Source organism: Gossypium arboreum, chromosome 1 (genome assembly GCF_025698485.1).
Source record: "Gossypium arboreum isolate Shixiya-1 chromosome 1, ASM2569848v2, whole genome shotgun sequence".
NCBI classification, from domain to species: Eukaryota; Viridiplantae; Streptophyta; class Magnoliopsida; order Malvales; family Malvaceae; genus Gossypium; species Gossypium arboreum.
Window position 1 is genome coordinate 72,521,104 of NC_069070.1, and position 72,089 is coordinate 72,593,192.

A 72,089-nucleotide genomic window follows, 5' to 3' on the forward strand; every position below is an offset into this window, starting at 1 on the left:
GCCATGCCCGTGTACAAGTGCTCAGGTCGTGTGCAATTCTGACTTGGATTAATGTCGACACAGCCACGATACACGGGCGTGTGGTCTACTCGTGTCTCACACACGGGTGTGTGGATCACCCGTGTGGAAGTGCCCAGGTCATGTGAAATACTGATTTAGGCCCAATTTGTCCGTTTTTGGTCCGTTTCTTGCTCTTTTCGCCATCCTAAGCTTTCCTGAGTATAAAACATGAAATTAAAGGATTAGGAGCATCAAATTCAATGAAACTAAGGAAAAATCATCTATAAATATGCCAATCATGAGGTAAAAATATGTATATATTATAGTTTATCACCTTATTTCTATGTATTGTAGGCTTCGCCTTATTTCTCTTCGGTTTCTGCGAGCTGTGCTTTTGATCTCATTGTCGAAAACTAGAGGTCTTGAAGGATTTCTTCTATTCATAAACTATAAACACCTGCCAGAAGTAAGTAAAATAAAATTTAGTAATTTAAGCAAAATTAAAAATAGAATTAAATTGCAATAAAAATAAAAATGGCCAAAGTAAAACAAATTAAGCGTTCCTAATATTTTAGTCCCCAGCAACGGCGCCAAAAACTTGATCATCGTGAAACTAACTTAAAATTCAACTTAAGGCAAGTGCACCTATCGAACAGTAGTATAGTTATGGTGAGACCGAAAATATCGTATTAATGAGGACTTAAAGTACTAGCAATTAATATCTTCTTATTATTTGGCCTAAGAATTAACGGATATTTTTTTAAAATAAAATTAATTATCTAATTAACTAAGATTACGACAGAGATTAAAGCTAGAGAATACTTTTTAGAAAACCAATGGAGAAGAAAATACCCAAAGAAGAATCCACCTAGACTTCACTTATTACCTTTGAATTAGATGATTTATGTGACAGCCCTAAAGTGACCCTAGTCGGGAAGCGGATTCGGGACCGCTAAACCGAGTCACCAAATTATTTGAACATGATATTTATTGTCTAAAATATGTGATTATGAATGTGTGAAAGTTTTAGGCTTCGATTTAGTAAATTGCATGCGAATTTAGTCAAAAGGACTTATGTGAGAAAATTTAGAAATGTGCTAGGCAAATGTAAAGTGGCCTAATAATGCATGTTGTAGAAATGGTGGGTTTGCATGTCAAATTGCCCAATATTTGAGCTAATGGCCGGCCATGCTATGAGTGGAAACATGTCACAAACATGTTATGTAGTGATGTATGTTAGGAACAATAAAATAATGAGTATGGGTAATAAAGAAATGGAAAAAGGAAAAAAAAAATGTGTGTGGTTGCCCCCCCTCCATTGCCGTGAATAGAAGAAAGAAAAGAAAAAAATGTGTCCATCCTTTTTTCATTCTTCTTGACCGAAAATTCAAAGGAAAGAAGGGAGGAAATGTTGAAGAGATTCGGCCATGCTTGTAGCTAGGTGAAGGTAAGTTTGATGTTGTGCCATGAGATTCATGCATGTTTTTTTTTTTGTTAGCTTGAGTTCTAACTAGCCCATGGTTCAAATCTTTACTATGTCATGGAGATGATATTCGGCTAAGATGGATTGTGTTGATGTTAATTGCATGCTAAAAGTGAAGCTTGTAATGATGCATGTGATGGTGGATTGATGACTCTTGAATCTCCTTTTTAGCATCCTTGAGTGAGACATTAAGTTCTTTGTTTAACCATGACCAAAATCGAAATGATATGGTGTTGTGATGCATTTGGCCATGGTAGGAAATAGAAGAGAAATAAGGTTGTTGTTAGATGAAGTAGAGTCTAACAAATGAGCTCGTATGTGCATTAGTTGCTAGATGGAGAAGAATCGGCTAGCAAGTTGTGTGCTAAGGCCGAATATAATTTTGTATATTATGGGTAATGCATGTGTTGAATTAATGTAAAGGGAGTGTATTAGCCAAGTTTTGAACTTGAAACAAATGGTGTTTAGTCAATACAAGTGACCATACTTGTAGAATGTATTAAGTGTTGCAATCGGCCTTAGCATAGATGTGTATGTTCGCCACATGAATGAGTACATGAGTTGATGGGTATGTTCGCCATAGGTAGCCTATTGATGGCTTTAGCTTGACTTAGAAAATTGGCTAAGGGGAAATATTAGCTAGTATGTTGAATTCGATTCGTGATTTCGTACATATGTGACTCTAATGTCTAATGTATATATGGGCTAAGTACCTTGAGCTTCTCTTTTGATGTTCGAATGAATTGTATTAAATTGTTGATGTGATTAAAAATGCGTATGATCATTGTGTATTTGAGCTAAAAGGTGGCCATATGACCTATCAAACTCCTTGTCATATTCGGCCATAAGCTAGCAAAATGAGACTTTAATAAGTTAAATTTGTTTGAATTAGCTCAAGAGCTTAGAGGACCACAGTTGGATAAGGGAAAGGAAAAAGTGATCGAATAGCCGTTGAAGCCGTTCGACAACATCCGAGGTAAGTTTTCGAGTAATGGAACTTAGATTATGATTTGATTAGATCATGTTTTAAGCAAATCAAAATCATGCTCTTTGTGTGTGGCTATTGAGCCGAAATTGCAAGTGTGATAAGTGGCTTGTGTTTGAGTTTTGCTAATGAAAATGAAATACGAATGTGTCATGATTTATTGATAAATGTGCATGGTTATTCGAATGATGTCCAGGCTAAGTCCAGAAGGCTTTGTGCTAAGTGACTATATCCGGACTAAGATCCGAAGGCATTTGTGCGAGTTACTAAATCCGGACTAAGATCCAAAGGCATTCGTGCGAGTTACTAAATCCGGACTAAGATCCAAAGGCATTCGTGCGAGTTACTAAATCCGGACTAAGATCCAAAGGCATTTGTGCGAGTTACTAAATCCGGGTTAAGTCCCGAAGGCATTTGTGCTAGTTACTATAACCGGGCTATGTCCCGAAGGCATTTGAACGAGTAGCTATATCCGGTTAAACTCCGAAGGTACGTGATTTGGAAATGAATGATCTTGCTGTAAAAATTTCAGTTAATACGCTTGTGAAATCCCAACAATGAGGTATGTTTCATATGTGCTTTGAATTAGTTGAGCCCTTACAAATAAGTATTCGCTCAGTTGATAAATGAGCCACCGGCCTTTGGCTAAGTTGATCTTTGTGTATGAATATAAGGGTTGGTAATGTGAAGTAAGTATGATATTGAGAATTTGTGCATATGAAATTATCTGTTTAGCTACATGAATGCTATACTTTGGTTGTGTCTAAATTCATAACTCAACTTACTAAGCATTAAATGCTTACTCCGTTTCTTTGATTCTCTGTTTTATAGATTTTGGTTCTTCAGCTATCGGACTCGGGATTTTGAAGTCGAAGTCGCCCACACTATCAAAGCTCCTTTCAGTATATTTTTGGTTGGACTTTGAAATGGCATGTATAGGACTACCCTTTTGTTGTAGGTCATGTACCTTTCGATTTTGTGTAAATTTGGATAGCCATGCGAAAATGGCTTAAGTATACTTTGGGCATGGTTTTATAATCATTGTATGTTGTTCATTAAGAGGTATGGAAATTTTTGGAAACGATTAGCCATTGGGATGGTTAATCATGATCATATTTTGTGCTATTTATGTTAAAGGGCTAGTTGAATCATGGAAACTATGAAATAGGTAAAGCCTACCTTAAAGACAGATGCTGACAGCTGCAGTGATGTGGATGTGAAAAATCACTAAAAATAGTAGAAATGGAATTAAATAGTGAATAAATTATGTAAATGAACCTTGATGAGTCTATTTTCATAGGAAAGTAACAAAATGATCATATGAATAGTATGTTAAGAGATATTTAAGTTTTCGTGGGACAGGGCCAGAACGTCTTCTGGAGTCCCTGTTCCAACTTTGGAAATTCATTATAAATTTACCAGAGATAATTAGAAGTCATACCATATATGTACAGATTCCTTTTTGAGTCTAATTTCTGTAGAAACAAACGGCATCAGTATTGAAGCCCTGTACAGGGAGATATCCAAGTTGTAATGCACAAAGGTCAGTGTAGTCAATCCCTGTAACATGGGGGACTTTAACTAATAAACTGTACTAATTGGCCCGACCAAAAATTCTAAAAAAAAAATTTTAGATGCATATATGAGTCTAGTTTCAGGGAAAAATCATGAAACTGATTTTTGAGTTGTGGAACTCAAGATATGATTTTTAAGGTGACAGTGACACAGTTAGCCGGCTGTCTGGAAATTTTTAAAATGAACTGTGCAAGTAAGTAGATTAAGCCCGTTAACCCCTCGTGTCCGACTCCGGCGACGGTCTCGGGTACGGGGTGTTACAATTTATTCACTTGACTTAATCTGTAGAAATCCCTAATTTATGTTACTATGTAGAAATCCCTGATTTATGTTACTATCTCTTTCGAGACTAAAAACAACTGACTCTAGGTTGATTAATCGAAACCTCTTTCTAATTAAACCCCTATTGCCACATTAACTCGATATATAGAGTCCCTTATTAGATTTGACTCTAATCTTGCATATTCATGTCGTCCTATCTCTAGGATTGCATGCAACTCTGTTTAATTATGGATGATATACTCACGCAACTCTGCTTAATTATGGATGAACTACTCTTAAACAGGGACTTTTGCTCCATTGAATAAGCACATCAAAAACCTGAATTAATATCCTGGAATACTAAAGCAAGGGTTAAATTCACAATTAAGAATAAGAACAAGTATTTATCATATAACTCAATGAGTAATAAGATTCGTCCTAGGTTTCATCCCTCTTAGGTATTTAGGAAGTTTAGTTCATAATAATAATGGAAAACATCTCAAATTTTGAAAAACAACAAAACATAAAGAAACCCAAAGATTTTTAGGAAATTGGATGGAAATCTTCAGTCTTGATGTAGATCCTGCCTCTGAGGTGATCTAATAGCTGTCCTTGAGTATTTTCTGTCTTCAACTCTATGTGTCCCTTCTAATCCTCTTCTAGGGTGTCTATATAGACTTTTGAATGCCCAAAATAGCCCAAAATTAGCCTTTTCCGAGTAGAACTAGACTTGGGCTTGACAGGGACACGGCCGTGTGCCACACCCGTGTGCAAGTTCTCAGGCCGTGTGTAATTCTGACTTGGATTAATGTCGACATGGCCATGACACACGGGTGTATGGATCACCCGTGTGGAAGTGCCCAGGCCGTATGAAACACTGATTTAGGCCCAATTTGTCCATTTTTGGCCTGTTTCTTGCTCTTTTCGCCATCCCATGCTCTCCTAAGTATAAAACATGAAATTAAATGATTAGGAGCATCAAATTCAATGAAACCAAGGAAAAATCATCCATAAATATTCCAATCATGGGGTAAAAATATGTATATATTATGGTTTATCAAATATCCCCACACTTAAGCATTTGCTTGTCCTCAAGCAAAATCCTCAACTCACAATTAAAATAAATCCTTCTCAACTTATAATTCTCATCAATAATGTTCGAAATAATTCACAAGTAATCATACATTAAGAGCTTAACTAAAAGAACATTAAAGTTTCAAACAATCCAAATTGAGCATTTCAACCATAAAATCATAGGTATCCCCCTTTATCTAAGTAATCACCATTTAATTCCAAATTGACAATGTTGACATCCTCACTAATGATTTACTCAAATCACTCAAAGTGTTTAAGGTTCAATAATTAAGCATTCAATAGTCAAGCATGAAAAGTTATTACCATAGGCTTGCATGAAAATCAAATCTCCACCACTATAATGAAATGATACACAAATCAAAAGGTCTTTAACAGGGTTGTATTAGGGCTTGGGTTAAAGGTGTGGATAAAGGTTGCAAGAGAGGGTTAGATTCGAATATATGTATTATGTTATCTGTTTGTATGCATGCTATTTGTGGGGATGTACACACTGAGTTTGCGAAAACTCACCCCTTTATTTATTTTATGTCAGGTAATCCTCAGCAGTAGATGGATCGGTGTGGCGGAAGGCTCGATGGTGACCACTATTAGACTCATGGATTTTTGAGTAATGTTTATTTCATCTGTTCAATTTTTTTTCCTATATTTGTTTTGGGATTTAATTTTTGGACTTGAGCTATTTAATTTGGGTTTATTTTGGGGTTTTTAAATTATTAAGTTGTTGATTTACGAATTATTGATGTTTTAGCTTCTGCGTAAAAGAACGGTTTTCAAATAATAAATGGAATAAGGATTTCTCAATTTAAGTAACGATATGAATGATTTTAACTTACTAAGCTTTTATAAAATCACTCTCATGTAACGCCGCCAGATTCAGCCAAAACATCTAGACCGGGTTTGGGGTGTTACAATATCAGAAAAGAGAGAGAAAAGTGAAACTGCCTTGAATTTTTGGATGAAATCCTTGGAAGAGCGAAAGCAAGAATTGTAGTGAAAGCCGAATGAAAGGCATGATTCTGAGGTACTAATAAGAAAATAAACACCACTGTGGAAGAGAATTAAGGGATCACTTAATAATAATAATTATAAAGATAAACATAGTTCAAAATAATAATAAAAAACATAAGTCTTCAAAAATAAATAAGAGACAAAATAGAATTGTAATAAAAATAAAAAAATAATAATAATAAAATAAAGGGACTTAAAGGTCATCATCATCGGATGCCTCGTGGGTCGACGGTGCCGAAGGAGAGATGTGGAGTGGTGATAAATTTGTCGAAGAATGGCATCGATACTGTCGAATTGCTCAAAACACTGCTGCTCAAAGCGAGTGAATGGCTCAGATAAATCTGTCAAAGTGGCAGCAGGAGGTCGATGACTCAATGGTGGTGGTGGGGGTGGCTCCTCGTGAGGGGGAGTGACATCATCAGTAATGTCCTCTAGCTCATCCTGGTCATCGGACTGAACGAGTCTGTACTGAGGTGGGTCGAATCCACAGTGTCACTCTATCATCCTCATGTGGATCATGCTAGATATTCCTTGAGGAGACATCTGGCCTACTAGTGTGAGTGTCGGTGACATCTCTAGAGCGTCGAAGAGGTCGAAGTGTTAAGCGAGGTGAGTCACGTAGGGTCCAAGGCAAATGGGACCCCTCCTATGGCGGTCCGTCTGGTGGCGAAAAGCAAAGGCAATAAAGTATGCCAAATCAAATACATGGCCAGTCGCCATGCTCCATAAGAAGTAAGCATCGGTGGTGCTAACGACGCCGATGCTCTCTCTCCTCTCAGTCAAGGTATGAGTCAAGATAGCATGGATGTAACGTAGTACTGGTGGAAGAGAAGTCGCCTTTGATCGACTTGCATCATAGGGAACAATACTCGTCGTAAGGTCGGTCCAACAGTAAGAGTACGAGTAGTGTATGTGCCGGTGAAGTTGTAAAAAATTCTCGGAAGCCATGAACTCCTCCGTGTAATGGCCCAAAGTAGCTCCACACTCTAGTACACTCATGTGCCTTACGAGTCCACCAAGTCTAAAAATGATAGTACCAGGCTCGTCATGTGTATTCATCACATGGTGTAGATGGAAAGTAGTGCAAAACTCCAATGCCAGCTCTGAATAGGTAGGCTCGATAATTGTAAAGAACTGATCCCACAGGGCAGTATCGAGATGGAAGCGAACAAGGTGAGCTAGTTAGACCTTCTCCAAAGAGGCCCAGCCAATACATCGGCCCACTCCCAATGGTCATATTCGAAGAAGCTGAAACAGGTCGTCCTGTGGGCTGGAGAGAAATCGAAGCAGAGGGTGACGAGCTTCAGTCGAGGCGCTCGAGGAGGTTACGCCAGGACCCTTCCGCTTTTTTGAACCGGGGACGATAGTCTTCTTGCCTCGCGTATTTGTCATTTATATATTTGAAAATAACAAAAGTCAAAAATAGTACCAGAGATTTAATCACGAGTCAAAGGAAAATAATGTAGAATCTAAGTAGTAAAAATAAAAATATAGTCCTAAAAAGAATATTCCTAACACTAATCATAACAACGACTAGAATAATAAGATAATAGAGAAAATAGAAACATAATAAAAACAAAAATTGAAGACTATAGAAACGAAATAACAAAACCGATGGATGCCAATACTAACAATAAAATAAAGCAAAATTGAAAACAAAAACTAAAACTAAGTAACAATAATGAAAATAATCCTAACAAATATCAATAATAATAATGAAGACTTATTAAAACTAAGTAAATAAAGAAAACTATACTAAAATTTAAAATAATAATCAAAGAAATAAAGAAATAAAGAATAAAATCTGAAATAAAAGAAAGGTGAAGGTAGAAGAGGGAACCATGGGTAGTGGTCGGAGGTACCGGTGGTTAGAGGCAACCACGGGGGAAAGGGTACGGGCATGGGCTGTTTGGTGATTGGTGTGGTGCGAAGGTGGAAGGGGATGAAAAGGAAAAAAGAAAGGAAGGGGAAGGGAAGAAAGGATGGGGTGAAAGAAAGAAAAAAGGAGAAGTAGGGGAGAAGAGGGGTCGACCGGCTGTAATGGTGGCTAGATAGGGCGAGAGGCTGCAGCGGCTAGGTTTTTTGGGGGAAGAGAGATTGAAGAAGAAGAAGAAGAAGAAAATAAAGTTAGGGTTGGGGTTTTAAAGGGGTACGGCCGTATGAGACCCGTGTTAGGCCACACGGCCATGCCACACACCTGTGTAGCTCGAGTTTAGCCCGTGTTTATTGCAAAAATCAAATGCCTAATCGTCACACGACCTGGGGGCACGCCCGTGTAATCAGGTCGTATGGTTCACACGGTCGTGTCGCTCGACCGTGCTCTTCATTGTTCGCTTCTCCCACGCCCGTGTGGTATCCCACGCGCCCGTGTGCCTTACCCGTGTAACTCTCTAATTTGTTTGAAAATTGAAAATTTTGGGTCCAGTTTTCACACGGCCTAGGACACGTCCGTGTGTCCAGGCCGTGTGCTTCATACAGTCGTGTCACACGGTAATGTGGATCAAATTTATGACCGTGTAGCTCAATACTTGGGGATTTTTAGCCCTGTTTTCACACAGCCAAGGACACGCACGTGTGTCCAGGCCGTGTGGGTCACTGTTCCTACATAAAAATACAAAAATAGCTAAAATAAACTAGTTAACGGTGTAGTGCTCAGGTTGCCTCCTGAGAAGTGCTTATTTATAGTCTAAGCTCGACTCACCTCATATTTTCACGGTCACGATGGGGTGAGAAGTTGAAACTCTTCACCTCTACTATCGATTTTATCAAAATAAGGTCTGAGTCGAGTATTATTCACCTTGAAAGTTTCAAATTCAATGTGTGTTACCTCAACTGTACTATGTAGGAAGATATTCAATATCGTGATGGGAATTGCTGCGTTTGCATTATACCCTGAAGTAGCAATTCGAGGATCCTTTTCATTTAACAATACTTTATCCCCGAACTTAAATTGCTTTGTTTCATCCCTACGCTCATCATGGCGTTGCTTTGATTCATCGTGTACTTTTGGTTTCTCCTCGATATGTGTTCGCCATGCGTCTAGTTCATCGATCTGAAGCCTTCGTTCTTCGTGAGTCGCTCTGTTTTTGTGGCATGGATTAGAATGAAGCTCCATCACATTCTTCCTAGAGGACTCCTGCAAAGAAGTTTGAGTTGTAATATTACTCAAATTATCAGAACTTAAACAATCATCTCGATTACTAGATATTTTAGTAAAATCACGAGCTTGAAGTTTAATCGTGTCATCTCCTACATGAAGTATCAATTCACCTGTGCCAACGTCAATGATAGTTCTAGTAGTTGCTAAAAAGGGCATTCTTAAAATTAAAGGTACGTTACTATCCTCATCCATGTCTAAAACAACAAAGTCAACTGGGAATATAAATTTGTCAATTTTGACAAACACGTCTTCAATAATACCCCTAGGAAATCTAATTGTTTTATCTACCAATTGAATGGTCATCCTAGTTTGTTTGGGTTTCCCAAGACCTAGTTTTTTACACATTTTATAGGGCATGACATTAATACTTGCCCCTAGATCAGCCAATGCATTCTTAATATTTAAACTACCAATTAAACAAGGAATAGTAAAACTCTTTGGATCTTTCAGTTTGTTGGGTAGTCTATTTTGTAAGATGGCTGAGCAAACTGTGTTTAGGTCCACGTGTGACGCATCATCTAACTTTCTTTTATTAGCCAATAGCTCCTTTAAAAATTTCATTGCGTTTGGCATCTGCGAAAGAGCTTCAATAAACAGTAAGTTAATATGTAATTTTTTTAATAATTTAAGGAATTTACCGAATTGTTCGTCTGTGTGGTCTTTCCTTGTCGTATTAGGGTATGGCACACGAGGTTTATACTCCTTGCTTACTGGTTTCTGTGTACCATTGCTTACATCAACCTTACCTTTATCTTCAACATTATCTTGCCTCAGTTTCGGTTCAGTTTCAACTAACCTTTCATCATTGTGCACAGTAATGGCATGAAGTTGCTCCTTTGGGTTAATTTTAGTGTTACTTGGTAGGCTACCTTGTGGTCATTTAGAAATCAACTTAGCAAGCTGCCTTATTTGAGTTTCGAGCCTTTGGATCAACACTTGTTGATTCTTAAGTGCTGTTTCAATATTCTAAAAATGAGTTTCTGATACCGAGATGAATTTTGTGAGCATCTCTTCAAGGTTCGGTTTCTTATCTTGTTGTTAAGGTGGTTGTTGAAAACCTGGAGGATGTTGTGGTCTTTGATTTCCTTGACCACCCCACGAGAAATTGAGATGGTTCCTCCAACCTGCATTATAAGTATTGCTATAAAGATTATTTTGAGGTCTAGAATTATTACCCATATAGTTGACTTGTTCCTTCTCGGTGCTAGGGTTGAAGGATGGATAATCTGCATTCTGTGCTCCTCCTCCATTTGAATCACACCTCATCACTGGATGTACCTGAGTAGAATCATATAGACCATCAATCTTTTTATTTAAAAGTTCTACCTGGTTAGATAGCATAGTAACCTTGTCGAGGTTAAAAACACCGGCTACTTTTGTCAGCTTTTTTCTCATAACTTGCCATTAGTAGTTATTCAGTGACATCTCTTCAATAAATTCGTAAGCCTCTTCAGGTGTTTTATTGTTTAAAGTTCCATCGGCGGCTACATCGATCAGTTGCCTTGTTGAAGGGTTTACACCGTTGTAAAAAGTCTGAACCTGCAACCTTAGAGGTAACCCATGGTGAGGGCACCTTCTCAATAGATCCTTGTATCTCTCCCATGCATCGAAGAGTGTTTCTAAATCCATCAGCACAAAAGAAGAAATATCATTCCTTAGTTTAGCCGTTTTAGCCGGCGAAAAATATTTTAGTAAAAATTTTTCTGTCATTTGTTCCCAGGTAGTGATTGATCCCCGTGGTAACGAGTTTAACCACTATTTAGATTTGTTCCTCAATGAGAATCGAAACAATCGAAGGCGAGTGGCATCGTCAAAAATGCCATTGATCTTAAAAGTGTCACAGAATTCCAGAAAATTTGCTAAATGTGTGTTTGGATCTTCGTCCTACAAACCATCAAACTGAATAAACTGTTGTATCATTTGAATCGTGTTAGGTTTCAGTTCAAAATTATTTGCAGGTACAGCAAGCCTAACTATACTCGATTTAGTTCCTGTTAAAGTAGGTTTAGCATAATCATACATAGTACGAGGAGCAGGATTCTAATTTACTGGATTTGCAGTAACCACAGGAGGTAGCGGATTATTCTAATTTTCAGCCATCTCCTTGGTTGTGGTGTGAATATCATCCTCTTGCCCTTCCTCTATGTATTTTAGGTTTCGCCTTATTTCTCTTCGGTTTCTGCAACCTGTGCTTTCGATCTCACTGTCAAAAAGTAGAGGTCCTGACGGATTTCTTTTAGTCATAAACTATAAAAACCTGCGAGAAGTAAATAAAAGAAAACTTAGTAATTTAAGCAAAATTAAAAATAGAATTAAATTACAATAAAAATAAAAATGGCTAAAGTAATAAAAATTAAGCGTTCCTAATATTTTAGTCCCCGGCAACGGCGCCAAAAACTTAATGGTTGTGAAACTAACTGAAAATTGACTTAAGGCAAGTGCACTTATCGAACAGTAGTATAGTTATGGTGAGACCGAAAATATCGTATCCATGAGGACTAAAAGTACTAGTAATTACTATCTTCTTATTATCTAGCCTAAGAATTAACGAAATTTTTTTAAACTAAACTAATTATCTAATTAACTAATATTACGACAAAGATTAGAGCTGGAGAATACTTTTTAGAAAACCAATGGAGAAGACAATACCCAAGGAAGAATCCACCTAGACTTCACTTATTACCTTTGAATTAGACGATTTATTCACTTGACTTAAATCGTAGAAATCCCTGATTTATGTTAATATCTCTTTCGAGACTAAAAACAACTGACTCTAGGTTGATTAATTGAAATCTCTTTCTAATTAAAACCCCTATTTTCGCATTAACTCGATCTATGGATTCCCTTATTAGATTTGACTCTAATCTGGTAGATTCTTATCGTCCTATCTCTAAGATTGCATGCAACCCCACTTAATTATGGATGATCGCATGCAACCCCACTTAATTATGGATGATCTACTCTTAAACAAGAACTTTTGTTCCACTGAATAAGCACATCAAAAACCTGAATTAATATCCTAGAATATTAAAGCAAGGGTTAAATTCACAATTAAGAATAAGAACAAGTATTTATCATATAACTTAATAAGTAATAAGATTCGTCCTAGGTTTCATCTCCCTTAGGTATTCAGGAAGTTTAGTTCTGTAACAGCCAAATTTTCAATGGTGTCGGAAACAGTGATTCGAGATCACTAAATTCGACAAGTAAGTTTAGAAATTTTAATAAATAATAATTATGGGCCAAGCGCGAACTTAAAGAATTTTTTTTAATTAGTGAATTTTGCGATTTTAAAAGAATTAATCAGGTATATTGGGTTGAAAATGAGGTATCGAGACCTCAAATTCATAAACCGAGCCATAAATATTTTTATAAATATTTATGGAGTGTTATTAAGTTAGTATTAAAGTTTCGTTAGAAAATTTTAACGTTTGGTTAGTCAATTAATTAAAAAGGACTAAATTAAAAAAATAGTGCGAAATTTGTTAAATTGTGATTAAATAGGTTAAGTGATAAAAAAGGAGGAATTTAAAAGGCAATTGGACCCAAATTGTATGGGCTGGACGGTTGGGCAAGAAAATCAGCAAAAAGACAAGGAGAAACAAAGGCAAAATGGGAACTTTTGCAAATTAAACATATAAAACAAGACAAAATTGAAAAATCTAGAGATATCATCATTTTTCTTCAGAAAAAATGCCATGGGAGATCTGAAAGTTACTGGTTTTTCATACTTTAAAATATGTGAGTTCAATTCTTGCCCTTTTCTTTGAGATTTTTATGTTTTTGTGACTTTTACAATTAGGTCCAAGTGTTTAATTCATTAGTTTTTGATTTTATGGACAAATTTGAAAGCTACCATTGATAAGTGTTGGCTGTTTATGATGAAATAAAATGAATTTGAAGCTTTGATTTTGTTGTTTGATGATTTTATCAAGTAATTTCAATAGAAATTGATTTTAGGACCTAATTATGAAAAAGTTGTGAATTAAGGTTTAGTGTTACAATTTTGATTTTTAAAGGTTGTATAATAGTTTAGAATGATGGAATAAAATGTTAATTGAGAAAAATTAGCTTCATAGATGGGCTAATTGAGCAAGGACTGAATTGTATGACCTGTGAAATTTAGAGGAAAAATGGTAATAAACATCTTGAAGTAAAACAGTTTTGGACAGCAGCAGTAGGTTACCTTTGAAAAATCACCATAAATTTTAAAAATCGAATTATAGGATGAAAAAATATTGAATTAAATCTTATTGAGTCTAGCTTCTCATAGAAGAAACGGTGTAAGCAATTGAATTGTAAATTATCATATATAATGAATTTTGTGAGACAAGGTCAGAATAAATTTGGGTTCCCCTATTTTGACTTTGGAAAATAACCAAAAATTGGATAAAATTTATTTGAGGCTTAAATTTATATGCTTAGAATCTTTAATGAGTCTATTTTCAATAGAAATCAACAGGAACATTATCCGAGTTCTGTACTGTGATATAATTAATTTTTAGTGAAAAGAGGTCAGAACTATCAGATAGTGAAACAGGGGAAACTTAAATGAATAAACTGTACTAATTGGCTAAACCAAAAATTCTGAAAATTTTATGGTGGAATTATAGGTGAGTCTAGTTTCAAGTAAAATTTACGGATCTTAATTTGGATCTCTGTAGCTCGAATTATAAATAATTGAGTGACTATGACTCGTGTGAATAGCTTGATGTGAGCATTAATAAGTAAATTGTGAAATAGTACTTACAAGAATGTTATATACATTAAGGATGTGGAATGGAGAGGAGGAGGAGGAAAATAAATGATATATGTTTATAAGAAAACAGTATGATAATGATACATATCATGACATGTATATATATAACTAGTTTCAATATGATGCTTGTTGGGTATGAAGTTGGATTGACATGTCTCAGGCAAGTATTTTATTCCGCGCATCTGAAATGTAGTATTTTATGAAAATATGATCTAGCTTTAAATATGAATGCTTGATGATTAAGTTGAAAATATTTGGTAAGATGATAATCATGGTATAAAAGTATAAGTTGTACCATAATAGACAAGGTAAAATGAGTATGAGAGATACATGTATGATGACATACAAATACTATGTTTGTAGTTTAATTGAGAATGTTTAATCATTAAATGAATACCTTGTTATATGCTTTTGATTTTGTATGAGTGTGTAAGAGATTAAGGTTGACCAAGGCTTGGAAAATAGCTTAGGTATTGACCATACAGGTAGAGACACGGCCGTGTGTCTCATCCGTGTATGGAACACGACTTTAGGACACAGGCGTCTGATGTAGCCGTGTGCCCCTAAATTGATAATGATATCATAAATAGAAAGCTCCACGGATAAGGGACACGGGCGTGTCCCAAGCCACATGGGCGTGTGGAATCCACAAGGCCTAATCACATGGGCATATGGGTACTGTTCACAAGTAAAATTTTTAAAAAAATTAAGTGAAAAATTTTATGAGAAATCAGTTAAGTTCTGACTTGATTTTAATGTTCATGTTGGGCTTCGAGGGCCCAAATAAAGGTCGTTATATATATATGAGCTCAGAAAGTGAATAGTAATGTTTCGATTAATCTGTAAATGTTCTGTATGTACTGGTAACATTTTGTAACCCTGTTTCAACGATGGATACGGGTTAGTGGTGTTACAAGTTCATCATAATAATGAAAAACATCTCAAAGTTTGAAAAACAACAAAACATAAAGAAACCCAAAGACTTCTAGGAAATTGGATGGAAATCTTCAGTCTTGATGTAGATCCTGCCTCTGAGGTGATTCTAATGGCTGTCCTTGAGTATTTTCTGCCTTCAACTCTGCGTGTCCCCTCTAATCCTCTTCTAGGGTGTTTATATAGACTTTCAAATTCCCAAAATAGCCCAAAATTAGCCTTTTCCGAGTAGAACTAGACTTGGGCTTGACAGGGACACGACCGTGTGCCACGCCCGTGTGCAAGTGCTTAGGCCGTGTGCAATTCTGACTTGGATTAATGTCGACACGCCCATGACACACGAGCATGTGGTCTACCCATGTGCCACACATGAGTGTGTGGATCACCCGTGTGGAAGTGCCCAGACCGTGTGAAACACTGATTTAGGCCCAATTTGTCCATTTTTGGCCCATTTCTTGCTCTTTTCGCCATCCTAAGCTCTCTTGAGTATAAAACATGAAATTAAAGGAGTAGGAGCATCAAATTCAATGAAACCAAGGAAAAATCATCTATAAATATGCCAATCATGGGGTAAAAATATGTATATATTATGGTTTATCACCTTTCTCGTTTTGATATTGCAGATTCGAGGACGAATCCTTTTATGAAAGGGGGAAATGATACAAGCAACTCAGTCCAATTTAAAGACCATAATAAAGATGGGCTTAGTTTCCCTCAAGGCCCAACTATGAGATCCAAATCAAAACAGCTAAAGAGAAAACTCAACTTATTTGTTCAAGACTTTATAACGAACAAAATTCAAGAAGAAAAGTTGAAGCTTCAAGAAGATGGATTTTGGAGCAAGAATGAATTAGAAGGGACTAGTTTTGAACGTGGGTCTAAACTTTCAATCTATGATGACAAGCCCACATGGAAAATGTTAACAAGCTTAGGCACTTCACTTCAAGGACCCTAATTGATCCCACAAGCCTAAACATTTCATAATGGGTTCCGGCGTTAAGCTTAATTTTTTTTATATATGAGCCCAATATTGTATTTATCAGCTCTTATTATTTTATTAATATTTTATTCTGAATATTTGATAATTAATAAGTATTTTAAGTTATTTAGGAGTTTTATGTTAACAAGAAAGTTTAGTTTAAAACTACTTCTTGTTCGAACAAATTAGAGTTTAGTATACTTAAGAGTTATATTTAGATTTATTTAGTTAGCCTATGTACATAGGCCATTGCATTGTACACAAATCAAAAAATTCATCATTATTCAACTTCTCTTTTGAGGTAATAAATTCTATTTGAGTTTTCCTTTTTTCAAGAATTTCTCTTGAGTTCCTTTTAGAAGACTTTAAACAATCTTTTCCTTGACAAGTTTGCTTTCTTGGAGGGGAAATTAGAACCGCTTGAAGGGGTTGTGATAATATTAGTTTGAAAACTATATTAAAAAAAATTTTCATTTATTAAAAAAATTTCCTGCAATTATTAAAACTATATTATCACAAAAAGTAAATCAAGACTATTTTACTATTATTTTTATATTCAAATAAGTAGCCTTATTGGTATTACTGAAAAAGAAAGATTTTATCAGCCATATCAAACTTGGATTATTCAAAGAATAATTGGAAGCCCCAAGTTATTAGCTATCAAAAAAGATAAAGAAAATATTTTTAATATAAAATAGTTCTAAGGCTTCTTCGGACTTTTACATACCACGTTCTATCTTTCCATCTATCTTTTTTTATTTTTTTCTTATTGTTCTAATCATCGATTTATTATTCTATTTTAATTATCTTAGCTATTTATTTTAATTGTTTTATCTGCATTTCAGGTTGTGTCAAAATCCAAGTTTCTTTCTGAATGTCTAAAGCCCTAAGTCAAATCCGCGACTTGAACAAACTTTACAATCCACTTCCACGTTCATCTGCCTCATTCTTTATTAGTGTAACTAGTTGTGACCGTGTGAAAAAAAATCCTTCACCAAAAATTTATAAGTCACACAACCGAGTGTGGCACAAGGCCGTGTGACAACCCATGTCCCAAGCCGTGTGCACCTTTAAAAGCTTCCAAAACAAGGCAATTTCATCTAAAACTTATGTACCAAGCTAAATCAAAATCAACCATTTTCATACTTTAAAAACACATTTAAACAAGCCTAAAACATGACAAAACATTCAACCTAAGTGCCTAACCAATGTGTCCTCATTGACACCACAATTCAATTATCAACCTCAATTCACATATCACACCAAACTAATTTGCATTCAAGTTCAAAAGTTTATATATAGAACTCATGCCAAACTTACCATTTCTTCTTATTCATTCACATTCATTCATACCATGATTCAAACACTTACATAAGGTTTATATCAAATGACCAAAAGAACTGTATATGAACATATTCACACCAAGATTAAAGGCACATACACAAGCAAGCTAATACCAAGCTTAAGCATCTTTGCATCAATCTCATATGTAAAACATGTAGTAAATATTCAAAGCATATAAAAAACATGCCTATTACATGCCATATACCCAAAGATAAACATATAAAAAAACTAACAAAAGATATCTGGATAGTGTGATTCTTTGAGTTGATTCGATCACCCGATTCCACAAAACGTAATCTACAAAGAAATAAAAGAAAAGACACGAGTAAGCTTTAATAAAGCTTAGTAAGTTCAATGATTAAAACGATAAATTTACCATAAAAACATAAAAATCACAAAATAATAGTTAACAAACTATAATCTTGTCAATCACAACCATTCAACAGGTGAGTCTTTATATCAATACTCATAATAGATAATCAATTTAATTATACTAGATCATTCAATATCAAATCATATTAACCAATCAAAAAATTATATAAACCATTTACAATATGAATTACAAATCATATTACCAGTGAAATCTACCCGATGAATGATATAACGGATTCGAATACGCGATTAACCATCTAGAACGCTCAAACGAGCTTAACCAACCAAGAACACACTTGACCATCAAACACCTAGCTCGTATGATAACATCCCTCCGAAACACACCTGGGCACTAGGTGCCATGCTCGAAAGCCTTACATCCGCCCCCGCTAACACACTAGAATCACTGTAAAGGTAACACGAAAGTACGCAACGAATGTCGAACTTTGGTATATTCGATGAATAGTAACGAATCAATAATCACCTTCTCATCACAAGTCAAACCCATATAGCGCGCATTAAAAACTTAATGGCATGCCAATTCTATCCTATCCTACGTTTATTGGCTCAATATGTTTTCGAGTGACAATGCTCAAATCAATTACTTTCTCGACTCACATCCATTTACTTCCAAAATTTAGTTCTAAAAACTAAAACTTCCAAAATTTAACACAATTTCAACTTAACTCATGTCATCCGAATACTCTAGGGTCTATATACAGTCCCTAACTTTTGAAATTTTCACAAAATTTCATGCCTAAATTTCTATTTTATCAACTTGGTCCTTTAACTTAATATTACTAAAAATCACTTTACAATTTAATCATATCTAACAACCAAGCTTCCAATAAAACCAATTAACATAAAAAAAATCAAAATCATCAATGGTAAAATTCTAAACGTTTGACAATTTTACAAATTAATCCTTGATTTGGCTAGATTGAGCTAAAACTATTACAAAAACATAAAAATCATTAAAAACAAGAGTTAAATACACTTACATACAAGGAACATAGAAAAAATCAAAGCTTCCTCCTCCCTACAATGGCGTTCGGCTAAGAAAAATAAAAGAAAGAAGATGATGGATGCCTGGTTGTTTTTATTTTATTACTTTAACTTATGTTTAATTAATAAATATATATATTAAAATACAAGGTTTTCAATTCATACATCTAGTTACTGGCCATAACTTACTATTATAGTCTAATTGAAACATAAAACCCCCAAATTTAACTCTCAAGTTATTTAGTTAAGAGAAATCAATAATATGCAACTTTATAAATTTTATGATTTAGACCTTGTTAATTAATTAACTACCTAAACATTAAAATTTTTTAACCAAAATTTAATATGACACTAATAAACTCATAAATATTAACTATTTAATATTTACGGACTGACACATCATAATTGTAGTCTTGAAACCACTACTTTCCACACTACTGGAAAACAGGTTGTTACAATATGTCTGACACGAACCTCCCAAGATCGAATAAGCATGTGATATATCAGTCAGAGTTCCGTCAGCTTGCTATCTGCAGCACCACCAGCAAGAATAATCTCAACCAACAAAGCGTTTTCACACTCCAATTCCAGCTTCAAAAATCCTTTGTTCCATGCTAAATGAAGCCATTCAAGCATCACTCTTACTTCAACCTGAAATATTGTACCTTCTCCAATCGACATTGAAAAACCACATTGCCACAACCCATTAGCATCTCTAGTAACACCTCCAATAGAGGCACAAGCTTTTGAATAGAACACAGCACCATCAATATTAAGTTTAACATAACCTTCTTTAGGAGGCGACCAATGTGAACCTATTACCTGAGCGAAAGAATGAGAAGATTTGAAATACGTTGATAAAACACTTCGCGTCCAACTTGTGCCTATATCCACTATTTATTGAACACAATTGTGGGAATCTGAAAAAACAAACATATTTTAATTCTTCAAAAGTAGCTAACAAATAACGGGAAATAAAGAATGCCAAATGGTCCAACCATTGGGATAAAAATTAACATATTTTATGTTCCACTGTAACCAATCATCTAAAGGTAAAGAGAAAAAATGTACCTGGCTCTAAACTAGTACTAACGTCAACCAAATAGCCCTTGGAAAGGAGCAATCCTTTACCGCATGAATACTATATTCAACCCCATATTCACATCTCGGGAAGTAGCTATCTATGGTCATATGCCTTTTCAAACGTTCCACGTTAGTCAGTAGCCTATTCTGTCATAGAAGCCATAAAAAGACCTTTACTCGTTGGGGTGTCTTGGCCTTTCAGCTTAGCTCCCACTGAGTAGTCAAGCCATTAGACTCAATCTAGTATAGATTTTTGTAAGTTTCCTTTGATGAAAACTTATCGTTCACCAACCATTTCCAAATTAGTTGATCCAACACACTTGTCGATGATGAAGGAATCACAGCTGCAGTATAAGCTAGAATCAATCTAGGAAGCCATCTCCTCAAGCTAACCTAATCCCATCCTCCTGAAGCATCCACTACATTGTAAACATGTAGTGTGTCAAGTTGACCTATACCAATATAGAAATATCCAAGTGGTCTATGTAATCTGAGCCAAATATCATTCCAGAAATTAGTCGTCCTACCATTACCAATAGACTAGAAGACATTATTAAGAGACTCATACCATGCCTTTGACAAAAACCTCCAAACATAGGAGCAATTATTCCTTGAGATAGAAACCGATAATATCCCATAAATCCTATACTTATTTCGCAGCACTTGAACCCAAAATGCCTCTGTACTTGTCAACAATTGGTAACTTAGTTTGAGAAGAAATACTTTATTCTGATCAACTAATTTTGTAGCCCAAGACCCTCTGCATCCATAAGACGACGGTAATTTTTCCAAGCCAAGAGTGTCGATTTATGATCCAACGAAGTCGGCTTCTAAATAAAAAATAAAAATAGGCATGTGAACTGTACCCACAAAATAATTTGGTATAACTAACATAACAACCTTCGCTAACATAATTTTACCTACCAGAGAAAGTTTCTTCACATCCCATCCATTAAGCTTCCTTTAAATTTTGTCCACAACAAAACCAAAAGTTTTCCTTCCAACTCTTCCATGGAACAAAGGAATGCCCAAATACATCCCCAAATTGTCCACATGTTCAAAACTTACTATGTTACAAATACCATTCATTATATCAACTAGAGCATTGGGAGAAAAAAAGGTCTGGGACTTACTCCTATTAACTTTTTTCCCCGAGAAATGGAAAAAAATATTCAGTAGGTCATTAATTAAGAAATTTTTCCCCCTTTCAGCCTCCCTGAATTAAAACAGATCAATTGCAAAGAATAGGTATGTCAAAGCTAGTCCTATCCTAGACAATCAAAGCGGTTTCCACCTTCCTTGCTCCATGGATTCCTCATTAGTTGACCCAATTTCTCCATACAAAGAATAAAAAAAAATGGCGACAATAGGTCACCTTGCCAAATTCCCTGTGAAGGCCTAAAGTCCTCTGTAAGATTACCATTCCAAATTACTTAAAGTGAAGAAGAAGATACGCAGTGAATAATGACCCTGACTAACAAACATGCAAACCCCGTCTCCACCAAAGTATCCTCTAGGAAATCCCATCGGATTCGGTTATAAGCCTTCTCCAAGTCTATCTTCATTACCATCCCAAACCTCTTCCCCTTGAAATTCTTTAAAGAGTGAACTATTGTAACAACCCACTTTTAGTGGTGTTGAAAATAGTGGTTTCTAGACCACAGTTCTGACAAGTGAGTAAATATTTTAATATTTATTTAATGTATATATGGTTATTTTAAGTTCAGTATCAAATTTTTGTTAAGAAATTTTAAATTTTAAATGGTTAATTAGGTAAAAAAGACCAAACCGTAAAATATGCAAAAGATGGTTTCTATTAATTAAATGTATTAAATGACCTTAGAAATATAAATTAATGGATATTGATAGTAATTGTGCCTAATATGGTGGACAATGATGGACATGATTTAATTATTTTATAAGTTTATTAACTTAGGGTAAAGTAGTAATTTAATAAATAAGTGCTTAAACAAGAAAGAATTAGCTATCATCTTTCTCATTTTCATTTTGCTTTTGTCGAAACATCCATTGTTAAGCTAAGAAAAATTTGGCCAAGTTCCTTTGATGCATGGTATGATTTTGATCCTTGTTTTTAGTGATTTTTATATTTTTGAACTCGTTGTAGCTTAGTTTAGTTAACCCGAGGGTTAATTTGAAAAACTGTTAAAGGTTGAAGAAATTTCCATGAAAGAATTTGTTGTGCTTATGAAGTTAATTGATAGACACTTAAATTTGGTTGTTAAATGAACATGTTTTGTTAAGTGATTTTTAGTGAATTTAGGGTTTAAGGATTAATTTGTTTAAATGGTAAATTCCATGTATATTTGGTGAAATAAGGAAAAATGTAGGTTGATATAGGTATAAGTAAAAATTGGATAACATGAGTTTCAATTAAAAATGGTTGAATTTCAAGTTTTGGGATTATGGACTAAATTGGACAAAGGGTAAAATATTAGGGGTAATTTCATAATTTTACATTAAAATGAGTTATGAACTAGAATTAATTTTTTTTTTACTATTTGAATTACTTAATTGAGTTAAATTACTATTTAGATCAAGAAAAGAATCAAACAGACTTGAATCAAGGGAAAGCAAAAGTCTCGGATTAGTTTTTGACTTAGCTGTAACAACTGTGGTGATTGAGGTAAGTTCGTATAGTGGTTAAACATGTCAATTTATATTTTAAATGAATAATTGAGTAATGTTGTGTTTTGTATAACTTAGATTGATTATAAGTTGTTAACTAGTAGTTTAGACTAAATTGTAATGATAGTATCATTGATGGTTACATGTGGAAAATGTGAACTTTATGGATTTATATATTTGAAATGGTGTACTGGTAAGAAGTTAAGGAATTCGACATGGAATATGTCTTGTTTGAACCTTACAAATACTTAGGATACAAATGACATGTCATTAGGGATTGTATAGTTTCAGGTGTTGGTCTTGGATGTCCTATCGATGGCTGAGGTCCTACATTTGTTGCAGATTCTCCACAATTCGTGTGAGAGTATCGTCTAGCTAACCTCCTGACCCACAGCTTGTGTGAGCAGGCCCATTTCACAGCTTGTGTAAGCATTACTGAAAAGGATACAGTTATATGAAAAGGCACACTATGTGTGAGTATTCCCGAGTATCTGACATAATTTTATATGGTTCAACGGGTGAATAAAGGCTAATGGAAATGTATGCATACAAATTGATGGTTGTTAATGGAATTATGAAATGGAAAATGTTATATTTACAAATGAATGGAAAGGGTTAATAATCAAACATGTGAGAAAAGATGGATTATTGCAATTTAATTCATGATATATGTCATTTTGGTAGTTTTTAGTTACCTTGGATATGGCTATAAATGGCATGTATAGGGTTTATATATAATAGATATTATGAATATGTTATTTGGCCAACTTGGTGTGGTTATGCCTTTTGAGTATATGTTAGTTTGAACTTGTCATACTTAGTAAGAATGTGTCTTTTGGTCACTTTGAGTGAAATGTAAATATATGACTTGACATATGTTTATATAAGGTTGAAATGGTTGAAAGGTTTGTGGTTGTAGTGATGTATGTTTAGGTTATAATGTGATTTTGAATTGATATGAACTAAGGTGCCTTTGAATGGCATATTGGTTAGAACTTATAGGTTGATTGGTTTGGTATGTTTTTGGTGTGTTTAGAGAGTGTTTTGGTTAATTGAATGCATGTATAAATGGTGTATCTTGTTGGGCAAGGATAGGTATTGTAATGCATGTATAAACAGTTTGATGTTAATCTTAGTCTTAATGGACAAATGCTTATAAATGTATGGAAGAAGTATGTGCAGACTATGCTCATCATATTAGACATTCTCGTTTAGTGCCCAAATATTGTGGTTGACGATATGATCGAGCCTGATGGGAATGAATCCCAGAAGGGAGCAGATTATAATGCCACAATCCACATTTGGGGAAATTTGGTGGCTTTCCTTGAGAGAATAGATAATGAGTTCTTCAAGAGCTTGCAGTGTATTGATCTGCATACTTATAAGTATGTTGAAAGACTGAGAGACGAGCCTATGTTTCTGGTACACGCTCAAAATGTCCAGTAGTATTTAGAGCATAAAAATGATTTGAAATCCACTATTAAGGTTGCTCTAAGGTGAGTTGAACTCATCTATTATAAGCCTCAAGAGGTTTATGATGCTATGCGGAAACTGGCTGAGCTATCGAAAGCTGGTGGTGTAGAAAAAGATAAAGATGTAATGGCCTAAATTCAAGGTTATCGGAACATGGGTTTTGTAACCACAAATCTGATTTAAGAAGAGATTTATTTTAATATTTTTCATGAATATTGATATGATAGGAAAATCATATGAAAATATCAATAGAAAATTTTTACCGATTTAATGGTTAGTTAGAAAAAGAAATTATTGAAGAAATTGGGTACAAACAAGGTATCGAGACCTCAATCTCATAAAACTGATTCGAAAATATTTTTATAAATATTTATGAAATGTTAGTAATGTGGTATTAAAATTTCATTAGGAAATTTTAATGTTTGTGTAGTCAATTAAATGAAAAGGACTAAATTAGAAAAGGTGTAAAAGTGGCTAGGATGATTAAATAGCTTAAGTGTCTAATGAGAAAGGATTTAAAAGGAAATTAGACCCATAATTTATTTGGGCTGGACGGCAAGGGCATGAAATCAACAAGAAAATGTAACGCCCCTTACCCGTATCCAAGGCCGGAACAGAGTACGAGGCATTACCAGACTTAACCATACACATAGACGAAAACCGGGCCATAAAATTTCATTTAATTCAAAACTTTTCGAACACATGCATAGACTCATATTTAAAGACATATAATGTGGCATAAATGAGCACTTACACATCCATAATCACGCAATAACATGTCTTTCACTTTAAACATATTTGCTTACCATCCTGTATATAATATACATTCTTACATTAACTAGAACTAGACATGCTAAATCTTATTCTCATTTTATACCATCATAACGTAGTTACCAATTTGTCCATTAAACATCCATATTCAAGGCAACATTACTCATTTTCATTTAATTCATGATCCAGTGGCCTGCATTTAACTTACCTGATGTATTACCAATCATGCATAACAAACAAAGCTAACTATATCATCACATCAAAACATAAGACATGGCATAATTAATTAAACTTATAAACCATAATGGATAAGGACCACATCTCATGATCATATACAATAACTCAATGCAGACTGATACGTATGGTCAAAATCATAATAATAATACATATCACAAACCAACTTCCTATACATGCCACTCACTTAATATTTCTAATATTTGAATTAATTCTCCCAAAAATGATAGTTTGATAGTGTGATTTTGCCTCCGACGATCTCCAACCCCGAGCCAACCTGCCAATACTAAAGAAATGGAGAGGATGGGTAAGCTTTACTCTTAGTAAGTCCATATAAAATTAATAAGCAATTACTAACATGCTTTTCAAGATAAAACACTATAATTGTACAATTACACATGTTCAGGTTAAGTTGTTTTATCAATTTACAGTTACTAAATCATTCATATCTGAAGCTAAAAAACTCAAATTTATTTTCGTTAATTTTCCTTGAAACTAGATTCATATACCTTTCTCCCATAAAATTTTCAAAATTTTTGATTTAGCCAATTAGTACAGTTTATTCATTAAAGTTTCCCCTATTTTGCTGTCCAACAATTCTGACCTTTCTTCACTAAAAATTATTTATCTCATATTTCAAGACTCAGATGATGTTCCCGTCCATTCCTCCTAAAAGTATACTCATTGAAGATTCTATTCATATAAATTATACTCAGAATTATTTTTGTACAATTTTTAACAATTTTTCCAAGTCAGAATAGGGGATCTCAAATTCATTCTAACACTGTCTCACAAAAATTAGAATATCACATAATATAGAACTCTTTTTCTCCCCTTGTTTCTTTTATATGAAAAGAGATTCATTAATATTTAATTCCATAATTTTTTTGAAATTTAATTCAACTTACACAATTTTTGGTGAATTTTCAAAGTTACACAACTGCTACTGTCCAACACTGTTTTACTACTAAAATTCACTCTTACATAATTTCACTTAATCCATTTTGTCTTATCGAAGTTCACTCAAATATCGAGCACATTGCTCATAATTTTCATAAAAATATACCTGCACTTATTTATCATATAATCATATTCACATGTATTTTTACTTAATCAATTTTGCCGTTGAACTCTTCGGAATAATAACTGATACTCAGTTGCCTACACATATTTTCACACCTGTAGACAAGGCTACCTAGTACGCATAGTAGCCTGCACTTAGTACTACACATGCGACCAATTATCCGGTACTTGTAGTAGCCTGCACTTAGTACTACACACGTGACCTAACCATCTGATACACGTAGTAGCCTGCACTTAGTATTACACACATGATCAAAGTTATCGGGTACGCATAGTAGCCTGCAATTAGTACTACACATGCGACCAATTATCCGGTACACGTAGTAGCCTGCACTTAGTACTACACACGTGACCTCACAATAGATCATTCGTATCGTTTCTATTCCGAAGGCTCAACTGGGAAATTCCTCACTTTCCAACATGTTACAAATTTATTCATAGTCCTTTTTCAATTTGCAATTTACAACAAATAGTCATTCTATAGGCAGCCACATTTCATATGATAACAAAATATAATAAAATAAAAAGAATCGATAAATTATTTATGTATAAACTTGTCAAAATCTCATCAGGTACAACTGTGTAGCAATTCATTCAACCCAGGTAATAGTAATTTAACACTCAATTCATGTAACAATAATTTGCCATTCAATTTCACATGACACAACAAGCATTACATTTTTCCATATTATACATACCATCCATCAACTTCTCTTAAACATATTAACTCATACAATTTATGCCATATCAATATAGAATTACAATTCATGCATGGTATTGCATTATTATTAACACACGAACTTACCTCGATCCATAAACGACAATTTACCATTTTAGTCCATAACCTTGTATTTTTCCGATTTAAGCCCGAATCTCGATTTCCTTCATCTATAATGTCACATTTAGCCTAATAATTAGTCACATTATTCATACGGGTCCAAAAATCATATTTTTAAAAATTTACATTTTGACCCCTAAACTTTTGCATATTTGCACTTTTGCCCCAAGGTTCGGAAATTAAACTTCATCCTATTTTCTTATGTTTTATGACATGCTTATAATTTTTCCCTTCTATGGCAACATCAAATTCTCACTATAACATGTACTTATGAACATTAGGTATTTTTACCAATTATGCTGTTTTACTCGTTTTCACGTAAAATCACTTAGCAAAAGTTGTTTAACACAATTTAAAGCTTCATATTCTACCATTAAACATCAAAATAAATTCATATCATTCATGGGTAAATTTTTAAACACAAACTCTAGCTCAAAATAATGGTAGAAATAGCTAGAACATGTTAACGGGACTTCAAAAATGTAAAGAACATTAAAAATGGGGCTCGGGATCACTTACAAATGAGCTTGGAAAGCTTGAAAACCCTATCCATGGTGTTTATCATGAAAAATTCGTCCATGAGGAAGAAGATGAGCAAATTTGGCTTATTTTGGCATTTTTAATTCATTTAATTACCAATTTACTAAAATGCCCTTAATGAAAAACTTTTAAAAACCTATCATACGATGTCCATTTTTGTCCACAAACTTCAAAATGGTCTAATTACCATTTAAGGACCTTTATTTTAAAAACTAATAACAATTAGACACTTCTAACATGTAGAACTCAACTTTTTTACTTTTTACAATTTAGTTCTTTTGACCAAATTGAGTGCCCAAACGTCGAAATTTTCGAACGAAATTTTCACGAAATTATTCTGTGAAACCGTATACCATAAAAATATAATAAAAATTAATTTTCCTCATCGGATTTGTGGTCCCGAAACCAGTGTTTCGACTAGGCCCAAAATTAGGATGTTACAAGAAAATGGATGATTTAAGGGCAAAATTGGAATATTGCATAATTAAATAAATAAAATTAGGACTAATACTTCTTGTGATTTCTCTTCATTCTCATCAGCCAAAATGCCATAGGAGGGGTTCTTTAAGCTAGTATTTCATAATTTTTGCACCAAATCCATAAAATTCAAATACGAAGTTAGATCGAGGAAAGGAAAAAGTTCAGGATTAGTAGATTTTTTTATATGAACAAGTATTGAGTATTAAGAACTCGGAAGTCAGATTGGGTCGGAGACACATCACACTATCAACCTCAACATTTTGGTATATCAAGAAATTTTATTTTGGAAATCAATGGCATGTATAAGTTAATAAAGTAAATGTTAATGTGAAATAAATGTAAAGTTAGCTATTAGTATGGCTAACAAATCTTGGTTTTGGTATGTGATGAGGTTATCTTATGGATATGCATGAATCTATCTTGAAAATATGTTGAATTGGATTGGTTGATTTGGATTGGTCCAGGTTTAAAATTGCAGGGAAGGTTAGATATCTATAAAGGGGTTATATTGAGTTCATAAAAAAATTTAGGGTTTTGCAAAAAAATTCCTATGGTTTTTATTTAATCCAGGTTTGGTCCCGATGTATATTTTGGGCTTCGAAGACCCATCTAAGGGATGTCATAACATGTTTCAGTAAACAAATAGTATTTAACTCGTAATAACAGAAAAATTAATTTAGTAAACTCCGGTAATGCCTCGTACCCTATTCCGACGAAGAATACGGGTAGAAAGTGTTACATTTGTTGGTATCATAGCTACAATTTAGCCGATTCTCAGACCAACGTAGCAAATACGAGATTAGCTATACATGCCATTTAAATTATTATTGATAGTGTGATTACCTCCTGACCATTTAAATGTGTTTTTCTTATAGTAAATGCCTGTTGACCGAGCTCAATTCGAGGAAGCTGGGAGTCATGCTCCGGCCCTGAAAAGGGAATAAAGAGAAGTTGAAACTACTAGTAGTAGAAGGTCCGAGACAGGAGACCAAAGTGAAGAGGCTAAAATGGCTTTCTTTCAAATGATGAATGAATGGTTTAATCAATATGTGAGAATTAACATTGTAATGCAGCAAGCTTAAGCTCCCCCTCCTCCTCCTCCACTAGTTCCTGAGATTCCACAAGGTACAGGTACCGAATCTATTAGAAAATGGAAAGCTCCAGTTGATAAAATCAGAAAATATGAGTTAGAAGAATTCAGAGCTGCAATTGATTATGATTCCGAACGGGCTAAGTTTTGGTTAGAAAATACTACTTGAGTTTTGGAGGAATTATCATGCACACCAAAAGAATGTCTGAAATGTGCCATCTCACTGCTAAAAGACATAGCTTATCATTGGTGGAACACTAAAGCTTCAGTAGTTCCGAAAGAAGAGAATACCTGGGAGTTCTTTCAGAACGAATTTAAAAAGAAATATATCAGCTAAAGGTTTCTTGATCAGAAAAGAAAAGAATTTCTTGAGCTGAAACAGGGCAATAGATCAGTATCTGAGTATGAAAGAGAATTTGTTTGATTGAGTAAATATGCTTGGGAATGGGTACAATCAAATGTTGAGATGTACAAGCAGTTTGAAGAAGGACTAAATGAAGATATCAAGTTACTAATTGGAATACTTGAAATTTGGGAGTCTGCTACACTGGCTGAGCGAGCTTATAAAGTAGAGGAATTGAGTAAAGAGAAGAAACAAGCTGAAAGGGAAGCTCAATTTTTCAGCAAAAGACCGATGGGAAAATTTCACTCATCTTTTGTTACAAAGAAATTAAAGAAGTACTCTAATCGATCTACTTCTATGATGGGCTATTTTGGAAAAGAACGGGGCTTCCAACGCACTAACTCGATATCTCTTATTCCGTCTGTGACTAGTATGAGTAGTGTCAACAGTCCTAAGTCGAGATGCCAGTACTGTAATAAAGCTCATTTTGGAGAATGTCGGATGAAAAGTGGGGCTTTTTACCGATGTAATTCATTTGATCATTTCTTCAGAGATTGTCTAGAAAAGGATGAAAAAGAAGCTGAACAGACATTTAAGCCAAGTAATCTAGTTTTGAGGGTTAGACCACCTTGACCATCCGGTAATGTTAGTGGTAGTCAAGGAGCTACAGAGATACTGCAAGCAGACCTGAGGCACAAGCACCTGCTAGGACATATGCCATTCGTGCCAGAGAAGATGCCTCAACACCCGATGTTATTACTATGATGACAGCACAGAGGTATGTCAAAAAAAGGGTATGATGCTTACTTGGCTTATGTACTCAACACTTAAAGATACAGGTAGTGCCAGTGGTATGTGAATTTTTCGATGTGTTTCTAGAGGAATTACCAGGTTGCCACCAGAAAGAGAAGTGAAATTTTCTATAGATTTGATTCTGAAAACTACTCCGATTTCCATAGCTCCGTACCGGATGGCTCCTATAGAATTAAAGGAGTTAAAGCCACAATTACAGGAACTTGTTGATAAGGGTTTTGTTTAACCGAGTCATTCACCTTGGGTGCTCTGGTTTTGTTTGTGAAAAAGAAAGACGGGTCTTTGAGATTGTGTATCAACTACCAGCAGCTTAATAAAGTAACCATAAAGAATAAGTACCTGTTACCCCGGATTGATGATTTATTTGATCAGCTGAAAGGTGCTATAGTTTTTTCAAAGATTGATCTCCGATCGGGTTATTATCAGCCACGGGTAAAGGATTCAGATGTGTCAAAGACAACCTTCAGAACTAGGTACAAGCATTATGAGTTTCTGGTTATGCCGTTTGGGCTAACTAATGCACCTGCGATATTCATGAATTTGATGAACCAGATATTCAAACCTTACTTAGATAGATTTGTGGTAGTATTCATTGATGATATGCTGGTTTATTCTCGGGATGAAAAAGAACATGCAGAACATTTGAGAATTATGTTGCAAATTCTATGAGAGAAGCAGCTATATGCTAAATTCAGTAAATGTGAATTTTAGCTTTGCAAAGTGGGTTTTCTCGGACATATTGTATCCGCTGAAGGCATCAGGGTAGATTCGAGTAAAATCTCAGCTATTGCCAATTGGAGTCCACCGAAGAATGTAGCTGAAGTTAGAAGTTTCTTAGGTTTAGCTGGTTATTATCATAGATTTGTACAAGGGTTCTCTATGATAGCTTCTCCGATGACTCTATTATTGCAGAAAGATGTAAAGTTCAAGTGGACTAATGAATGTCAACAGAGTTTCGACTGATTGAACGATCTACTAACGAAAGCACCTGTATTAGTGCAGCCTGAACCGGGTAAGGAATTTGTTATTTACAGTGATGCCTCATTAAATGGTTTAGGTTGTGTCTTGATGCAAGAAGGTAAAGTAATAGCCTATACTTCAAGACAACTTAAACCACATGAAAGAAATTACCTAGTACGTGATCTTGAATTAGCTGCTATTGTATTTGTACTGAAGATATGGCGGCATTACTTGTACAGTGAGAAATGTCATATTTATACTGATCATAAAAGCCTAAAATATTTGATGACACAGAAAGATTTGAATTTGACACACCGCAAGTGGCTTGAACTGATAAAAGACTATGATTTGATTATTGATTACCATCCGGGTAAGGCTAAAGTTGTAGCTGATGCTTTGAGCCAGAAATCTTTATTTGCTTTGCGAGCTATGAATACCCGATTATTATTTTCTGATGATGGTTCAGTTATAGCTAAATTGGAAGCTAGACTAGTGTTTCTACAATAGATCTGTGACTTTCAGAAAAATGATGAAAAGTTACAAGCTAAACGGGCACAATGTGAGTCAGGTACTGATTCTGAATTTCAGGTTAGGATTGATGGTTGTTTGTTATTCAGAGGTAGGTTATGTGTACCTCAGAATTCAGAGCTCATACAAAAGATTCTACATGAGGCTCATAGTGGTACTATGTCTATACATCTGGGGAGTAATAAAATGTATAATGATCTGAAAAAGATGTACTACTGGTCAGATATGAAATGTAATATCACTGAGTTTGTATCAAGGTGTTTGGTGTGTCAGCAGGTTAAAGCTGAACATCAAGTACCTTCAGGATTACTTCAGCCAATCACTATACCAAAATGGAAATGGGAAAAAATCACTATAGATTTTATATCGGGGTTACCGTTGTCTCCGAGGAAGAAAGATGCCATTTGGGTGATTGTTGACCGATTGACAAAGTCAACGCACTTTATTTCGGTACGTATGGATTATTCTTTAGATAAACTAGCTGAATTGTACATATCTGAGATTGTCAGGCTACATGGAGTGCCTGTCTCCATTAATCAGATAGAGATCCCCGATTTACGTCTCGTTTTTGGGACAAATTGCAAAATGCCCAGGGTACTCAGTTGTATTTCAGCACTGCATTTCATCCTCAGACAGATGGTCAATCTAAGCGTGTAATTCAAGTATTGGAAGATATGCTCCAATGTTGTATACTTGAGTTTAAAGGTAATTGGGAGAGGTATCTACTTTTGATTGAATTTGCTTACAATAACAGTTATCAGTCTAGTATTAAAATGGCTCTATATGAAGCTTTGTATGGTTGAAAATGTAGAACAACTTTATCTTGGACAGAGCTTAGTGAAAAGAAGATACATGGGGTTGATTTGATTCGGGAAAGAGAAGAAAAAGTAAAGGTTATTTAGGATAGTCTAAAAGCAGCTTCTGATCGTCAAAAATCATATGTCGATCTTAAACGAAAAGAGATTGAATTTCAGGTTAGTGATAAGGTATTCCTGAAAGTGTCTCCTTGGAAGAAAGTTCTCATGTTCAGTCGAAAGGGTAAATTGAGTCCAAGATTTATCGGGCCATATGAAATCATAGAAAGAATTGGACAGGTCTCTTATTGATTGGCATTACCATCGGAACTTGATAGAATCCATAATGTTTTTCATGTGTATATGCTACGACGGTATCGGTCATGTAATAGTCCGATTTAGACTTTACTCGGAACGGTGGTTTCGAAACCACGAATTTCAGACAGTAAAATATTTAAATATTATTTTTCGTGTTTATTATATGGGAATTTGCATGTGTGAAAATTTCATACAAAAATTTGATTGTTTGTGTGATTAATTTGATAAAATGACTTAATCGTGTAAGTTGAAAACTTGATAGTTTAAATCATAAAGGTTGATTTGATAGTGGCTTTTTAATATGGAGTATTAATGTTGCAAATGATCCATTAATTTAGTGATGGCCGAATATACCATAAAATATATGTTTATGTTATTATATTTATAAGGTTAAATAAGTAAAATATGATAAAAGTTAACTTATAATATATTAAAACATAAAAAAATAATAAAGCCAAGCATTCATACTTTGTAATTGCCAAAAATAAAAGAAGTAAGAAAAGGAAAAAGAACCAAGGTATTCGGCCATTGTTGATCCAATTTTAAGGTATGTTTTGTTTCTGTTTTTGATCATTTTTATGTTTTTGATATCGTTGCTTCGAGTACTACCCGACCCATGCTTGAAATTTTTTTTATTTTGGTGATGTTGTTGATAAATTATGAAAGATATGTTTTGGATTAATATGTTTTGTATTGGGGTTTTTGATGATTTTGAGTTAATAGGACTAAATCAAAAAAATGATAAATTGAAGGTGTGACAGCCCTAAATTGACCCTAGTCGGAAAGTGGTTTCGGGACCACAAAACATAGTCATAAAAATAATTAACCTTTATATTTTATGCTTATTATATGTATATAGGCATGTGTGAAAATTTCATGTTTGAATTTTGTTAATTGTAAGTGAATTTTGCTAAATAGGACTTGTGTGAGAAAATTTAGAAATGTGCTAGGCAAATGTTAAAGTGGCTTATTGATGCATGTTAGAAAATGTTTGTCCTTGCATGTCAAATTACCCAAAACTTAGGATGGTGGCCGGCCATGCTATGGGTTAAAATGTATTATAAACATTTTATGTTAGTGTTTTATGTTAGGAATAATAAAATAAAGAACATGGGTAATAAAATAATAGTGGTTAGTAGGAGGAGAAACAAAAAAATTAGCTAGGTTGCTCCTCCATTGCCGTGAATTGAAGGAAGAAAACAAAGAAAAAAAATGTTCATCTTTTAACATCCTTGGCGAAAATGCTAAGAAGAAGGGGAAGGGAAGTAAAATATTCGCCACTCCTTCTAGTCTTGAATAAGGTATGTAATTCATGGTAGCTTTTGGAATTGTTGAATGTATTAAGCTAGTTACTAAGTCCCTTAGTTAGCCCATGTTCAAATTTTGAATCTTGTTGGTAACATGAGCAATCGGTCATGAGAAAATGTTCAAGAAATGGTTGTTGTTCATGTTATTTGGATGAGAAATGGTGAGTTTTGTTGTTTCATGTTAAAGTTAGGTGAATGATGATAGATGAGTGTTTGAACTATAAAAGAATCATAGGTGAGCATTAGATACTAAGGAAAAGAATCGGCTACCTTGTTATGAGCTAGGGCCGAATGTGAGTTTGGTTGTGTTTGAATATTACATGCTGGTAGAATGGTGGATGAAAGTGCCGAATGTGGTCTTTGGTTTGGGCATAAGGAATAATAGTATGCATAGGTTTCGGCTTTGGTAGTACCTATGTAATTATAATTAGTTCATTTGATGGTTTGGCATGAGGTGATAAGTAAAAGTTTAAAGGTAGCTTAAGTTAATTGATTATATGTGTGTATGCTATTAGAAATTCAAGGAATTCTCAGCAAAAATGTGGTTAGGGGTTAAGTCATGGGAACTTGGGGATATTCATATGTGGACCTTAAGATTTTGTACACTATGACTATGTGAGTTAGGTGTTAAATAACTTAATCATGTGTATGCATGACCAAGTATAATCGGCCACATGAGTAAAGAAATGGGTTAATTGATATGTGATAAATGTTAAGTGTTAAACGAAATGGAAATGATATCATATTGGAATATGTATACTCGACCACATGAATGCATACATAGATTGGTGTTACATGTATTCGGCTATAGGTAAGCATATTGATGATTCTATCTTGACTTAGATAATCGGCTAAAGGAGAATATTAGCTAATATGTTGAATTTGATTCATGATTTCATGCATATGACTCTAATGTCCAATATATATATGGACTAAGTACCTTGAATTTCTCTCGATGTTCAAGATGATTAAATCAATTTATTTGTTAAATTAAGCTCAAGAGCAAAGGGGAACTAAATCCGATAAAGGGAAGGAAAAAGTAATTGAAGTCGTTCGACAGCATCCGAGGTAAGTTTTCGAGTAATGGAACTTAGTTTATGATTTGATTAAGTCATGACATATAGCATAACAAATAAACGGAGATATAATGATTCAACTTGAATTATATATTGAGGTGACTAGTTTATACTTGTGACAGGTAGCCGAAAATGGTAATGCTTGATAAGTGACTTGTGTTTGAATTCTAGTTATGAAAATGAAATATAGATGCGTCATGATTTATTGATATGTGCATGAATATCCGGATGATAACCGGGCTAAGTCCCGAAGGCATTTGTGCTAGTGACTAATTCCGGGCTAAGTCCTGAAGGCATTTGTGCGAGTTACTATATCCGGGCTAAGTCCCGAAGGTATTTGTGCGAGTTACTATATCCGGGCTAGGTCCCGAAGGCATTTGTGCGAGTTACTATAACCGGGCTAAGTCCCGAAGGCATTTGAGCGAGTAGCTATATCCGGCTAAATCCTGAAGGTACTTGGTTTGGGAATGAGCGATCTTGCTGTAAAAATTTCAATTAATACGCTCGTAAAATCCCAACGATGAGGTATGTTTTGTATATGCATTGGAATAATTGATTCCTTTTAAATAGTATTCGCTCAATCGATTAACAAGCTTCCGGCCTTTAGTCAAGTTAATACCTTATGTATGAATATAAGGGTTGGAAATGTGAAGTAGGTATGATTTTGAGAATATGTGTATATGGAACTATTCGTTTAGTCATATGAATGCTATACTTCAGTTGTGCATGATTTCATTACTCAAAACTTACTAAGCATTAAATGCTTATTCCGTTTCTTTGATTCTCTATTTTATAGATTTTGGTTCGTCAGCTATCGGACTCGGGAGTGTCAAAGTCGAAGTCATCCACACTATCAAAGCCCTTTTGGTACTCTTTTAGTTGAACTCTGAAAATGGCATGTATAGGACTACCCTTTTGTTGTTAGTCAAGTACCTTCGGTAATGTATATATTTGGATAGCCATGCGAAAATGGCTTATATATATTTTGACCATAGCATTATAATCATTTTTTATGTTGTTCATTGAGTGGTATGGAAATGTTGGTAATGATTAGCCATTGGAATGGTTAATCACGATCATTTTGGTGCTATGTATGACAAAACTCTAGATGATCCATGGAAAATCATGAAATAGGTATAGTCTACCTTAAAAACAGATGCTGACAGCAGCAGTGATGTGAATTTGAAAAATCACTAAAAATAGTAGGAATGGAATTAAATAGCGAATAAATTATGTAATCGAACCTTGATGAGTCTATTTTTATATGGAAGAAACGAAATGATCATATGAGCCGTATTTTAAGGGATGTTTAAGTTTTCGTGAAACAGGTCCAGAGCGATTTCTGGATCCCCTGTTCTGACTTTGGAAATTCACTATAAATTAACCAGAGATAATTAGAAGTCATGCCCTATATGTACAGATTCCTTTTCGAGTCTAGTTTCTTTAGAAACAAACGGAATAAGTATTGAAGCCCTGTACAGGAATATATCTAAGTCGTAATACATGAAGGTCAGAGTAGTCGAACCCTGTAACAGGGGAGACTTTAACTAATAAACTGTACTAATTGGCTTGACCAAAAATTCTAGAAAAAAATTTGTAGATGGACATATGAGTCTAGTTTCAGTAAAAATTTATGGAACCGGTTTTTGAGTTTTGGAACTTTAGATATGATTTTTAAAGTGACAGTGACGCAGTTAGCCAGCTTGTCTGGAAATTTTAAAATGGACTGTGCAAATAAGTGAATTAAGTCCGTTAACACCTCGTGTCCGACTCCGGCAACGGTCTCGGCTACGGGGTGTTACAGAAGGACTAAAATACAAAATAAATGAAATAAATGGATTAGTGTGGACATAAGGAAGATTCGTGAGATTTTGAGTATTTTGTGTTTTATACAATTAGGACTAATTTGTAAAAAGTATGAAATAGTAGGGGTAAAATGGTAATTTACCCATTTTTGTGTTTTTGGATCAAATTGAATGAAATTGTGTTTAAATGAGGTTAATTTGAAATTATATAAATCAAGAACAAAGGAAACTAGACTTGGATCGGGCAAAAACAAAAATAGTCGAATAGCTGAGTTATAATGTCCGTCGATATCCGAGGTAAGTCTTTAAGCAATTAAACATGATTTATTTTGAACATAAAATGATTTACTATGATGAACCAAATTGCATAATGTATTAGTTGTTAGCCGGATGAAATATGTAAATAAATTAATGTGATTAAGTTGTATATGAATGATATCAAAACCTTTGAAAATGTGTATTTGTTACATAGAATATTACACGATTTGATATATGTGAAATGTTGTGGAATGATTTTTGATTTATGATATTCGGGCTTTGAGCCTAGCAAGCCTTGAGCTGGTGACTTTGATCGAGCTTTGTGCCTAGCAGGCTTAGTGCCGGTGAATAAATATCAGACCTTGAGTCTAGCAGGCCTTGTGCCGGTGTGAGATTCAGGCTTATGCCTAGCAAGTTTTATACCGGTGATTTGTTTTCAAGTCTATGATGATGAGAATTCAAATTTATTGTGGATATTGAGCAAGTGAAATTGAGCTAAATTGGATTGTATATGTTCGGCCAAAAAGGTAAGTACATGTGAGCTTATATTGAATTTGAATATCAGATTATATGTGAAGTTGTCTTATATGTGCATATTTGGCCATAAGTAATGTTATATTAAAGTTGAACTATAAGTTATATGTGATGTTTTATTTATCTCTTAAATTCAGTCACATGTGAATATATAATGAATCTTGTGAATTTGGCCATACATGTAAATGAATATGTGATGAAATATTTGATCTTGTATAATCGGCTTATAGGAAATATTTATGTGGTGTTATATACTTGATTGTGAATATTTGGCTAATGTATTTCATTAAGATGAAGTATAACATTAAGAATATAATTTGGTTAGTTTGAATGTTTTAATTATTTATTGAATTGTTTAATTTGCTTAATACTTACTAAGCTAAGTTAGCTTACCCTGTGTGTTTTGTTACTCTGTTATATAGATTTTGGCTGTAAATTACGACCTCGGGGATCGTTATCGAAGTCATCCACATTATCATCAACTTTTGGTATTTCTAAAAGTCTATTTTAAAACTTTTGGCACGTATAGGCTAATTCGTATTTTGTTCGACTTTGAATATGTATAACTTTAGCCATGCGAAAATGGCCTAATTTCCATGATAGATTTGTTCATACTTGGTTATGGTTTGAACTTACTTTTAGTTGACATGATATATATTATATGTGAATGAAGTATGTGATATATATGGTATGTTTAAAAGGGTTTATTGATGTTAGATTTGAAAGTGGATTGATGTAATGATCATATATATATTATGAAACAATTATTTGTTTGGTTAGGTTTTAGTTGAATAAAAATATATTGGAATGATGAGTTTAGAATATGTAACTTCTATGAGGTTTATTCATGTTTTCATGTGTGAATGTATATTTGTTTGCAATATAATAAAGTTGAAAAGAATATAATAATAAGGACTTGCTTATTCGGTTAATGAAATGTAAATTTACCAAATGAATAGTATTTTGTATAATAATATGTTTGGTAATGGTTTATTTAGTTTTGTCTATAATGTTAAGCATGTTTAGTGTAGATTTGGAAATGCATGAAATGAAACATACATATGTTCGAATATGCATAGGCTAGTTTAATTCGGTTTGCATGGAAAATGTATGAGTTTTATAATTGGTTTTGAGGTTAAATAATGGTTAAATATTGGGATTGTTTTGTTTAATAAGACTTATAAACGAAATATTGATAAATGACCATTTGAATAGTGATTTTATTTAATAGTTTACTATGGAAATTATATACATTTTGCAAAAAAATTGATAATTATGTGTACGCATATATATTTATGTATATGTTTGTGAGTTTGAATGATGGCTTGGTAAATTATGAAAGTATAGGTGTATGTATATATTTGCTAATGAATAAATGATTCATGATAATGAAATCTGTTTGAAATTGTGAAAGTTCAAAATTTTGTTTTTGTACTGTAATACTTCGTGAGGCGACGGATATGGGTTAGGGGTGTTACAGGTCAGATCTTTCACATTTATTTCTTCGACAGAAGTGGAGATTTAGCCGGATGTGAGTTCCAATGAAGAACTATTTAAGATTTTGGCACGGGAGACAAAGCAGGTTAGAAATAAAAAGATAAATCTGGTGAAAGTATTATGGCAAAAGAACGAGATTGAGGAAGCAACATGGGAACCGAAGGAGACAATCAGGAAACATTACCTGAACCTCTTTACTAGTAAGATTGTCAAGGACGAAAATTCTTAAAAGGGGGGAGAGTTTTAATGGCCTAAATTCAAGGTTATCGGAACAATAGTTTCGTAACCACAAATCTAATTTAAAGATAAATTTATTTTAATATTTTTGCATGAATATTGATATGATAGGAAAATCGTATGAAAATATCGATAGAAAAATTTTACCGATTTAGTGGTTAGTTAGAAAAAGAAATTATTGAAGAAATTGGGCAAAAAAAAGGTATCGAGACCTCGATCTCATAAAACCAAGTCAAAAATATTTTTATAAATATTTATGAAATGTTTTTAATGTGGTATTAAAATTTCGTTAGGAAATTTTAATGTTTGGGTAGTCAATTAAATGAAAAGGACTAAATTGAAAAAGGTGTAAAAGTGACTGGGATGATTAAATTGCTTAAGTGTCTAATGAGAAAGATTTAAAAGGAAATTAGACCCAAAGGGCATGAAATCAGCAAGAAAGTGGATGATTTAAGGGCAAAATTAGAATATTACATAATTAAGTAAATAAAATTAGGATTAATATGGAAATATCTAGATTTTTTGTGATTTCTCTTCATTCTCATTAACCAAAACGTCATAGGAGGGGTTCTTTAAGCTGGTATTTCATAATTTTTTCACCAAACCCAAAAAATTCAAATACAAAGTTAGATAGAAGAAAGGAAAAAGTTCGAGATTAGTAGATTTTTGTATACGAACAAGTATTGTAATATCCTGATTTTGGGCCTAGTCGGAATAGTGGTTTCGTGACCACAAAATCCGAGATATAAATAATTATTTTATGATTATTTTAAGGTCTATGATATGATTGCATGATTGTGTGAAAATTTCGTGAAGAAATTTTATGCATAAAGTGCTTAATTTGAAATTTGGGACTAAATTGAATAAATTGCAAAACTTGTGTTCTAGAAGTATTTTGCATAAAATTGAATTAGATTATTAATTAGAAGTATTTTACCAATTTCTAAGTCTATGGACAAAAATTGGACATGGATGGAATTTTTGGAAAGTTTAGTAGTAAGGGCATTTTGGTCATTTAGGGGTAAAATGAATTAAAATACAAAATTAAAAGCCAATTTTGCTCATCTTCAACCCCATGGCCGAATATAGCAAGGAGAAACCATGGCTAGGGTTTTCAAGCTTCCAAGCTCGATTGTAAGTCCGTTCTAGCCTCGTTTTAATGATTTTTACGTTTTGGAGTCCGTAGCTCGATTTAGCTTATGCTAGCAATAATTTAACCTAGGGTTTATATTTGGAAAAATACCCATAGGTGAAATTTGTGTATTTTGGTGTTTTATGATAGAATATGAGGTTTTAAATTATGTTAGACAACTTGTGCTACTCGGTTTTAAGTGAAAACGAGCAAAAGGGCTTAATCGGTAAAAATACCTAATAGTCATAAGTACATGTTAGAGTGAGAATTTGATGTTGCCATAGAAGGAAAAATGATCAGCATGTCATAAAACATAAGAAAATAGGCTGAATTTTAATTTACGAGCTTTGGGGCAAAAGTGTAAATATGCAAAAGTTTAGGGAAAAATTGTAATTTTTCCAAAATATGATTTTGGGTCAATTTGAATAATGTGAGTCCTAATTAGACTATATTTTAAATGATAGAGCAAGGAAAACTGAAATTCGGGCTAAAATAGGGAAAATACCAAGTTGTGGACGAAATGGTAAAAATAGCCATTTTCGCATACGAGGTAAGTTCATGTGTAAATAAGGTAGCATAATTGTTATTTTTAAGTTATTGATGTTAAATATATGATATGCTGATTTTTATCATGAAATATGTGCTTTGTGGTTATTTTCGAATAAAATGCAAATTAAGTGTATTATTTGTTAAATATAAAGTGCTACTGAGTATTGGTTTCGGTATTTTATGGAATATGGCAAAGAGACGTGTTCGAGGAAAATCCCGTTTGAACATTAGGAATAGATTAGGATACAAGTGACATGTCACTAGGATGGTTGAGCATCCGAACTCGTTGAGTTGAGTCTGAGTTCACTTATGGATGCGAATGTCCGAACTCGTTGAGTTGAGTCCGAGTTCGTGAGATGTAACTAGGCATCCGAACTCGTTGAGTTGAGTCCGAGTTCACTTATGGATGCGAACGCCCGAGCTCGTTGAGTTGAGTCCGAGTTCGCTTATGGGCGGGTTACATGATTGCTTGATTGAATATGTGGCACTTATGTGCAAGTTATCCATGTATCGAATTATATTCGATGTGTTCAACGGGTAAAGTTCTACTCAAATGGAGGAATACTCAAGATGAAAGGGACGTATTGGTAAGTGTTGTGAAATGGATAATTTGAACAGGTATGTACTTAACCCTCGGGTTGAAAACTCGATATAACAACAATATGGTAAGATGATAAATGAAAAGGTGATATGAATGTCTTGGTGATGATTATGCAAATGATGTTTTATGTTTGCTTATATGGTTATGTTACTTGCTATTTGCATGTGAGCTTACTAAGCATTTATGCTTACTCCTCCTTTTCATTCCTTGTAGTGTTGACAAGCCAGCTCGGAAATCGAAAAAGGTCGGAGGCACGCCACACTATCCGTATACCATCTTGGTGTAATGGTTTGTATATTTTGAGTATGGCATGTATAGCATTATAATCATTTTGTATATATGGTCTTATGATATGGTTATTGAGTGGTATGGAAATAGAAATGCTTGGTAATGATTAGCCATTGGAATGGCTAATCATGATCATATTTGGTATTATGTATGTCAAATTGCTAGCTAATCCATGGAAACCATGAAATAGGTAAAATTTACCATAAAATAGATTCAGACAGCAGCAGTGACGTGAGTTTGAAAAATCACTAAAAATAGTAGAAATGGAATTAAATAATGAATAAGTTATGGAATCGAAGCTTGATGAGTCTATTTTCATATGGAATAAGCGAAACAGGTATATGAGCTATATTTGATGAGATGTTTAAATTTTTGTGAAACAGGGCTAGAGCGATTTCTGGATCCCCTGTTCTGACTTTGGAAATTCACCATAAATTTTACAAAGATAATTAGAAGTCATGCTTTATATTTACAGATTCCTTACTGAGTCTAGTTTTATTAGAGATAAACGGCATAGTCATTGAAGCTCTGTACAGGGAGATATCTGATTCGTAATACACTGAGGTCAGAGTAGTTGAACCCTGAAACAGGGAGACTTTAACTAATAAACTGTACTAATTGGCCCAACCAAAATTATAGAAAAAATTAGTAGATATATATATGAGTCTAGTTTCAGGAAAAATTTACAGAATTGGATTTCGAGTTTCGTAACTCGAGATATGATTTTAAAGCGACTGTGATGCAGTTAGCCAGCTTGTCTGGAAATTTTAAAATGAATTGTATGAGCTGTTTAATTAATGAATTAAGTCCGTTAACACCTCGTGTTCGACTCGGAAACGGTCTCAGTGCAGGGTGTTACATTTAGTGGTATCGAGCAGGTTTAGTCGGTTCTCGGACTAACCTAGCATGTGTAAAAGTTTAGCTATGCATGCCAGCGATCGTGATAGTGTGATGTCTTCCGACGCGTATAAGTACCGTCTTATTTAGACAGGGTACTCTCCAACCGAGCTGTGCCGACCATGTTCAATGTTATGTGAAGATATTGAGTAAAATTATGATTATGATAAGTCTCGGTTCAGAAAAGTATGAATAAAAGTTTATGATACATATGTGATAATATGTGAGATGAAAGTTCACGTTGTGATAAATATCCATATTTGCTTAATGCTCATACGATGTAGTGTATGTAGCTTACTTGATAAGATGAACGGAATAAATAAAAAGTAGTAGAGGTATGAATAAAGGTCATAATATCATAATACTGAATGAAAATGTCCTTGTCTTGATTGGACGTTGAATGTTGATGAATGTTAATGATATACAATTTTTTATGAGATAAAGGATTATAATGAAATGAACTTATCTATGTTAAATTGTTGGACTGAATTGTATGATTGTAATGATATGTACGATGATGCACGAAATGAAAGTTGTGATTGTGATGCAAATATTTATGTTTGTTTGGCCTTATATAATGTCATGAGCATGAATTAATTTAATTAAATGAATGGATAAGTAAAGCTATCTAGAAAACATAGAATGTATGCATAAGTATATTGTCTAAATGGGACAATAGGAAAATTGGTGTAAGCCAACATGAATGAATGACATGATTTTGATGATGTTACTATGATGATGGAAGTTGTGTCATATGTGTATGTATAAGAAAGTCGAGTCAGAGGTCCTACAACCCCTCCCCCTTACCAAAGTGGTACTTATAATGGAATTTCATGAGATTTGTATTGAATAAGTTTTCGGTTGAGAACCCAAAGAGTTCAGTGATAGAATAATTATAAGTATGATCCGAGATTGAAAATGAGCTGATAAGTAAAGTCAGAGCCAGAAAGTATCGGATTGACGTAAAAATTATTGGAGTTATGCACTGTCCTAGTTAGAAAAGGAATTCTCCTTGGTAAATCGAATTACTCAAGTGCAAGATCGAGAAAAGTGTAAATCGAAATTTATTCAGAACTGACATTCTTTAGTGAATGATTTAATATGAAATTTGTGAAGGCAGAACTAGTTGGGGAAATGATATTTCAAATGTGAATTATCTGAGTGTGACAGTTATGACCGGACAGATTTAGCAGTCTCTTTTGAGATGTTCTATGTGTTCACTCGTTCTCAAAAATATTTCTATGGCTATTGATCTTCTGAAGAAATTCTTGTTATATGGGAATGTCTTCTAATTCTGGTGTTGGATGAAAGCATTGGTAGTCTGACTGGTTTATAATTTATATTGCTCTATTTTATCGGGTATTCTATTTCATTTAAATCGATAAGAATTGATGAGAGAATTCATATGATATTATGATTCTGTTTCTTCTACTTGATGCTTCATCTGATATATATGTATGGGAAGATATATTGATCTTGTTATATTTGATTTCAGTGGGATTAAATGATGTTTTCTTTTGGACTTTCTTTCTTTAAAGAATTATCGAGGTATTCTGTATTTTCTCTATGAATTTGGTTTTCGATTCTCGGCATAGTATCGTATCTTGGGTTTTTATCCTGGATCTCTTTATTCGGATTTCTTTATTCGGGTTTCTCTATCTTGGATTTCTTTATTCGGTTTTCTTGTTATCTTTGTTCCATAATTTGTCAATTACGACTCATGTTCAAATCGTTCTTCACTCGTGATAATCATGTCAAATATGACTATACTTTTAATTTGATCTTGGTAATGTGGTGATTTTAGTATTGGGATTTTTCTAATTTACGTGTAAGGATTTGACATCAATAAAGGCATAGGTGATAAAAGCGTGAGTTTTAGTCGGTATGGTAAATTATTTATTTGAAAGATTTCATGTCACAATTATGTCGGATTATTTTTCCCAAGTTTGATAATAGAATTTCATTTTGTGCAGATCAAAGAGTAAATAGTTTGAACGAGAAGTCTATATTTAATAGAAAGAGTTGAATATTAGTTTAAGTCACTACGAATGATAAGGTTTCCATCTTGTGAAAGCTGAAAAGTTTATTACATGTTGTGAGTTCGGATAGATGAGAATATTGGTAACCGAAGCGTCTGAACTAGACTAGTCTACATTGAGCAATGACTTCCTGACTTTCAGTAATGTATTGTTGTATGAATTGTGATGTGTTTCAAGACAGTGAGGTAATGTGATAGTTTAGAGCATCCGATGTTACATAAAATCGGAGTTGTTAAAGGGTTAAAGCGAGCATTGGGATCTATCAAAATTATCCTTGTCAATGTTGATATTGGGATGGAAATGAGAAGGATTATTCTTGAGGCCATATCAGAATTATTTCTATGGCGGAAAGAGGAAAATGTGATGTATCCTATTGTTAAATGTTTGGCGAGATCTATAAATCACATCTGTATTGAATGAATTCCTACTCATCAGATTCATGGAATTTCAGGTCTCTTTGATTGTTGGATTTCTTGGAATTCGGTCTCCATTAAATCAAGTTGATATCCGGTTTTATGTCATGATATCATGGGAAATTGAAAAGGGTTGAAAATTTAAGAATAGTTGAGAGTTGAGGCGTAAGCTTTTAGATCATATGAGAAATTGAAGAGATGTATTGGAGGTGCAGTCTAAGTGCAAGTTCTTCGACACCAAATATGAGATTAAAAGTGAAGACCACTTTTACGGTAAGATTTTCGGGACGAAAATCCACGAAGGGGAGAGTTGTAATATCCTCGATTTTGGGCCTAGTCGGAATAGTGGTTTCGTGACCACAAAATCCGAGATATAAATAATTATTTTATGATTATTTTAAGGTCTATGATATGATTGCATGATTGTGTGAAAATTTCGTGAAGAAATTTTATGCATAAAGTGCTTAATTTGAAATTTGGGACTAAATTGAATAAATTGCAAAACTTGTGTTCTAGAAGTATTTTGCATAAAATTGAATTAGATTATTAATTAGAGGTCCTTAAAGAGTAATTTTACCAATTTCTAAGTCTATGGACAAAATTGGACATGGATGGAATTTTGGAAAGTTTAGTAGTAAGGGCATTTTGGTCATTTAGGGTAAAATGAATTAAAATACAAAATTAAAAGCCAATTTTGCTCATCTTCAACCCCATGGCCGAATATAGCAAGGAGAAACCATGGCTAGGGTTTTCAAGCTTCCAAGCTCGATTGTAAGTCCGTTCTAGCCTCGTTTTAATGATTTTTACGTTTTTGGAGTCCTTAGCTCGATTTAGCTTATGCTAGCAATGATTTAACCTAGGGTTTATATTTGGAAAAATACCCATAGGTGAAATTTGTGTATTTTGGTGTTTTATGATAGAATATGAGGTTTTAAATTATGTTAGACAACTTGTGCTACTCGGTTTTAAGTGACAACGAGCAAAAGGGCTTAATCGGTAAAAATACCTAATAGTCATAAGTACATGTTAGAGTGAGAATTTGATGTTGCCATAGAAGGGAAAAATGATCAGCATGTCATAAAACATAAGAAAATAGGCTGAATTTTAATTTACGAGCTTTGGGGCAAAAGTGTAAATATGCAAAAGTTTAGGGAAAAATTGTAATTTTTCCAAAATATGATTTTAGGTCAATTTGAATAATGTGAGTCCTAATTAGACTATATTTTAAATGATAGAGCAAGGAAAACTGAAATTGGGCTAAAATAGGAAAATACCAAGTTGTGGACGAAATGGTAAAAATAGCCATTTTAGCATACGAGGTAAGTTCATGTGTAAATAAGGTAGCATAATTGTTATTTTAAGTTATTGATGTTAAATATATGATATGCTGATTTTTATCATGAAATATGTGCTTTGTGGTTATTTTCGAATAAAATGCAAATTAAGTGTATTATTTGTTAAATATAAAGTGCTACTGAGTATTGGTTTCGGTATTTTATGGAATATGGCAAAGAGACGTGTTCGAGGAAAATCCCGTTTGACCATTAGGAATAGATTAGGATACAAGTGACATGTCACTAGGATGGTTGAGCATCCGAACTCGTTGAGTTGAGTCCGAGTTCACTTATGGATGCGAATGCCCGAACTCGTTGAGTTGAGTCCGAGTTCGTGAGATGTAACTAGGCATCCGAACTCGTTGAGTTGAGTCCGAGTTCACTTATGGATGCGAACGCCCGAGCTCGTTGAGTTGAGTCCGAGTTCGCTTATGGGCGGGTTACATGATTGCTTGATTGAATATGTGGCACTTATGTGCAAGTTATCCATGTATCCGAATTATATTCGATGTGTTCAACGGGTAAAGTTCTACTCAAATGGAGGAATACTCAAGATGAAAGGGACGTATTGGTAAGTGTTGTGAAATGGATAATTTGAACAGGTATGTACTTAACCCTCGGGTTGAAAACTCGATATAACAACAATATGGTAAGATGATAAATGAAAAGGTGATATGAATGTCTTGGTGATGATTATGCAAATGATGTTTTATGTTTGCTTATATGGTTATGTTACTTGCTATTTGCATGTGAGCTTACTAAGCATTTATGCTTACTCCTCCTTTTCATTCCTTGTAGTGTTGACAAGCCAGCTCGGAAATCGAAAAGGTCGGAGGCACGCTCACACTATCCGTATACCATCTTGGTGTAATGGTTTGTATATTTTGAGTATGGCATGTATAGCATTATAATCATTTTGTATATATGGTCTTATGATATGGTTATTGAGTGGTATGGAAATAGAAATGCTTGGTAATGATTAGCCATTGGAATGGCTAATCATGATCATATTTGGTATTATGTATGTCAAATTGCTAGCTAATCCATGGAAACCATGAAATAGGTAAAATTTACCATAAAATAGATTCAGACAGCAGCAGTGACGTGAGTTTGAAAAATCACTAAAAATAGTAGAAATGGAATTAAATAATGAATAAGTTATGGAATCGAAGCTTGATGAGTCTATTTTCATATGGAATAAGCGAAACAGGTATATGAGCTATATTTGATGAGATGTTTAAATTTTTGTGAAACAGGGCCAGAGCGATTTCTGGATCCCCTGTTCTGACTTTGGAAATTCACCATAAATTTTACAAAGATAATTAGAAGTCATGCTTTATATTTACAGATTCCTTACTGAGTCTAGTTTTATTAGAGATAAACGGCATAGTCATTGAAGCTCTGTACAGGGAGATATCTGATTCGTAATACACTGAGGTCAGAGTAGTTGAACCCTGAAACAGGGGAGACTTTAACTAATAAACTGTACTAATTGGCCCAACCAAAAATTATAGAAAAAATTAGTAGATATATATATGAGTCTAGTTTCAGGAAAATTTACGGAATTGGATTTGAGTTTCAGTAACTCGAGATATGATTTTTAAAGCGACTATGATGCAGTTAGCCAGCTTGTCTGGAAATTTTAAAATGAATTGTATGAGCTGTTTAATTAATGAATTAAGTCCGTTAACACCTCGTGTTCGACTCCGGCAACGGTCTCGGGTACGGGGTGTTACAAGTATCGAGTATTAAGAGCTCAGAGATCGGATTGGGTCGGAAACACATCACACTATCAATTTCAACATTTTGGTATATGAAGAAATTTATTTTGGAAATCAATGACATGTATAAATTAATAAAGTAAATGTTAATATGAAATGAATGTAAAGTTAATCATTGGTATGGCTAACAAATCTTGGTTTTGGTATGTGATAAGATTATCTTATGGATATGCATGAATCTATCTTGAAAATATATTGAATTGAATTGGTTGATTTGTATTGGTTTAAGTTTAAAATTGCAGGGAATGTTAGATATCTATAAAGAGATTATATTTAGTTCATAAACAAAATTTAGGGTTTTACGAAAAATTTCCTATAATTTCGATTTAATTCCGGTTTGATCTCAATGTATGTTTTGGGCTTCGGAGACCCATCCAAGGGACGTCATAACATATTTCGGTAAACGAATAATATTTAACTCATAATAACGGAAAAATTAATTCGGTAAACACCAGTAATGTCTCGTACCTTATTCCGACGAGAAATACGGGTAAAAGGTGTTACAGGTGATGAGCCTAAAGGGGGAAAAAGTCGGGGTTGTTACACCAGAGCTTGTTTCTCGAAAACCCACCTTACCTGAAAACGGCAGAGCGTTAATGGGTATCCTAGTGACTCTCAAATACAAAAACGGAGATGAACAGACCAAAGCCTGTGCCATGCTTTGTGATTTTTATCACCACGCCCTTTCTGATGGGTTTTCTTTAAGTCACGATTTGTTGTTGATGAGTCATTTGCTGGACAGTATACAACATATGGACATTTCAACACAGATACTTTTTAACCGGGCAATTGCCGAAGGACATAGTTGCCTTTCTGAACTGTCCTCCGGCGGGAGAGTGAAGGAATTGCGCGCGCAAGGCGTCTCGCAAAGTCAAAATCATGAGAAAACTCCTGAACAGGTGCCGATCATTGTATGATTTTGAACTTCAATGCTATTATATAATTGTTTCGAGGACTAACACGTGAAACTATGGATTCTATCAGGAAAGGTCGGGACGGAGGCGTCAAATGCCTTACCATATGCACATAAACCTCGAGCTTCTAGGGGCTGTGCATTTGACTTGTGCATTGCTGCTTGAAGTGCCTAACATGGCAGGCAACACACTCGATGCCAAACACAAGGTGATAAGTAAGACATTTAGGCGGTCGCTCGAAGTGAGTGAGAGGCAGACATATATGGGTTCCCCCTGAAAATGTGCGGGACCATGTGATAGCTGCAACCCAGGCCCTTCGGAAGGGAGATTTCCAGAAGGCCTTTGATGTCATTAATTCTCTTGATGTTTGGAAGCTTCTTAGAAACTGCTTGAAATGTTGAAAGCAAAGATCAAGAAAGAGGCTTTAAGATCTTACCTTTTAACATACTGCTCGGCCTAAGAAACGCTAAGCTTGGATCAGCTTACGAAAATGTTTGACCTTTCGGATGCTCAGGTTCATAGCACGGTTAGCAGGATGATGATAAATGAAGAACTCCATGCAAGTTGGGACCAGCCAACGCAGTGCATCATCTTCCATGAAGTCGACCATTCTAGTACGCAGGCATCGGCATTCCAGCTGGTGGAGAAGCTTTAAGCTCTTGCTGAAAGTAACGAAAGAGTGGTAGACATGAGAATTGAAGGTGGCGGACTGGATCTTCCCCTAAGGCGGCGAGATAACCAAGAATGTGCTTCTGGGACTGGTTTTGGCGGTAGGTGGCAAGACTTTCCCTTCACCCAAGGCGGGCAGGGTAGTTCTGCACGTTACGGGTATAGTGCCCCCAGTCTGTTGAAGCTGGTTATTCATGAGATCGATCAGGTCAGTCCCGAGGATCCGGTGGATATTCCGGTAGGAAAGGTTCAGGACTGAGAAGTTCTCAGATGTATGCTGTGGGTCGCATGGTCAGTCTCGACCGGGGAGTTGGGAGTGATCATTAATTTGTGGTTTAGTTATTTGTTTCCGATCCAGAATTTAGAAGTTTGTTGAACTTTCATAATTTTTAATTAGGGATTTCCTATGGCATTTTTTCTATAATGGTTTGATTTTATATGATTTATTGAATGGTTCTTTACTACTAATATTGATTTAAACTTTTTTCACAATTATTATCTTAACATGTAAAAGAAACAAAATAAAAAAATAAAAAAAAATTGAATTTTGCCAATCGAGCCTTAGCTCGATTGGCATGAACATGAAACGCATTATCTTTCTATTTATGAGTTGAAAATGAGTTATGGATAGCCCTAGATATTGTGTCAAAAAGAGCAGAAATGATTAGAACCTATAATGAGATTGTTCAAAAAAAAATTTAAATTTTATTTATCTTTTTATTCCTCCCCAAATATTTTTTTCTCATGGAAGAGAATAAACAAGTTTCCTCCTTAAATCTCTCAACATTATAATGGAAAACAAGCTAAAAAAGAAATGCAAGTTAAAGAGTAACTAAATATTAATCCAAAAATTCAACCCAAATGAAAGAATATAGGAAAAAAATCCACATATATTGTAGAGGCTGAAAGCTTTCTTCATTTCATGTCTATGGCTGGTTAAAGTCCAAACATCATGATTTGAAGTCCCTGTTACCATCTTCAATCTTCATTAGCGCTAATTTCCGAATCCTTGACCGAATTCTCTGTTGTTGCCGCTTCTTCGGTATCTTTGTTTGTTGTAGAATCTTCGGAAGACTGCGCCATAGTTTCTGAGTCCTTGACAACAGTTTTCAAAGCTTGTTCACTATCTTTCTTTACTGGTTCAACTTCTTGTGATGGTGGCTTTGCTTCAGAATCTTTGATTTCAGTTTTGCAAGCTTCTTCACTATCTTTCTTCGATGGTGGAACTTCTTGTGAAGCTGGGTTGGCTTCAGGAGCTTCGACTTCATTTTTGGAAGCTTCTTCACTCTCTTTCTTTAAAGGTGGGGACTCTTGTGACGGCGGCTTTGCTTCGGAATTTTCGGTTTCAGTATTTTTAGCTTCTTTACTATCTTTGCTCGAGGAAGTAGCTTCTGATGCAGGCGCTGCTTCAGAGTTTGTGGCTTCTTTAGTTCCTGCAGCTTTTTCAGCATCCTCATTTGTGCCACTAGCTTCCACAGATTCAGGCTTTGCTTCTGTCTCTGAAGTTTCTTCTTCATTTTTCTTTGTCTCAATTACCACAGGTGGGAGCCGTGCATCGAGATCCTTGACTTTTGATGTCAGAGATCGCACATTTTTGGCGCCTGCTAGCCTACCAGCGGACATCTGCAGTGAAAACGAAAATATAAGAGTTTTGACTAAAAGAGACAAGTCTGTCATTTAGATGTTAAAAGAAGATTAAAGAAAACTGTGTGGCAACATGGCCATTAACGATTTCCATAAAAGGAAAAGTGTGCAAGGTTAGGGGTTTCGGAAACAGTCTGTGATATGCAACAACCAGTTCTGCAAGAATCAAGCTCACAAGTAGATGTGCATTGACTGTCTATAAAAGTACATATTGAGAAGCAATCGACCAAGGAATTCCGCTAAATGTATGTTCATATTAGCAAGCGTTCAAATATCATATCGATCTTAATATCCTAAATCTGCACATAAAGTTTCCCTGGTAATATTAACTACTTACTAACTGATATGTTCAAAACAGCGGGTTAGTAAAGCTTTCTCCAAGTTCAATTGCTGTAAGAAAGAAATTTATGTAATTCTTTAAAAGTTCATCATCATGCTGATTCATCGAATGACTTCAAAACAGTACAGAAAGATATCCAATGCTTGAATAAAATATATGTATTTATGCAAGAAATTCATAATCACATCTCAACTTACCTCTTCTATTTGATCTACCCGTTCTTTTAAAACCTCCTCAGATGCTCCCTTGTGAAAGCCTTGAAGAATATAAAGAATGTGATAATGGAGTTCTTCAGATTGATGTTCATCGATCTTACAATGGGGTACGGCTGCTTTGCATCCCACTGAAAAGAAAGGGCAGTTTACGAGCTTCATAGGACAGACGGTTATGCAGTGTCTGTCCATATCACGTCTCATGATGAAATCTGGGCACTTTTGTTCACATGGAATTATCTTGAAAGGGCAAGTGGAATCGTGCTTCTCTGATTTATTAGCCGAAAATCTATCGTCGCACCCTTCATTGTCACAAGTCATTACCCTAAAGCTGCAAGTTGGCATATGCAGAGAAAGTTCTTCTGCAGTCTCGAATTTCATGCTACAGTGATATTCATTCTTGACATCGACATTTTTCAGCAACGTTTGTACAATGGCTTCTCTCTTGTCAACCGGCCAAAACCCATTAATTTCCATCTGTTGAGCAAAATCATCAATTCTGTCTTCTCTCCTCTCGCTTAGCAGCAATGCTGAAACTCGACTAAACAAATTCCTCTTCGAAACTGCAAACTCGTCAATAAGAAAAGCAATGATATCGTAAGGATTGTCGTATGCTTCTGCCTGTGGACCACCTTCCAAGACAACAGATTCAGCCACATAAGTTTCAGTTCTTTGTGTAAGATACTCCACCATTTCTTTTCTTAAGTCTGCAGCTACTGAACCCGGGGACCTGAAAACACCACCGGTTGTATTGTCAACACAAGCCGTTGCTAACCCTGGGAGGAGTGCTTGAGTTATCTTGAAAAGCAGTTCTGCATCACAAAGATCACAGTGAAATGCAGGACCTGCCACTTTTGCATCTTTGATCTTTTCAGGTACATTTTCTACATCACCTGCAGGTGGCTCTGTACTTGTAGGCGGATCAGTTGTTGTAGGTGGATCCGTAGTTGCAGGTGCATCTGTACTTGCAGGAGGACCCGTACTTGGCGATGCCTACAAAAAATTGATGTCAACTACAGCATCTAACTATCTGGTTTGATAACAAATCTAATTGGCAACCAAAGAGCATTGTAGACTTAAAATCTTTTAAATCTAATAGCCTTTCAGCCACAAGGAAACATGTTGATAAAATTTCTACAATAAATTCAGAGATATCGATAAAAAGATTTCTCAGGAAACAACGCCGCCGATATTCAAACTTAAAACCTCGATCTATAAACCTATGAAATATATTCAGCTAGCTATTTGACTATTTAAGGGGTAAACAGAACTAAGATATATTTCTCAGGAAACAACGCCGCCGATATTCAAACTTAAAACCTCGATCTATAAACCTATGAAATATATTCAGCTAGCTATTTGACTATTTAAGGGGTAAACAGTACTAAGATATATTTAAAACCCTACGTATGAACAATTTTTCAATTTCTTAATCTTTGTGCTTAATTTGATAATAAACAAATCTCAATTCGTTTTCTCAAAATCCAATCACCAAAACTTTCAATATAAACAATCCCAATTTTTGGGCAACAAATAAAATAAAACATAGAAAATGCAGTAGATTCTTAATCTCAAAGGGATCATAACTGGAGAATCAAATTCTAATTATCCCATTAATCAAATGTAACGGGAGAAAAAAAAGAAAAGAAAAAGACTAAATACTCGACTCATTTCCAAATGCTGAAGAATTCAGAGATCAGACGATTTAATCCTTAAAATTGGCTTTAATTTTCTTTACCACTCTGGTTCTCTCAAAATGAGGGAAAAAAAATGTAAAAAGCTAAAGCTAAAATTATATATATAAGGAATAATTTAAACCATACCTAAGAACAAGTTGAAAATATTTTAGCACATTCTTTTGCTTAATTTGATATGAAACAAAATCTCAATTACTTCTCCAAAGATCTAAACACCAAAACTTTCAACAAAACAAATTAAAAACATAAAAACGTGCAATAAATTCTTAATCTTAAACGGATCATAAATGTAGCAACACGTAAAAGGAAGAAAGAAAGAAAGAAATACCTCCATCATCTTGAAATTCAGAGAATTCAGAGATTATGATCAAATAAAACCTCTCTTTCTCTCAAAAAAAGAGAAAAAAGAAAATCTGAAAAAAAGGAAGCTAAAGTTAAAACGAACAGGCCCATGTTTTTCGTTTTTATATCCATATAACTGTTTTTAACGATCCTTTTGGCTTATTCGTTTGACTGAAAACGCCGGCTTCGCCAGCCCTTGCGTTTAACAAAATCGTGTTTCTTCGTGTTTAGTACGCGGAATTACCCATTTGGGCCTTTTTAGGATAAAGGTGACTCAATTGTTAGTAATTTTATATTTTGGTCACATAATTTTAAATAGTTACAAATTAGTTATCGAATTATTTAAAGTTGTTATTCAAGTCACTAACTCGTTAAATTACTAACTGATGGCTAATGGTTGTTAACTCACTATTCATTATATGTAAAATTCACACAATATCATTCAATTATTAGTAAATTTTCACTTTAATCACTCAATTTAAAAAAAAATATTACTCGTTTGGTCAGTGATTTGTATTAATAAAGTAGAATTTGTCTTCCCCTTTCACTAAATTTTGCAATGTCATTTCAATTAATATCGTATTACGCTTGGACTTTTAGTTTTTCTATATTTTATTTGTTTAATTAATAAAATTATATTATATTAAAAATAATTAGTTATTGAATTTTTATTATTTATGAAAGTTAAATTTATTCTTTTATGTTTAGATTTTTTTTGTAAATTATTTAATTGTTTTAGCATCAATTTATTAGTAGCATAAGGAGGTTTTGAATTCTTAAAAGTAGATTTAAAACTCGTACCTCTATAATATTGTGTTGCACCAAATGGATGAGATTGATGTTGTTGAAACTGCTGCTCAATTTCAACGGCCTTGTGTACCGCATCCTTAAGATCAACATAGGTTTGAAGATTAAGAGCATTGGTTATCGAAATGTTCAAGCCATCTACAAACCGCATCATGGTAGTCTCGTCATCTTCTCGTATATTTTCTCTTTGCATAAGCATCTCTATCTCCTTAAAGTATTTATCAACAAATTGAATACCTTGAACAAGGCATTGAAGTCGTCATTTAATATCCCTATAACAGTGAGGTGGGATAAAACATTTTCTCATGATTTGGGTCAACTGGTCCCACGAATTAACATCTCGTTCACTATTCTTTGGTGGTTCAACACAAGCTGAGTCCACCAACTCAATGCATAATCCAAAAATCCCAGTGTAGCCAATGGAACTTTCTCCTCCTCCGGACATCTATAACAACAAAACATTATCTCAATTTTAGCCTCCCAATCACAATATACATCTAGATCATTCTTCCATCAGAATGGTGGAATGTTGAACTTTGGTTTACCTACAGAAGGTTGGCCTTGATCAAGAATACCCAAAGTTTCATCAATATGACAATATCCTTGTCTACCAATATTAGAACGAATATGAAGTTGTCCATTGTCCCTATCATCATCACTATCACGAGCACAAGACCGTCGGTTTGAATAAGTCTCTAAACGAGCAAAAGCTTGAGTTAGCATTTGAGATTGATTGGTAAGCTGATTGGAAAGCAGATTAATGTTCTCTTGTAGTTTTGTTCGGCACTTAGTCGAATTGGCCTATAGTTCCATTTGACACTTAGTCAAATTGGCCTCAAATGTATCACATACCTCGTTTAATTGTTGATGTTGAAATTTTACTATCCCCATAATATTCTCAAATGTAACATCTTATTCTTTGTCATTGGATGGTATCTCATCATGGTTTTTACGGTTACGAGTGCCACAAGTCATTGTGAAAGCTTGGAAAATACATAACACTCAAAAGAAATATTAAGCAAACCTCACATTTATGCACTCAGAAATAAAATTAAATTCTCAATGAGGTAAGAATTAATATTGTGAGTCTTTTAAAAAATTTCTATATCAATCAATCAGAAGGTATTAGAATCAACTAACAAAGCAAACCTAATAGCACTATGAGTCCAAAATTGGCTAGACACCAAAGAATTGTGTTACACGGAGGAAGGAATGTGCAACGTGTTTTAACCTACTAACACAAGAAACAATAAAGTGTTAGAATGCGTACAAGAACAATAAAAAGCAAAAACAAAGGAAAACCTAAGACTAAGAGTCAATGAAAATTGCAGAAACCTGAAAACCCAAAAAATTGCTAAGCAACTTGACAAACTTCGTTCGAGGTGTTCCCTATTTCCAAAAATCACGAAATTTAAACTAGAGCCTCCTCGAAAATGTAATATCCTGATTTTGGGCCTAGTCGGAATAGTGGTTTCGTGACCACAAAATCCGAGATAGAAATAATTATTTTATGATTATTTTAAGGTCTATGATATGATTGCATGATTGTGTGAAAATTTCGTGAAGAAATTTTATGCATAAAGTGCTTAAATTGAAATTAGGGACTAAATCGAATAATTTGCAAAACTTGCATTCTAGAAGTTTCTAGTATAAAATTGTTTTGAAATATTAATTAGGAGGTCTTAAATAGAAATTTTACCAATTTCTAAGTCTATGGACAAAAATTGGACATGGATGGAATTTTTGGAAAGTTTAGTAGTAAGGGCATTTTGGTCATTTAGGGTAAAATGAATTAAAATACAAAATTAAAAGCCAATTTTGCTCATCTTCAACCCCATGGCCGAATATAGCAAGGAGAAACCATGGCTAGGGTTTTCAAGCTTCCAAGCTCGATTGTAAGTCCGTTCTAGCCTCGTTTTAATGATTTTTACGTTTTTGGAGTCCTAGTAGCTCGATTTAGCTTATGCTAGCAACAATTTAACCTAGGGTTTATATTTGGAAAAATACCCATAGGTGAAATTTGTGTATTTTGGTGTTTTATGATAGAATATGAGGTTTTAAATTATGTTAGACAACTTGTGCTACTCGGTTTTAAGTAAAAACGAGCAAAATAGCTTAATCGGTAAAAATACCTAATAGTCATAAGTACATGTTAGAGTGGGAATTTGATGTTGCCATAGAAGGGAAAAATGATCAGCATGTCATAAAACATAAGAAAATAGGCTGAAGTTTAATTTACGAGCTTTGGGGAAAAAGTGTAAATATGCAAAAGTTTAGGGGCAAAATTGTAATTTTTCCAAAATTTGATTTTGGGTCAATTTGAATAATGTGAGTCCTAATTAGACTATATTTTAAATGATAGAGCAAGGAAAACTGAAATTCGGGCTAAAATGGGGAAAATACCAAGTTGTGGACGAAATAGTAAAAGTAGCCATTTTCGCATACGAGGTAAGTTCATGTGTAAATAATGTAGCATAAATGTTATTTTTAAGTTATTAATATTAATTATATGATATGCTGATTTTTAATCGTGAAATATTATGCTTTGTGGTTAATGTTGAGTAATATGCAAATTATGTTTACTACTTGATAAATATGAATTCTACGAGTATCGGCCCGATATTCCATGGAAGACGACAAATGTGAGATCGAGGGAAAAAGCCCGTTTGAGCCTTAGGAATAGATTAGGATACAAGTGACATGTCACTAGGATGGTTGAGCATCCGAACTCGTTGAGTTGAGTCCGAGTTCACTTATGGATGCGAATGTCCGAACTCGTTGAGTTGAGTCCGAGTTCGAGAGATGTAACTAGGCATTCGAGCTCGTTGAGTTGAGTCCGAGTTCACTTATGGATGCGAACGCCCGAGCTCGTTGAGTTGAGTCCGAGTTCGCTTATGGGCGGGTTACATGGTAGCTTGGCTACATATGTGGCACTTATGTGCAAACTTTCCATGTATCCGAATTATATTCCGATGTGTTCAACGGGTAAAGTTCTACTGAAATGGAGGAATACTCAAGATGAAAGGGACGTATTGTTAAGTGTTGTGAAATGGGTACTTTGAACAGGTATGTACTTAACCCTCGGGTTGAAAAATCGATATAACAACAATATGGTAAAATGATAAATGAAAATGTGATATGAATGTCTTGGTGATGATTATGCAAATGATGTTTTATGTTTGCTTATATGGTATTGTTACTTGCTATTTGCATGTGAACTTATTAAGCATTTATGCTTACTCCCTCCTTTTCATTCCTTATAGTTTTGACAAGCCAGCTCGAAAATTGGGAACGGTCGGAGGCTCGCTCACACTATCCGTATACCATCTTGGCATAATGGCTTGTATATTTTGAGTATGGCATGTATAACATTATAATCATTTTGTATATATGGTCTTATAATGTGGTTATTGAGTGGTATGGAAATGCTTGGTAATGAGTAGCCATTGGAATGGCTAATCATGATCATATTTGGTGTTATGTATGTCAAATTACTAGCTAATCCATGGAAACCATGAAATAGGTAAAATTTACCATAAAATAAATTCAGACAGCAGTAGTGACGTGAATTTGAAAAATCACTAAAAATAGTAGAAATGGAATTAAATAATGAATAAGTTATAGAATCGAAGCTTGATGAGTCTATTTTCATATGGAAGAAGCAAAACAGGTATATGAACTATATTTTATGAGATGTTTAAATTTTTGTGAAACAGGGCCAGAGCGATTTCTGGATCCCCTATTCTGACTTTGGAAATTCACCATAAATTTTAAAAAGATAATTAGAAGTCATGCTTTATATTTACAGATTCATTATTGAGTCTAGTTTTATTAGAGACAAACGGCATAGTCATTGAATCTCTGTACAGGGAGATATCTGATTCGTAATACACAGAGATCAGAGTAGTTGAACCCTGAAATAGGGGAGTCTTTAACTAATAAACTGTACTAATTGGCCCGACCAAAACTTCTAGAAAAAAATTAGTAGATAGATATATGAGTCTAGTTTCAGGAAAAATTTACGGAATTGGATTTCGAGTTTCGGAACTTGAGATATGATTTTTAAAGCGACTGTGATGCTGTTAGCCAGCTTGTCTGGAAATTTTAAAATGAATTGTATGAGCTGTTTAAGTAATGAATTAAGTCCATTAACACCTCGTGTTCGACTCAACAACAGTCTAAAGTGCGGGTGTTACATTTAGTGGTATCAGAGCCAGGTTTATTCGGTTCTCGGACTAACCTAGCATGTGTAAAAGTTTAGCTATACATGCCACTGATCTGTGATAGTGTGATGTCTTCCGACGCGTATGAATACTGTCTTATTTAGATAGGGTACTCTCCAACCGAGCTGTGCCGACCATGTTCAATGTTAAGTGAAGGTATTTGAGTAAAATTATGATTATGATAAGTCTCGGTTCAGAAAAGTGTGAATAAAGGTTTATGATACATATGTGATAAATATTCATATTTGCTTAATGCTCATATGATGTAGTGTATGTGGCTTACTTGATAAGATGAACAGAATAAATAAAAAGTAGTAGAGGTATGAATAAAGGTCATAATATTATGATACGAGTGAAAATGTCCTTGTCTTGATTTGGACGTCGAATGTTGATAAATGTTAATGATATATAATTTTTATGAGATAAAGGATTATAATGAAATGAACTTATCTATGTTAATTAAATTGTTGGATTGAATTATATGATTGTAATGATATGTACATGATGATGCACGAAATGAAAGTTGTGATTGTGATGCAAATATCTATGTTTGTTTGGCCTTATATAATGTCGTGGGCATGAATTAATTTAATTAAATGAATGGATAAGTAAAGCTGTCTAGAAAACATAGAATGTATGCATAGTATATTGTCTAAATGGGACAATAGGAAAATTGGTGTAAGCCAACATGAATGAATGACATGATTTTGATGATGTTACTATGATGATGGAAGTTGTGTCATATGTGTATGTATAAGAAAGTCGAGTCAGAGGTCCTACAACCCCTCCCCCTTACCGAAGTGGTACTTATAATGGAATTTCATGAGATTTGTATTGAATAAGTTTCCGGTTGAGAACCCAAAGAGTACAAGTGATAGAATAATTATAAGTATGATTAGAGATTGAAAATGAGTTGATAAGTAAAGTCGAGCCATAAAGTATCGGATTGACGTAAAAATTATTGGAGTTATGCATTGTCCCGTTAGAAAAGGAATTCTCCTTGGTAAACCGAATTACTCGGTGCAAGGTCGAGAAAAGTGTAAATCGAAATTTATTCGAATCGGCCTTCTTTAGTGAATGGTTTAATATGAAATTTGTGACGCAGAACTAGTTGGGGAAATGATAATTGAAATGTGAACTATCGAGTGTGACAGTTATGATTGGACAGATTTAGCGATCTCTTTTGAGATGTTCTATGTGTTTACCCATTCTCAGAAATATTTCTATGGCTATTGATCTTCTGAAGAAATTCTTGTTATATGGGAATGTCTTCTAATTATGGTGTTGGATGAAAGCATTGGTAGTCTAACTGGTTTATAATTTATATTGCTCTATTTCATCGGGTATTCTATTTCATTTCGTCTGATAAGAATTGATGAGAGAATGCGTATGATATTATGATTCTGTTTCTTCTACTTGATGCTTCATCTGATATATATGTATGGGAAGATATATTGATCTTGTTATATTTGATTTCAGTGGGATTAAATGATGTTTTCTTCTGGACTTTCTTTCTTTGAAGAATTATCGGGGTATTTCGTATTTTCTCTATGAGTTTGGTTTTCGATTCTCCGGCATAGTATCGTATCTTGGGTTTCTTTATCCTGGATCTCTTTATTTCGGATTTCTTTATTCGGGTTTTCTATCTTGGATTTCTTTATTCGGTTTTCTTGTTATCTTTGCTCCATAATTTGTCAATTACGACTCATGTTCGAAGTGGGTTCTTTAGCTCGTGATAATCATGTCAAATATGGCTATACTTCTAATTTGATTTTGGTAATGTGGTAATTTTAGTATTGGGATTTTTTCTAATTTCTGTGTAAGGATTTGACATCAGTAAAGGCATAGGTGATAAAAGCGCGAGTTTCAGTCGGTATGGTAAATTATTTATTTGAAAGATTTCATGTGACAATTATGTCAGGATTATTTTTCCCAAGTCTGATAATAGAATTTCATTTTGTATGGATAAAAGAGTAAATAGTTTGAACGAGAAGTGTATATTTATTAGAAAGAGTTGGATATTAGTTTAAGTCACTACGAATGATAAGGTTTCCATCTTGTGAAAGCTAAAAAGTTTAGTACATGTTGACAGAGTTCGGATAGATGAGAATATTGGTAATCAAGGTCCGAACTAGACTAGTCTACATTGAGCAAAGACTTCGACTTTCAAGAATGTATTGTTGTATGAATTGTGATGTGTTTCAAGACAGTGAGGTAATGTGATAGTTTAGAGCATCCGATGTTACATAAAATCGGAGTTGTTAAAGGGGTTAAAGCCGAGCATTGGGATCTATCAAAATTATCCTTGTCAGTGTTGATATTGGGATGGAAATGAGAAGGATTATTCTTGAGGCCATATCAGAATTATTTCTATGGCGGAAAGAGGAAAATGTGATGTATCCTATTGTTAAATGTTTGGCGAGATCTATAAATCATATCTGTATTGAATGAATTCCTACTCATCAGATTCATGGAATTTCAGGTCTCTTTGATTGTTGGGTTTCTTGGAATTCCGGTCTCCATTAAATCAAGTTGAGATCCAGGTTTTATGTCATGATATCATGGGAAACTGAGAAGGGTTGAAAATTTAAGAACAGTTGAGAGTTGAGACTGTAAGCTTTTAGATCATATGAGAAATTGAAGAGATGTATTGGAGGTATAGTCTAAGTGCAAGTTCTTCAGCACCGAATATGAGATTAAAAGTGAAGACCACTTTTCTGGCAAGATTTTCGGGGACGAAAATCCCTGAAGGGGGGGAGAGTTATAATATCCTGATTTTGGGCCTAGTCAGAATAGTGGTTTCGTGACCAAAAAATCTGAGATAGAAATAATTATTTTATGATTATTTTAAGGTCTATGATATGCTTGCATGATTGTGTGAAAATTTCGTGAAGAAATTTTATGCATAAAGTGCTTAAATTGAAATTAGGGACTAAATCGAATAATTTGCAAAACTTGCATTCTAGAAGTTTCTAGTATAAAATTGTTTTGAAATATTAATTAGGAGGTCTTAAATAGAAATTTTACCAATTTCTAAGTCTATGGACAAAAATTGGACATGGATGGAATTTTGGAAAGTTTAGTAGTAAGGGCATTTTGGTCATTTAGGGGTAAAATGAATTAAAATACAAAATTAAAAGCCAATTTTGCTCATCTTCAACCCCATGGCCGAATATAGCAAGGAGAAACCATGGCTATGGTTTTTCAAGCTTCCAAGCTCGATTGTAAGTTCGTTCTAGCCTCGTTTTTAATGATTTTTACGTTTTTAAAGTCCCGGTAGCTCGATTTAGCTTATGCTAGCAACAATTTAACCTAGGGTTTATATTTGGAAAAATACCCATAGGTGAAATTTGTGTATTTTGGTGTTTTATGATAGAATATGAGGTTTTAAATTATGTTAGACAACTTGTGCTACTCGGTTTTAAGTGAAAACGAGCAAAATGGCTTAATCGGTAAAAATACCTAATAGTCATAAGTACATGTTAGAGTGAGAATTTGATGTTGCCATAGAAGGGAAAAATGATCAGCATGTCATAAAACATAAGAAAATAGGCTGAAGTTTAATTTACGAGCTTTGGGGAAAAAGTGTAAATATGCAAAAGTTTAGGGGCAAAATTGTAATTTTTCCAAAATTTGATTTTGGGTCAATTTGAATATTGTGAGTCCTAATTAGACTATATTTTAAATGATAGAGCAAGGAAAACTGAAATTCGGGCTAAAATGGGGAAAATACCAAGTTGTGGACGAAATGGTAAAAGTAGCCATTTTCGCATACGAGGTAAGTTCATGTGTAAATAATGTAGCATAAATGTTATTTTTAAGTTATTAATGTTAATTATATGATATGCTGATTTTTAATTGTGAAATATTATGCTTTGTGGTTAATGTTGAGTAATATGCAAATTATGTTTACTACTTGATAAATATGAATTCCTACGGAGTATCGGTTCCGATATTCCATGGAAGACGACAAATGTGAGATCGAGGGAAAAAGCCCGTTTGAGCCTTAGGAATAGATTAGGATACAAGTGACATGTCACTAGGATGGTTGAGCATCCGAACTCGTTGAGTTGAGTCCGAGTTCACTTATGGATGCGAATGTCCGAACTCGTTGAGTTGAGTCCGAGTTCGAGAGATGTAACTAGGCATTCGAGCTCGTTGAGTTGAGTCCGAGTTCACTTATGGATGCGAACGCCCGAGCTCGTTGAGTTGAGTCCGAGTTCGCTTATGGGCGGGTTACATGGTAGCTTGGCTACATATGTGGCACTTATGTGCAAACTTTCCATGTATCCAAATTATATTCGATGTGTTCAACGGGTAAAGTTCTCTTGAAATGGAGGAATACTCAAGATGAAAGGGACGTATTGTTAAGTGTTGTGAAATGGGTACTTTGAACAGGTATGTACTTAACCCTCGGGTTGAAAAATCGATATAACAACAATATGGTAAAATGATAAATGAAAATGTGATATGAATGTCTTGGTGATGATTATGCAAATGATGTTTTATGTTTGCTTATATGGTTATGTTACTTGCTATTTGCATGTGAACTTATTAAGCATTTATGCTTACTCCCTCCTTTTCATTCCTTATAGTTTTGACAAGCCAGCTCGAAAATTGGGAACGGTCGGAGGCTCGCTCACACTATCCGTATACCATCTTGGCATAATGGCTTGTATATTTTGAGTATGGCATGTATAACATTATAATCATTTTGTATATATGGTCTTATAATGTGGTTATTGAGTGGTATGGAAATGCTTGGTAATGAGTAGCCATTGGAATGGCTAATCATGATCATATTTGGTGTTATGTATGTCAAATTACTAGCTAATCCATGGAAACCATGAAATAGGTAAAATTTACCATAAAATAGATTCAGACAGCAGTAGTGACGTGAATTTGAAAAATCACTAAAAATAGTAGAAATGGAATTAAATAATGAATAAGTTATGGAATCGAAGCTTGATGAGTCTATTTTCATATGGAAGAAGCAAAACTGGTATATGAGCTATATTTTATGAGATGTTTAAATTTTTGTGAAATAGGGCCAGAGCGATTTCTGGATCCCCTATTCTGATTTTGGAAATTCACCATAAATTTTACAAAGATAATTAGAAGTCATTCTTTATATGTACAGATTCATTATTGAGTCAGGTTTTATTAGAGATAAACAGCATAGTCATTGAAGCTCTGTACAGGGAGATATCTGATTCGTAATACACAGAGGTTAGAGTAGTTGAACCCTGAAATAGGGGAGTCTTTAACTAATAAACTGTACTAATTGGCCTAACTAAAAATTCTAGAAAAAAATTAGTAGATAGATATATGAGTCTAGTTTCAGGAAAAATTTACGGAATTGAATTTCGAGTTTCGGAACTCGAGATATGATTTTTAAAGCGACTGTGATGCAGTTAGCCAGCTTGTCTGGAAATTTTAAAATGAATTGTATGAGCTGTTTAAGTAATGAGTTAAGTCCATTAACACCTCGTGTTCGACTTCGGCAACGGTCTCGGGTACGGGGTGTTACAAATAATGTGGATTTGATCTAGAAAGTTTTGACACAAAATTCAACCCAAAAAATATTTTTTAAAATTTTCTTCTTTTTTTCATATTTTTATTTTTTCACTTTTCTGATCATTTTTTTGTGGGAAATATTTTTCAAAATTCTAAAAGAGTGCCAAGAATCAATATGTAAAATTTTAGATCGTTTGAAAAATGTTTAGATGTTGAAAAATATTTTTTTCGAAAACTCTCTGGGTAAAAAAATTGTTTTAAAGTTGTTTGCTGGAAGTCAGTTTATAAGAACAAAAAGAACACCTAAAACTCCCAAATCTGATACCAATGATAAGGAATGAGGCGGATGAACGCGAAAGTGGATCGTAAATTTTGTTCAAGTCACGGATTTGACTTAGGACCCTAAACGTTCTGAAAGAAACTTGGATTTTAACACAACATGAAACGCAATCAAATCCAAGTCAAATATAACAATTAAAATAAATAGCTAAAATAATTAAAATAGAATAACAAATCTACAATTAGAACAATAAAAAGAAAATAAAGAAGATAGATGGAAAGATAGAACGTGTTATGTAGAAGTCCGAATAAGTCTTGGAAACATGAAGAATTGTAACACCCCGAACCCGAGACCATCGCCGGTGTCGGACACGAGGGGTTAGCAAGCCAAGTTCACTTGTTTTGCCCATCCATTGGACATTTCCAGTCAGGCTGGAAAAACTGCGTCACTGTCGCCTTAAAAATCATATCTCGAGTTTCAAAACTCGGAAACTGGTTTCGTAAATTTTCCCTGAATTTAGACTCATATATCCATCCATGGATTTATTTCTAGAATTTTTGGTCAGGCCAATTGGTACAGTTTATTAGTTAAAGTCACCCATGTTACAGGGATCGACTGCTCTGACCTTCGCGCGGTATAACTTGAATATCTCTCTGTACAGGGATTTAATGCTGGTGCCGTTTGTTTCTAATGAAACTAGACTCAAAATGGAATCTGTACATATAAGGTATGTCTCATAATTCTTTCTGGATAATTTATAGTAAATTTTAAAGTTGCGACAGGGAACCCAGAAACCGTTCTGGCCCTGTCTCACAATAGCTTTAATATCTCTTAACATGTAACTCCTATGACCATTTCGTTTCTTCCATATGAAAATAGACTCATCAATGTTCATTTACATAGCTGATTCACTATTTAATACCATTCCTAAAAATTTTGGTGATTTTTCACATTCACGTTACTGCAGCTGGCAGCATCTGTTTTAAGGTAGGTCTTACCTATTTTGTAGTCTCCATGAACCAACTAGTCTTGCCTTACATAGGTCCACATATGATCATTTTAACCATGCCAATGGCTGATCATGTGACCAACATTCCCATTTCCAATTCATAGTCACATCATGACACCATATATATATATACAAACCGCAAATAGTTTAAGTTGATACTTCACTATTACGAGCCATTTTCGCATGGCCGTACACATATACATCATAACATATTTAAACCAACAAGGGTAGTCCTATACATGCCATTTCAAGTTCAACCAAGAATTTATACCAAAATGGGGGCTTGATAGTGTGGATGACTTCGACTTCAACGATCCCGAATCCGATTGCTATCGGCGAAATCTAGAAAAGCGAGAGCCAAAGCGGCGGAGTAAGCATTTTTATGCTTAGTAAGTCTCAAGGAATATAATCAACTCTAATTACAGCAATACATTCACATAGTTAAATGCATCATTTCATTAATGCACATTCACATAATCATACTTACTTCACCATCCCAACTCTTATGTTCATACACAAATAACGGCTTCATTAAGGCTGATAACTCGTTCCATCATAGGAGCGGATATTCACACGCTCTTACTCCTAGCGCAAAGCACACACCGCACTTACCTTGTCATTGGGAAATTTCACAAGTGCATTAGCTGAAATTTTCCAGCAAGCTTATAATTTTCAAATCACATACCTTCGAGTTTAACGGATGTCGCTACTCGATCAATCGCCTTGGGACATAGCCGGTTATGGTAACCCGCACCAAGGCCTACGGGACTTAACCCGGATATCACGATTTGCACAAATGCCTTGGTCTTAGCCGGATAGAATGACTCACACGAATGCCTTGGTCTTAGCCCGGATGTAGCCACTAGCACAATTGCCTTGGTCTTAACCGGTTATAATTTCCAGCATAATTGTCTTGGGCTTAGCCCGGATATCATTCAATTTCTCATGCACACATACATCAATAATCATTGGACATACATATTTATTTTCGTTACTAAGGCTCAAACACAATTATAATCACTAACATAATCGCCTTGGGACTTAGCCGGGTATCATTCAATACTCATACACACATAAATCAATAATCAATACATCCATATTTCATTCCACATAATTCAAGTAAGGTCACTTCTTGAGGACTTACCTCGGATGTTGTCGAGCGGCTTTTACGGCTATTCGATTACTTTTTCCTTCCCTTGTCCAATTGTGGCCCTCTTAGCTCTTGAGCTAATTCAAACAAATTCAATTTATCAAAACCTCATTGTGCTAGCTTATGGCGAATATGACAAGGAATTTAAATGGTCATATGGCCACCCTTTAGCTTGAATACACAATGGTCATGCATATTTTATACTACATCAAGCAATTCAATACAATTTATTCGAGCATCAAGGAAAAGCTAAGGCCTTCAATAGGCTACCCAAGGCCGAATATACTTGTCCATGTTGAGGCCAATTATGCACTTAATACCACACAAAAACAGCATGCATTTTACTAGTTAATGCTTTGCATATTGTAGCTCAAAACTTACAATATAGCATCAAGCACTCATATGTGTGCTAGGTAGAATGTGCTTACAATTTCACAATTATTCTTCAACATCTTCTTCTTTAAACAAACTTATTCATCACTTCCTTCATAACCAAAACATCATGTGCAAACATATATATACATATATGAGCATGGCGAATTTCAAGGTGTCCATAGCCATCCAAAACACAAATTTTAACTAACATGCAAGAAGCATGAACCATGCTCATGAATGCATCATGGCGAATATGACAATCATGCTCCTTTTCAACTTCAATCATGATAAAACAAAAGAAAGCTCAAAATCTTACTCAAGAGTAGACAATCCATCATTGCATGCATCATCATCAAGCTTCACACTTAGCATGCAATGGCTTTATCACCATAACAACTTTGGCCAAATACCATTTCCATGGCTTAACAAAGATTTGAGCCATGGCTAACATGCACATCAAGTTAGCAACCAAAACATGCATGAAACTCCTAACACAACCTCATACATACCTTAATCTTGATGCAAACTTAGCCAAATCTCCTTCTAGATCTCTTCCAAACCAAGCATGAAGCAAAAATCCTCCTTCTTCCTTAGTTTTGGCTCAAAGAAAGGATGAACAAAATTTTTTTCTTTCCTTCTCTACAACTCACGGCAATGGGGGGGGATTACCACACTCACACACATTTTTTTTTCATTTTTTTATCACCCATACACCTTTGTTTATTATTTCACCCTAATGCACCAACAAAACATGTTTCATGACATGTTTAGCCCATCCTCCTTGTCATGGCCGGCCACCACCTATAAAGGGGAATTTGACATGCAAGTCCATTATTTTGCATGCATGCTTTAATTAGTCATCACACATTTCCTATCATACTTTCAAAGTTCATTACTAAGTCCTGTCTTGTGGAATTCACCTTATAACACTAAATCAATCATCATAAAATGTCATACATGAGCACACACATGTTATAGGCATCAAAATAAATTTTAATTATTTTTATGCCTCGGTTTTGTGGTCCCGAGACCACCTTCCGACTAGGGTCAATTTTGGGTGTCACAACTCTCCCCACTTAAGAAATTTTCGTCCCGAAAATCTTACCGTAAATAGGTTTGGATATCGCTCTTTCATAGAGTTCTCGGTCTCCCAAGTAGCTTCTTCTATCCCGTTCTTGAGCCATAACACTTTTACTAGCGGAACCGCTTGTTTCACAACTCTTTCACTTCTCGTGATAGGATACGAATCGGTTCATCCTCATAACTCATATTAGCTTGAATTTCAATTTCGATGGACTAATCACGTGCGATGGATCGGATCTATAGCGTCAAGCATCGAAGCGTGAAAGACATCGTGAACCTTTTCGAGTTCGGGGCAAAATCAAACGATATGCCACCGGATCGACTCGGTCGGATATCTCATATGGCCCAACGAGCCTCGGGCTCAACTTGCCCTTACGGCCGAATCGAGTATCTTTTTCCAAGCGATACCTTGAGAAACACTTTATCACCCACCGATACTCGATATCCTTACGCTTCAGTCGCGCGTCGACTTCGACGATCGAGGCTATCTTCGAGACTTTCACGGATTATTTTCACTTTCATTCAGCATCCCTAATCAAATCCACCCGAAAATCTTGCTTTCACCGAGCTCGGTCCAAAACAATGGTGTACGGCATTTACGACCGTACAAGGCCTCGTAGGGTGCCATCTTAATACTTGATTGAAAGCTGTTGTTGTAAGCGAATTCAATCAACGGCAAATACCGCTCCCATAAACCACTAAACTCGAGGACGCAACATCTTAACATATCCTCAAGTATCCGAATTATCCGCCGGATTGACCATCGGTTTGGGGTGAAAGGCGGTCTTTGAAATGCAACTTGGTACCCAAAGCTTCTTGCAACTTTTTCCAAAATCGCGAGGTAAATCTCGGATCTCTATCCGACACGATGGAAATAGGCACCCGTGTAATCTCACAATCGAGAAACGTACAATTCAGCTAATTTTTCAATTGAAAAATCCGACGTCTGAGGGACAAAGTGGGCCGACTTAGTCAATCGATCTACTACGACCCAAACCGTATCCTTCTTACTTGCGACAATGGCGGTCCGGATACAAAGTCCATTGTGACTCGATCCCATTTCCACTCGGGTATCGTGATTGGTGAAGTAACTCAAGGCACCGATGTTCCGCTTTCACTTGTTGACATATTAAACATCTCAAACAAAGTCGGAGATGTCTCGCTTCATACCATGCCACCAAAACCGACGTTTCAAATCATTGTACATCTTCGTACTCCACGGTGGATTGCCATTCGGCTACAATGGGCTTCATTCAGAATTATCGAAATGAGTTCAATTCTTTGGAACACACAGACGACTTTTGAACCTCAAACAATCGTCATCATCGATTTGAAACTCGAATCCTTGTTCGAACACACTCGGCCGTTTTGCGACCAACTCGTCGTCGACTTTTCGAGCTTCTCGAATTTGATGTATCAATAGTGGTTTGGCTTTCAATTCATTTAATTCGTTGGTGCCATACGATCACGGAGCTATCGAAATTGGAGTGGTATCGGTACCAATTCGATGCCAAATTCTATTTCCGAACAGTGGTAAACCGGCAATTCTTCGTGGAAAACATCCGGTATTCACAAACCACGCACAGATTCGGGTTTCTTTTTCGATTCCTTGTCATCGAAAGCACGACGCAAGGTACGCCGCACTCTTTTCTTACATATTTTCGGCCAACATTGCGATATTGCGGTGGCAACCCTTTAAGTCCGTAGACTTAACCCGAATTATCTCGTTATTCGCGCACCTCAAATCGATAGTCTTGCTTTTGCAATTTACGACCGCATCGTGCATGGTCAACCTATCCAAACCAAGAATAACGTCGAATTCATCGAGCGGCAAAAGCATCAAGTCCGCCGGAAACAAGAACCTCGGAACACTAGGGACTTTTCTTGCACACTTTGTTGACAAGCACGTAATGACCCAAGGGTTTGACACCGCATTACAAACTCGATGAGACTCAATAGGCAAAGTCTTCTTGGATGCTAAGGTTTCACATATATAAGATTGAGTAGAACCGGGGTCAATCAAAGCAATCACATTAGTATTGAAAAGAGTGAAAGCACGTGTAATGACATCCGGAGAGGCAGCATCCTCGCGTGCGCAGATGGCATAAGTCCTCGCAGAGCACGAGCCTCGGATCGATGGTAGCATCTCTAGATCCTCTCGACCGCCACGACATTGCCCATATTTCTAGGTGGCCTACCTCGGCAATGGTAGTACCCGAGTTTCCACTCGACTCACATTACATTCAAGCATCCTCGGGCAATCCTTCCTAAAGTGGTCGGCCGATCCACACTTATAGCAGGAGCGATCACGAAACCAACAGCTCCCGAATGCCATTTGCCACAATGTTGACACTCGCCTCTCTCGGCGATCATTTCCACCATCTGGCGATCGAAGTGACTCGTGTGGTCACAGGGGTCGATCGCGTCCTCGTCTAGAAAAGCCCAAAGCGCCTCTAGACCGGTTCACATCATCTTGAAATCTCTTGATTGCTGTTGAAGAGACTTTCCGAGGACCTCTTTCGAATTCTCCGGTTCCCACATCAGCTTTTTGTTTCTCCTTTCTAAGCTCTTCGACTTTACAAGCTCGCTCAACAAGTACTACGATCTCTCGTATTTCGAGAATGCCAACGAACATCCTTATATCATCATTCAGCCCATCCTCGGCGTTTACATAATAGCTTCGGACGAAATGCATTCTCGCGTGTATCGGCTAAGCCTCACAAATTTTCGTTCATAGTCGGTAACCGACATAGAACCTTGCTTAAGATCAAGAAATTCCTTCGCTTTTGGTCGATGAATCTCGATCGATATACTTTTTTTTTTTTGAACTTGGTTTGAAAGAATTCCCAAGTCACTTGCTCTCTAGGTACCACGAAGTCGAGTACTCCACCAATAGTAGGTGGAATCACGTAGCAAGGAGATGGTACACTTTAAGCACTCATCGGTGTACAAGATAGCTCATCGAGCACCGGATAGTGTTGTCCAACCAAAATTCAGCTCGTTCGGCATCATCATCATCCGTAGCTTTAAATTCAGTGGCCCCATGTTTTCGAATCCTATCGATTGGGGCTTACTTGACCTTATTTGGTCGATTCACGGAGGTATTGTAGGTCTGGGGTTGCATTT

At 34.9% G+C, this 72,089-nt stretch overlaps 1 protein-coding gene, 1 non-coding gene and 1 pseudogene across 2 annotated transcripts; 2 read left to right on the top strand and 1 right to left on the bottom strand.

The window, feature by feature from the left end:
* Nucleotides 1-11,122: 11,122 nt before the first annotated feature.
* On the top strand, nt 11,123-11,229 carry LOC128282561 (small nucleolar RNA R71). Its single transcript, XR_008272884.1, has one exon. It is a non-coding gene; the product is annotated as a small nucleolar RNA R71 (small nucleolar RNA).
* Nucleotides 11,230-23,795: 12,566 nt separating this feature from the next.
* On the top strand, nt 23,796-50,696 carry LOC108455593 (eukaryotic translation initiation factor 3 subunit C-like; annotated as a pseudogene).
* A 270-nt stretch (nt 50,697-50,966) lies between these two features.
* Nucleotides 50,967-54,788, bottom strand: LOC108454448 (uncharacterized). Its single transcript, XM_017752910.2, has 3 exons — nt 54,506-54,788; nt 52,466-53,473; nt 50,967-51,907 (listed from the first exon to the last, which is right to left on the bottom strand). Exons 1-3 carry the CDS (start codon nt 54,512-54,514, stop codon nt 51,263-51,265), a joined length of 1,662 nt encoding a protein of 553 aa, XP_017608399.1. The 5' UTR covers nt 54,515-54,788; the 3' UTR covers nt 50,967-51,262.
* Nucleotides 54,789-72,089: the final 17,301 nt, after the last annotated feature.

Excerpts from the sequence above, each read along its gene's own strand:
- LOC108454448 (XM_017752910.2), bottom strand. Across the intron at positions 51,908-52,465 it reads GGGTAGATCAAATAGAAGAG|ATGTCCGCTGGTAGGCTAGC; the intron begins GTAAGTTGAGAT and ends TTTTCACTGCAG.